This window comes from Pan paniscus, chromosome Y, assembly GCF_029289425.2.
Source record: "Pan paniscus chromosome Y, NHGRI_mPanPan1-v2.0_pri, whole genome shotgun sequence".
In the NCBI taxonomy this organism is placed as follows: Eukaryota; Metazoa; Chordata; class Mammalia; order Primates; family Hominidae; genus Pan; species Pan paniscus.
The window spans coordinates 9,893,620-9,965,708 of record NC_073273.2 but is presented as its reverse complement, the minus strand read 5'-3'; the positions used below and the strand labels follow the sequence as shown (position 1 = coordinate 9,965,708).

Here is a 72,089-nt window from a genome sequence, read left to right as displayed (position 1 = left end):
AGTTGATACATGTAATAGTTTACTTCTGGTATAATTTTACTTTACTTATTCAAGAAACTTGGCAATTCAACTAGGTGCCAGGCACACCACTGCTGAAGAAAAAGAGGTATAAGATATAATTTCTGTCTACATGAAAGCCACAGTTTAAAAATTAGAAACATATGTACAAATTTTAAAAATAAATTGGCTAAATTCAAAATCAGAGGGTTTTGTTTTTATTTTAAACAGCTCTACTCAGGAAGTGTTTGAAAATTCTAAAGAGGAAATCTTTCAACACACCACCTAAGCATGAAGCAGAAACCACTCATAATTGAGTTTGCTACCACCAACCTCAACAGCAAGAATTCCAATCTTGCTGCTGCAAATTAAGTGTCACTCTGATTTTATTACTGCTATGTAACCCAGTTTTAGACTCTCTGGTTCTCACTTAATGTTCCATAAAAGTATTAAAGAGAAAATATTATTATGGTGATGAGCCCATTCACTGCAGCCATCTTAACATTATACCTAGTATAAGCCCTATCACTTAAAATGAAAACTGTTTGTTTAACTTATTTATGCAAAAGTCAGTGTAACATAAACATATTTGCCATCAGACTTCGTATTTATGGGTTAAATAGCATACAAATATGATTAGAGGCTTAAAGTTTAGACTTTTCTGATTCTCTCAAATGTTTTTTCAAAATAGCATGTGCCTTTCTTTTTTTAATTAATTAATTAATTTATTTATTTTATTATACTTTAAGTTTTAGGGTACATGTGCACATTGTGCAGGTTAGTTACATATGTATACATGTGCCATGCTGGTGCGCTGCACCCACTAACTCGTCATCTAGCATTAGCTATATCTCCCAATGCTATCCCTCCCCACCCCCCCACCCCACCACAGTCCCCAGAGTGTGATATTCCCCTTCCTGTGTCCATGTGATCTCATTGTTCAATTCTCACCTATGAGTGAGAATATGCAGTGTTTGGTTTTTTGTTCTTGTGATAGTTTACTGAGAATGATGATTTCCAATTTCATCCATGTCCCTACAAAGGACATGAACTCATCATTTTTTATGGTTGCATAGTATTCCGTGGTGTATATGTGCCACATTTTCTTAATCCAGTCTATCATTGTTGGACATTTGGGTTGGTTCCAAGTCTTTGCTGTTGTGAATAATGCCGCAATAAACATACGTGTGCATGTGTCTTTATAGCAGCATGATTTATAGTCCTTTGGGTATATACCCAGTAGTGGGATGGCTGGGTCAAATGTTATTTCTAGTTCTAGATCCCTGAGGAATCGCCACACTGACTTCCACAATGGTTGAAAGCCCAAGGTAATTTACAGATTCAATACCATCCCCATCAAGCTACCAATGACTTTCTTCACAGAATTGGAAAAAACTACTTTAAAGTTCATATGGAACCAAAAAAGAGCCCGCATCACCAAGTCAATCCTAAGCCAAAAGAACAAAGCTGGAGGCATCACACTACCTGACTTCAAACTATACTACAAGGCTACAGTAAGCAAAACAACATGGTACTGGTACCAAAACAGAGATATAGAACAATGGAACAGAACAGAGCCCTCAGAAATAATGCAGCATAGCTACAACTATCTGATCTTTGACAAACCTGAGAAAAACAAGCAATGGGGAAAGGATTCCCTATTTAATAAATGGTGCTGGGAAAAGTGGCTAGCCATATGTAGAAAGCTGAAATTGGATCCCTTCCTTACACCTTATACAAAAATCAATTCAAGATGGATTAAAGACTTAAACGTTAGACCTAAAACCATAAAAACCCTAGAAGACAATCTAGGCATTACCATTCAGGACATAGGCATGGGCAAGGACTTCATGTCTAAAACACCAAAAGCAATGGCAACAAAAGCCAAAATTGACAAATGGGATCTAATTAAACTAAAGAGCTTCTGCACAGCAAAAGAAACTACCATCAGAGTGAACAGGCAACCTACAAAATGGGAGAAAATTTTCATAACCTACTCATCTGACAAAGGGCTAATATCCAGAATCTACAATGAACTCAAACAAATTTACAAGAAAAAAACAAACAACCCCATCAAAAAGTGGGCAAAGGACATGAACAGACACTTCTCAAAAAAAGACATTTATGCAGCCAAAAAACACATGAAAAAATGTTCATCATCACTGGCCATCAGAGAAATGCAAATCAAAACCACAATGAGATACGATCTCATACCAGTTAGAATGGCAATCATTAAAAAGTCAGGAAACAACAGGTGCTGGAGAGGATGTGGAGAAATAGGAACACTTTTACACTGTTGGTGGGACTGTAGCATGTGCCTTTCTAAACAATTGTTAGTTTTCTTTTCAAATGAACTTTAAAAAGTGTATTTTCCAAAAGCAAAGTACAGCTCCCTTTGGTAAATGATGATTTTGAGATACAATAGGCAACTTCTCTTGGGAACCATTTGATCAGTGCTCACTTTCACACTCTGTCCAGAAATGTCAATGGCTTCAAAATATAGAAGTATATTACACGACTAAACTTATACTTATTCAGTATTGTGAAATATTTAGAACTTATTCTAGCCCTCTGTTGCTGAATAGTAAGCCATTCCAAAACTTAAGGAATTATTTATTGTTTAATATTTTTATTGTTATTTTTATTTAGTAATTTTAAATAACATTATTTCTCAAGGTTTTGTGGGTTGATGGGAGGTACAACAGTTCTGTTTTGGAGTTTGTCTTGCAGCTGCTATTGGTTGCTGCTACTGAAGTTACCTGAAAACTCAACTAGGCTGAAGAGCCTAGATGGGTTACTCACATGGCTGACAGTGCCTATTGGCTGTAGTGTGTGGTGCCTATCTGGCCTCTCCATGTTACCTGGAGTCCTCAGAACATGGTAGTTGGTCCCAAGACACACAGAGAAGTACTACAAAGCTTCTTATGACCTAGGCTTGGAGGTCCTAGAATTTGACTTCTGCTGCATCCTGTTGGTAAAGCAAGTCATTGTGACCATCACAGATTCAAGAAATGGGAGATTCAACTCCACTTGTCATTATATTTTAGATGGACAGTACTAGCTACTCATGTCTCCCCTAGAAACCCAAGCTAGGCATTGACATATTGAAAATAATGTCACTAACATTAAAAAACTCCAGAAAAATCACCTGTGATGACAGGTTAATTCAGTCTCTCAGTTACATCAATATAATTCCCTTCTTTTGACCCTAAATATGGTAAAACAGAATTGAATTCTACAAAAGTCTTTCAACTGTTTTCTATGGAATAATTAACAAACCCAATAAACGTGGAAAGAGTATGAAGTCCAATTTATTTTAGATATATACCTCTTAATTTCAAAGCTTATAGAAATCTAAAAAACTAGTCATCATAATCCATAATGCGTGGATCAGAAGACATTGTACTAAGGGTATCCTGTGGCATGCCAAAAATATATTACTAACTAGGAAATTTAAAACCCTTGTTGGTGATTTTAAGAGAGCTGACTAGCTCATCAGCACAATTCACACAGATTAAGAATGGAGGTTACTCTGCTGAGTGGATTCATAATGATCATAAAAAATTCACGAATAAGAAAATGAGATAGAGAAGGGGAAGCATACTGTCAATCACTACAATTAAAGGGAATTTTCAAATGGTCTGATTTTGTATTTTTCAAAAGAAAGACAGCTTATTGCGATAGAATAAGAATCCCACCATATGTCTTCTTTTGAGAAGTGTCTGCTTAAGTGCCTTGCCAATGTTTTAATGGCATGGTTTTCTTAATGTTCAACATCACTAATAATCAGAGAAATGCAAATCAATGTAAGATAACTTCTCATATTATTCGATATGGCTACTAAGAAAAAGTAAAAAATTATAAATTCTGGTTAGACTTCAGAGAAAATAAAATGCTTATATACTGTGGTGTAAATTAATTTTCCCACTGTGAAAAGCAGTTTTGAGATTTTTCAGAGAATTTAAAACAGAAGTACCATTAAACCACAAATTCCATTATTGAGCATATATCCAAAAGAAAATTAAAAAATTTTTAAAAAGAAACCCGAAATGCACTTGTATATCATCATATCGCTATTCACATTAGGGAAGGCATGAAATTAACGTACGTGTGAATCACCATTATCCTAAGAAAATTAATACAGGAATGGAAAACCAAGTACCACATGTTCTTGCCTGTAAGTGGGATCTAAACATGAATATAAAGATGTCAGCAATTGACACTGAGAACTACTAGATGAAAGAGGGAAGGAGGAGGGCAGGGGGTGAGAAACTATGAGTACTATGCTCGTTACCTTGGTAATGGGATCAATAATATCCCACATAGCTCAGCATTACACAATATATCCATGTAACAAACCTGCAAAAGTACTTCCTGAATCTAAAAAATTTAAGGCAGAGACCAAGAAGACAGAATAGAAGTCTACATCACTTGTCCCCCATACCCAAACACCAAATTTTCACAACTTATTATATTCAAGAAGCACTATCAAAGGGACCAAAAATTAGGCAAGCAATCACAGTACCTGGTATTAACTTCATATCACTGAAAGAGACTTTGGAGAAGACAAAAAAATGACAGTCTAGAAACACTGATGCCACCTCTTTTTCAACCACCAGTAGTGGCCACATGGTGCAGAGATTGTATGTTTGGGAAAGGGAGAGCACAGATTGTGAGGCTTTGAAATAAACTCAGTACTACCCTGTCACAGTAAAAAGCAGACCCAGATTGTACTCAGCTGACATCTGCCAATAGAACATTTTGATTTGCCCTAGCAAGATGAAAATCTCCCATCTCAATGTTGGGAGCTTGAGTCTTTACAAGCCTTGCCACATGAGTTGAAGAGCTATTGGACCCTAAGAGAACTTAAGGGGCAGTCTAGGCCACAAGGACTTCAATTATTAGGCAAGTCATACCGCTGAGCTTGGCTCAGAGCGAGTGCAATGTGGAGGCTGGGGAGAATGTGGACTACTGAGACACCATTCAGAGCAGCTAAGGGAGTGGTCACAATACCACTCCCCCTACCCCCACCCAGCAGCAGCCACACAACACAGAGAAACTTGTGAATTTGGGAGAGGAAGAGCACAATGACTGAAGGACTTAACATTAAAGTCAGTGCTGCCATGTCAGTAAAGACCTGGCAGAATTCGTCACCTGCTGACTAAAGAACCTCTGTACCCAGAATAAAAAACAGTGATACCCAGGTAATACCCAGTGATACACCATGGGTATAGGGCTCTGAGAAGTGCTAACTTCAGGTGTGACCCAGCACATTTCCAACTGTGGTAGCTATGGTGAAAGACTTCTTCCATCTGAGACAAGCAGGGGGGAAAGTAAAGGGAACGCTGTGTTGTACCTCATATACCAGCTCAGCCACAGTGGGTTAGAGCACCAAGCAGATTCGTGGAGTCCCTGAGTCCAGACCTAAGGTCTTGGTCAGCATTTCTGTACTTGCCCTGGGCCAAAGGTCGAGTCCCAGGCATTGCAGAATTTATCACAAGCTAACTAAAGAGTACCTGGGCTTTAAGTGAGAAATTGATGATGATTTGGCAGAACCACCCCATGGGCCGGTGGTGTTGGCAGTCATAGTAGAGACTCCTCTGCCTGCAGACAGAGGAAAGAAGGGTAGAAAATACTTTGTTTTATGCCCTAAATGCCAGGTTAGCTACAGTAAAATAGAAGAGCAGGTAAATTTTGAAGATTCTATACTTTAATCTCTGGCTCCCTAGCATCTAGGGACCCCCTCATGGCTACAGGGAACTTGCCACGCTATAGGCAGAGACACAAATCTGGCTGGCTTTGCCATCTATTAATCATAGAGTCCTAGGGCTTTGAGTAAACTTACATGGTAGCTAAGTAGTGGTTAGAATGGGCCTTGGGTGAGACTCAAGTTCTGTGCCTACCTGAGATGTGAACCAGCACAGTCTTTGTGCTGCTGGCCACACGGTTTCTCATGTTGCCACAACACCAGCTCCACATGCCTAAGCACAGAAAGACTCTGCTGGTTTGAGAGAAAGTAAGGGAAGAGAACAAGGGACTCTACTTGATAAATCAAGAGAATTTTTCCTGATGTGAATCCAAGGCAACCAAGGCAGTACCTGTATGTGTTTACATAAACTACTGTGTTATTCGGTTGGGACCCAAGTCTCTTTGAATACCTGGAAAGCGTTCCCAAGAATAATGGGCACAAACAAGCCCAGACTTTCAAGACTACAGTAGGAAGCTCTTCAATGCCCAGATATAGATGAACATCTACAAGTATCAAGACCATCCAGGAAAACACGGCCTCACCAAACAAGCTAAATAAGGTGCCAGGGACAAATCCTGGAGAAACAGAAATATGTGACCTTTCATAAAGGAAATCCAAAATAGCTGGTTGAGGTAACTCAAAGAAATGCAATAGGACACAGCGAAAAATTCCAAATTCTATCCGATAAATTTAGCAATGAGATTGAAATAAAAAGAATAAAGCAAAAAAAAAGAAATTAAAATGCAGTTGTCATAGTGAAGAATTACTTAAAACAATTGATCAAGAAGAAGATAGATTTAGTGAACTTGAAGTCAGACTATTTGAAAATATAAAGTCAGAGGAGACAAAAAAGAATAAAAAATAAAGCATGCCTCCAAAACCTAAAAATTAGCCTCAAAATAGCAAATCTAAGAGTTATTGGCCTTAAAGAGGAGATTGAAAAGAGATGAGTTAAACATTTATTTAAAGAAATAGTGTTAAATAATATTAAACAATTCCCCAGCATTCAATATCAACATTTGAGTAAAAGAAAGTTACAGAACATCAAGCAGATATAGCCCAAAGAAGACCACCTCAAGGCACTTAACTAAACTCCCAAAGGTTAAGGATAAAGAAATGAATCGAAAAGCAGTGAGAGAAGAGAGACAAATAACATTCAGTGGAACTCCAGTAGATCTGACAGCAGACCTTTCAGGGGAAAATTTACAGGCTGAGAGAATGGCATGCCATTTTTAAAAACCTGAAGAAAAAAAAAGACTTTTACTTTAGAATAATGTATCTGGCAAAAACATCCTTTAAACTTGATGGAGAAATAAGAACTTTTCTGGAGAAACAAAAACTGAGGGATTTCATTAACACCAGACATGTCCTGCAAGAAATGCTAAAGGGAGTTCTTAACCTGAAAAAAAAAAGTGAATGAGCAATAAGAAATCATCTGAAGGTACAAAACTTACTAGTAACAGCACACGGAAAAACACAGAATATTATAACATGGTAATTATGTTGTGCAAAAATCTCAAATAGAAACAGTAAGCAATAAACCAATTACAAAAATAACTACAAGATATTTCCAAGATATAGACAGTAAAATCGGGAATGAAGACAAACCACAAAAAGTTTAAAAGAATGGCAATGAAATTAAAGTGTGAAGTTTTTGCTAGTTGCTCTGCTTGTTTCTTTGTTTATGCAATCAGGGTTAAATTGTTCACAGTCTAAAACGATGTGTTATAAGATGTTATTTTCAAGCCTAATGGTAATTTCAAATTAAAAAGCATATCACAGTTGTACAAAAAGTAAAAAGGAAGAAATTATATTATATTACAGGAGAAATCACCTTCACTAAAAGGAAGACTGGAAGAAAGAAAAGAAGGATGAGAGGACAAAAATCAATCAGAAAACAAATAACAAAATGGAAGGAGTAAGTGCTTATCAATACTAAGTTTGAATGTAAATGAACTAAATACTGCAATCAAAAGACAAATAATGGATTAATGGATACAGACACAAGACAATAATCTGTGACCTAAAAAAAAATACTTTACCTATAAAGATACATTTAGACTGAAAATCAAAGCATAGTAAAAGTTATTCCATGCCAATAGAAACAAAAAAAGCAGAAATAGCTATACTTTTACCAGACAAAAATTGATTTCAACAAAAGACTGTAAGAGGAGATTAAGAAGGTCATTATATAATAATAAAGAGGTCAATTAATCAAGAATATGTAATAATTGGAAATATATATGCACCCAACACTAAAGCACCTATATAAATGAAGCAAATATTATAAAAGATCTAAAGAAAGAGACCACAATACAATAATGGCTGGACACTTCAACACCCAACTTTAGTCATTGGATAGACCTTCCAGACAGAAAATCAACAAAGAAACATCAGACTTAATCTGCACTATAGTACAAATTAACCTAATAGATATTTACAGAAAATTTCATCCAACAGCTACAGAATACACATTCTTCTCCTCAGTACGTGGTTTGATCTCAAGGGTAGACCATAACTTAAGTAACATATCTAAAAACATTCAAAAAATTGAAGTAATATCAAGGATTTTCTCTGACCACAATGGAATAAAACTAGAAATCGATAAAAAAAAGAATTTCAGAAACTATACAAACACTTGAAAACTAAACAATATGCTCCTGAATAATCAGTAGGTCAATAAAAAAGTTAAAAAGAAAGTAGAAAAATTTCTTGAAACAAATGATAATGGAAACATAGCATGGCAAAACCTATAGAATATAGTAAAAGAGGTACTAATAAAAAGGAAAATTTAAAACTATAAGTGCATACATAAAAATTAGAAAACCTTAAAATAACCTAACAATATATCTTAATTAAATAGAATAAAAAGGCCAAACCAAACTCAAAATTAGAAGAAAAGAAATAATAAAGATTAGAGTGGAAATAAAGTTAAAATGAAGAAAACAATGCAAAAAATCAATGAAACAAAATGTTGATTTTTTTGAAAAGTAAAACAATTGACAAATACTTACAGAGGCTAACTGAAGAACTGAAAAGATACCAAATTAATAAAATCAGAGTTGATAAAGAGACATTACAAGTAACGCTTCAGAAAATCAAAGGATCATTAGTGGCTAATGTGAGCAATTGTATGCCAACAAATTAGAAAACCTAGAGGAAATCAATTCTTAGACACAAACAACTTACCAAGATTGAACCAGGAAAAAATAAAAAACCTGAACAGACCAATAATAAATAACAAAATTAAAGCCATAATAAAAAAGTCTGCAGGACCAGGCATAAAATAGAGAAGGAGAGAACATTTTCAAACTCATTCTTTGAGGCTAGTATTAAACTGATATCAAAACCAGACAAAGACACATTAAAAGAGCAAACTACGGGCCAATATATGAGAATAATGATGCAAAAATTTGCAAAAAAACCTGGAAACCTGAATTAAACAATACATAAATAGATAATTCATCATGGGCAAGTGGGATTTATCCCAGACATGCAAGGATGGTGCAACATGCAAATTAATCAATGTGATATATCATATAAACACAATGAAGGGACCAGGTGCAGTGGCTCATGCCTGTAATCCCAGCACTTCGGGAAGCTGAGGTGGGTGAATCACCTGAGGTCAGGAGTTCAAAACCAGACTGGCCAAGATGGCAAAACCCCATATCTACAAAAAATGCAAAAATTAGCCAGGCGCCATGGTAGGCACCCGTAATTTCAGCTACTCAGGAGGCTGAGGCAGGAGAATCACTTGAACCTGGAAAGTGGAGGTTACCGTGAGCCAAGATCATGCCATTGCACTCCAGCTTGGGTGAAAGAAAGAGACTGCGTAAAAAAACAAAAACAAAAACAAAAAACAGAATGAGGGACAAAACCCATATAATCACTTCAACTATGATAAAATTATTTGATAAAATTTAACATTCCTTAATAATTAAAAGCCCTTTGAAAACTGGGTATGGAATGATACCTCAACATAATAAAAGTTATATGTGAGAGACCCACAGCTAGTATCATACTTGGTGGGGAAAAAACTAAAAGCCTTTGCTCTAAAATCTCGAAGATGACAAGAATATCCATTTTTACCACAGTTATTCAACATAATTCTGAAAGTCCTATCTGGAGCAATCAGACCAGAGAAAGTAATAAAAGCCATCCCAATTGGAAAAGAAGTCAAATTACCTTTTTTGCTGATGATATAATTTTATATTTGAAAAAATATAAAGACTCATCTGATAGAGTTTTAATATGTATCCTCTCCCAAATCTCATATTTAAATGTAATTGTCGATGTTGGAGGTGGGCCTGATGAAAGGTGATTTAACCATCTGGGTGGATTACTCACAAATGGCTTAGCACCATCCCATTTGGTACTATCCTCATGATAGTGAGTGAGTTCCCATAAGATCTGGTTATTTAAAAGCGTGTAACAACTCACCTCTCTGTTTTTTGCTCCTGCTTTTTGCCCTGTGATATGCAAGATTCTGCTTAAACTTCTGCCATGACTGTAAAGTTTCAGAGGCCTTCCCAGAAGGGTATGCTAGTGCTATATCTTCTCTATAGCCTGTAGAGACACAAGCCACTTAAACCTCCTTTTTTAAAAATAAATTTTCCAGTCTCAGGTATTTATAGTGATGCAAAAATAAATACATAGAGAAAATTGGCACCAAATTGTGGAAAATTGTTATAAGAATACTTGAAAATGTGGAATTAACTTTGTTATTGGATAAACAGGCAAACGTTGGAGGAGTCTGTAGGACACAGAAGAAGCCAGAATAATTAGGGAAAGTTGAGATCTTCTTAGAGTCTGGTTGTATGGCTGTGACCATAATGCTGCTAGTGATCTGGACAGTGAAGGCTGGGCTGAGGAGTTCTCAGATGAAAATTAGAAACTTATTAGGTCTGAAGCAAAAGTTATGCATGTCATCTTAGCAAAATGGTTGGCTGAATGTCTGTCATGCCCTAGGGATATATAGAAGTTTGAATTTGAAAGTGATGATTTAGGGTTTCTGTTGGAAAAATGTCTAAGCAGCAAAGCATTCAAGATGTGGCCTGGCTGCTTCTGTCAACCTGTGTTCACATGTTGGAGCAAAAAAAACAAAACAAAACAAAAATTTGTAACTTATATTTTGATGGAAGCATAGTGTAAAAGCTTGAGAAGTTTGTAGTCTAGTTAAGTGTCAGAAAAATAAATAGCTTTTATAAGAGAGGAACTCAAGCAGGCTATGGAGCAACCACTTGTTAGAGATATTTGTACAACCTAAAAAAAAAAAGCAATTGTTGATAGCCAAGACAATGGGAAAGAGGAATTGAAGGCATTTTAGAATTCTAAAAGCCAGCCCCCCATCACAGACCCTGGGGCCTAAAAGAAGACAATAGTTTCTGAGATCAGACCCAGCACCTGCTGCCTTGAGTAGCCTTGGAACATGGCTCCCTGAATCCTGGCCACTGCTCATGCTCCAGGTGTAGCTCAAATTGGCCCACTTACAACTATAGTCAATGCTTCAGAAGGTGCAATCCATAAGCCTTGCTAGCTTTCATGTGGTGTTAGGCCTGTGGGTGTACAAAATGCAACAGTTGAGAATTTGGAGCTTCCACTTTTATTTCAAAAAGGATGTATGAAAAAGCCAAGGTGTGCAGGCAGAAGCATGTTGCAGAGGGGAGCCCTCATGGAGAACCTCTACTAAATCAATGCAGAGAAGAAATGTGGGGTTACAGTCCCCATGTGGGCTCCCTAATGGGGCATGACCTAGTAGATCTGTGAGGAGAGGATCACTGTCCACCAGACTCCAGAATGGTAGATCCTGTACAGCTTGCACCTTGCACCTGGAAAAGCTAGAGGCACACAGTAACAGCCCGTGAGAGCAGCCATGGGGGCTAAACCATGCAAAGGCACAAGGTTGAAACTTCCCAAAGCATTAGTGTGTCCTGGAAATGGGACACAGAGTCAAAAATAATTATTTTGGAGTCTTACAATTCAATAACTCCCATTCTGGGTTTCAGACATGCATGGGTCCTGCAGCCCCTTTCTTTTAACTGATTTCTTCCTTTTAGAATAGCAATATTTACCCAATGTCTATACCCAATTTATGTCTTCGAATTACCTAACTTGTTTTTATTTTATAGGCTTATAGGAGGAAGGAACTAGCTTTGTCTTAGATGAGACTTTTGACTTTTGAGTTAAGTCTGAAATGAGTTAAGACTTTGGGGATTATTGGGAAGTCATGATTGTATTCTGAAATATGAGAAGGATATGAGATTTGAAATGGCCAGGGGCAAAATGATGTAGTTTGGGTGTGTGTTCCCACCAAAATCTTATATTGAAATGTAATCCTCAATGTTGGAAGTGGGCCTAGTTGGGAGGTGATGGAATCATGAGGGCAGGATTTCCATGAAGAGTTTGGCATCATTTGCTTTGGTGCCATTCCCACAACAGTAAGTTTTCATGAGAGCTGGTCATCTACAAGTGTGTAGCACTTTCCCTTTGCCTTTGCACTTACCATGTGATGTGCAAGCACCGGACTTTTTCTTCACCTTGATTGTCAGTTGTCAGAGGCATCCCCAGAAACAGGGGCCAGGGCTATGCTTTCTGTACAGCCTCTAGAAACATGAGCCAATTAAACCTATTTTCTTTATAAATTAACCAGTCACCAACTATTTTTATGGCAATGTGAGAATGGCCTAATATATCCACCAAAAAACTGTTAGAAGTGATAACTTCAGTAAATTTGCAGAATACAAAATCAACATATACAAATCAGTAGGATTTCTATATGCCAACCATCAACAAACTGAAAAAGAATTCAGAAGAGTAATCCTATTTGCAATAGCCATAAATAAAACAAAATGTGTGTGAATTTACCAAAGAAATAAAAGTTCTCAACAATTAAAATTGTAGAATACTGATAAAAGAAATGAAAGAGGACACAAAAAATGGAAAGATATTTATTTGTTCACAGGTTGGAAGAATCAGTATTTTTAAAAATGTCCATACAATCCAAAGGAATCTGTACATTTCATGCCATCTCTAGCTAAATAACAATGACATTCCTCACAGAAATAGAAAAAACTTCTGAAATGTATATGGAACCACAAAACACCATGATAGTCAAAGCTATGCTGAGTATATAAAACAAAAATGGAGGAATCCCATTACCTGGTTTTAAATTATACCATCAAGCTATAGTAATTAAAACAGCATGATGCTAGAATAAAAATAGAACATAAAGACACAGGGAATGAAATAGAGAACTTAGAAACAAACTCATGCAGCTAAACTAAACTTATTTTCAACAAAAGTGCTAAGAACATACAACAAAAAATAAGACAGTTTCTGTAATAAGTAGGGCTGGGAAAACTGGCAAGCCATAGGCAGAAGAATGAAACTAGAACCATATTTCTTGCCACATAAAAAAATCAAATTAAAATAATTAAAGACTTAAACTTAACACCTCAAACTATCAAAGTTTCACACACACAAAAACGGGGAAACTCTTTAAAGCATTGGTTTGGGCAAAAATTTCTTAAGTAGTGCCCCATATGCACAGACAACAAAAGCAAACATGGACAAATGGAATTACAGCAAGTCAGAAAGCTTTTTTAAAGTGAAGGAAACAATAAACGAAGTGAAGAGAAAACCCACAGAATAGGAGGAAACATTTGTAAATTACCCATGTGAAAAGCAATTTATAACTACATGATATGGTTAGGCTTTGTGTCCCCACCCAAATCTCATATTGAATTAATCTCCAGGTGTTGAGGGAGTGACCTGGTAGAAGGTGAGAAGGTGATTGGATCATGGAAGTGGTTTGCTCCATGCTCTTCTTCTGATAAAGAGTTCTCATGAGATCTGACGGTTTTATGAGGGGCTCTTCCCCTTTTGCTTCGCATACAGGCTGTCTCACCTGCTGTCATGTAAAGGTGCCTGCTTCCCTGTCTGCCATGATTGTAAGTCTCCTGAGGCCTCCCCAGCCATGTGAGTCAATTAAACCTATTTCCTTAAAAATTAGCCAATCTCACCAGGCACAGTAGCTCACGCCTTTAATCCCAGCACTTTGGGAGGCCGAGGTCGGTGGATCACAGGGTCAGGAGTTCAAGACCAGCCTGGCCAAGATGGTGAAACACAGTCTCTACTAAAAATAAAAATAAAAAAATAGCTGGGCATGGTGGCTGGTGCCTGTAATCCCAGCTCCTCAGGAGGCTGAGGCAGATAATTGCTTGGACCCCAGAGGGGAGGTTGCAGTGAGCCGAGATCGCACCACTTCACTCCAGCCTGGGTGATGGAGCAAGACTTAATCTCAATAAATAAATAGATTAATAAATAACCCAGTCTCTGTTTTTTTTAATAGCAGTGCAGAAACAGACTAATACACTACATTATATTGAGTTAAAAAGAATTCTATAGAAAAATATGTAGTAACCTAATTAAAGAGTGGACAAAAAATTTAAATAGACAGTTATGAAAAGAAGACATACAAATGGCAAACAGGCAAATGAAAAGATTCTCCACATTACTGATTATTATAGAAATGCAAATCAAACCAAAAATGAGATATCATTTCACCCCAGTAAGGTGGCTTTTATCCAGAAGTCAGTCAAAAACAAATGCTGGTAATAGCCAAGATTTGGAAGAAACCTAAATGTCAATCAGCGATGACTGGCTAGAGAAAATGTGGTACGTATACACAATGGAATACTATTCAGCTATGAGAAAGAATGAGAGTCTGTCATTTGCAATAACGTAAACGAACTGAAAGTCTTTATGTTAAGTGAAATAAGTCAGGCACAGGAAAAACAAATGTCACATGTTCTCACTTATTTGTGACTGCTAAAATTTGAAACAATTGATGTCATAGAGATAGAGAGTATAAGGATGGTTACCTGAGGCTGGGAAGGGCAGTGGGGGAAGAGAAGGATAGTGGGGATGCTAAATGGGTACAAAAAAATTGTTAGAAAGAATGAATAAGGCAGTATTTGATAGCACAACTGGGTGATTACAGTAAATAATAATTTAACTATACATTTTATAAAAACTAAAAGAGTATAACTGGATTCTTTATAACACAAGCTATAATTGCTCAAGGGGATAAATAGCCCATTTTTTATTATGTATTACCCACTGCAAGCCTGTATCAAAGTATGTCATGTACCCCTATAAATATATACACCAACTGTGTACCCACAAAAATAAATTAAAAATCAAAATTAAAATGAAAACCAAGGGGAGGAGAGTATAATGAGGTATGCGTGACCCATGGCTTGAACTTGCTTTTCAGGTTAACTTTGGAAGGTCCTTATCCAAGAAGAGGGGTCCATTTGATCACTGGAGGCTTAAAAATTAATTTTTAATTTATAAGGGGAAAAAGAATGTTTAATCCTGAGCCATAGCTCTCAGTTAATCAATCCCTGCAGGGAACCCTGTTCTTTACTCTGGAAATAAACATTATTTTTCTTTTCCACTGAATAACACCACATTTCAAAATGATGGAAACATCTTGAAACTAAAAGCCTTATTAAATTTGATTTGGTTTCAATTATACGTGATTAATCACATGTGTTCCAGAGTTTGTCCTCAGTCTTCTCCTTCTTTAGCCTCACGATCTGTTGAATTTGCTCAGCTCCCTGCTCAACAGCAGGAAATCAGTTAGAATTACTTAAAAACCTCATTGTGACTGGAAGCGGTGGCTCATGCCTGTAATCCCAGTAATTTGGGAGGCCAACATGGACAGATCATTTGCTGTCAGGTGTTTGAGACCAGCCCGGGCAACAGAGACAAACCCCATCTCTACTAAAGATACAAAAATTAACTGGGTGTGGTGATGCATGTCTGTAATTGCAGCTACTTGAGAGGCTGAGGCAGGAGAATCACTTGAACCTCAGAGGCGGAGGTTTCAGTGAGCCGAGATGGTGCACTGCACTCCAGCCTGGGCAACAGAGAAAGACTCTGTCTCAAAATAATAACAATAATTAAATAAATATAGATAAAAATCTCATGTTTCTAACAAAATTTCTTTTGAATATCAATTGTATCAACTTGCATATTAACTATAATCATTTTGTTTACTTTATCTCCAATCCTGAGAAATCTTTGAGGACTAATTTCACTCTTTTCTGCCATTTTGGTAAACATATCAATTCCATCAAACAAAATGCGCAAAATTCCTGAGAAATAAATTTTATCCTTGAGCAGTAGGCTTGCTTTGTTAGAGGAAGTCATGGTTGCCAAGCTTCTAGTTTAATAAACATAACCAGAATACTCTATCTTAATATGAGTACCTAGGTACTCACAAGGCACCTAGAAGGTTAATATTTATGGTCTGAAAATAGCCACATTTTTATGCTGGCCACAAATTACAGTTGCAGAGTATTTATGGCCATACAAGACAGTTTCCACCAAGCCTGAAAAATGTATAAATATCCTAGGTGTGCAGCATTTTTTCCTTAAAGATAATATTAATGAGCTAGCTTAGGTCAACGGGGTAATGACCATTGTTAAAACCAATAGCTCCTGACTTTAGTGAATACATCTGCACCTTCCAAGTTTATTAATAACTGTTTCTCTTTATACTTACTTATAAGTAGAGATACTCATAAAAGACAATGCATTCCTGCTTTTGTTTTCTGAGGATGCCCAACTCTGCAATGGAGTCACTTACAATAATCTTGCTTCTTTCACTGTGCTCTCTGATTCACCTCAATTTTTTCCTACACAAGATCTAAGAATCCTACTTTGTGGTCAGTATCAGGACCCTCTTTTCCAGCAACATCTTTCAGCAACACCTTGAAGGGACACCAAGACAAGACCCCCACTCCAAGGAAAACAATCCATACAGAATCAATCACCTGGCAAGCAGGCCATCTTTTAGAGTCGTGAAGCCATTCTGGCGGGCAAGAATGATTATCCACTATTACTAAAGTGAGAGGCCCTAGTGCATAATGTTAGGGGGAGAGACTTAGCCCAAAAAGTTATAGACCTGGGGGTGTCATACTCACATTAAACGCCAAGCTCACAAGGTTAGAGGCTCTGGGGTGTATTGAGAAGAATGGACTTGGCTAAACAAGATGTTTGCCACTTTCTCTTTTTGGACTGTCCACCTGGTGCTCTCTGTCCCTCACCTGAGTGCTCTGCATCTTGTCCCCTTTCTGCTCACTGCCTCTGTTTTGTAGTAGTCTGTAGGCTGCCCCATGAAAGAGGACCAAAACAGTTTAGCTTTTACTTTCCTCAATAATCCTCTGACTTTTAGCTGATTGCTTATTTAATTTGCCACTGGTCCAAGTGACACTGAAGAAAAGAGGTGTCTTGGAACCTAGTATTTTTTACCTTAATTATCAGAAAAGATCAGCAGTAACCTCTCCATCATTATGACTAGAAGTTGAAATGTGGCATTTAACAGTCTTACATGATAAGATCAGATATGCCTGTTTAGTGACAACCTCTTTTATGACAACCCTCTGCAAACAATTAGCATCAATATGGAGAACATGAGACGTTTGCTTAAGAGTTTTCTCTTATTTCTTAAGCATAAGGTCATCTTTGAAGAGCTGGTATAGGGCAGCTGGACCCTACTTTCTAAACCCAGCATGTCATTTTTTCCCTGAAAGTGTGTCAGTTTTGTCATAGCAGTGTGAAAATGGACTAATACATTTCAATATACAAGTTACAGCCTTCCCATTTCCCCTGTTTGGTCTGACTCATTCTTTTGCAGCTTAATTTGTTTTATAGAAGAGAAAGTGAAGGGGAGGAAATACATTATACACAGGCATCTCTGATGCTTGGTCAGGATTAAAAAATTAAAATCAGCTTGTATATGTTTGATGGAAGAAAAGACAAAATAGGGATGGCACATAATTGATTACCTTTTCAATGCAAGTGCCTCTTAATATCAGGCTTCTCTTAGCTGAGGCTGAACTCTGCACTGCCAGTCCAAGCACCCCATAAGAACGCAGTCAGGCTCCTTCCAGTTCTGGTGAGGTGTGCAACATGTTATTAATTCCTTCTAGTTTTCCAGGGTAATCTCGTGTCCAGACATCATCTTTGCCCTGCCCTTCAAGTCCTGTCTTACATAGATACACGAAAACACCCGAGCTTCACCAGATCAACATGCCCTGGGGTCTCTTATCAGCTGGCAAAGTTGAATCTTTGCCCTCTCTGGGAAGTGGCAAATGATAATAGGGACACTATGTAGCTATATGTACCCTTTTCTGTGTCTGAATCAGCCACATGCAAGGAAAAACTGAAACAGCTTTCAGAGGTTCTAGGAAAATTCATAGACAAATTTAAGAGGCTAACCTTGAAGTATGATCTGACCAGGCAATATTTGCATACATTTATGTTTACCTGCCGCATGATAGAAAAACAGTGTATTATGGGAGTGACTAGAGCACATGCTAATAGGGCGGCAGCCTGCAACCGGAGACATGGCAACTATCAAGTAGGAGGCACAACAGTGCCTGAGCAGGAACCAAAAGAGAATTAGGATCTAGAAAAGGGAAATCAATTAGGAAGAAAGTGGGATATACAGGGAAAAAATTATGATCATTTGACTCCTTGAAGGAATAAAAAAATGCATGATGTAACTTTTTAATTTTTATAAATCTGGAAAATTGCTCAGGGAGAAGATGAATACCTAGCTTTATTACAAGGGTGGATAATTTAGACCCTGAGGAAATACACTAACACTGCCCGACTCCAAGAAGGGACAGGCATTGCGGCATTGCTAGGAGTTTATTTTATAGCCCAGTCTGCTTCTGATATCTGCAGGAAGCCGCTGAAAGCAGCCTTGGGGAGTGCTTAGGGACCCAGACTCCCATGGGTCAGCCGTTAGACTTGGCTTTTGCAGTTTTCCATCACAGAAATAGGGCAGAGGAAACAAAATAAAGCAAACCTCCCAAGAGGCCAGCTTCTAGCTACAGCCTTGTGCTCTCCACCCCTTCAGAGGCAGCCCCCTTAACCCCTGGCCGTCACAGAGGAAGTGAGAAGGTAAAAGTCCCAGTCTGTGCCTCTGGCCCACTATGCCTTGGATATAAATCAATGTGACTTCTGTAAGAAGGTCAGCCACTGCCGAAGGAAATACACTGTGCTTCCAAGGCAGCCATCATCAGCACCCAGCAGATCCAAAAGTGGTAGGGCCTGATACTTCCTGCATCTGCTCTCATTGGACTATTACCTATCGAGAGATGGAAGAGCCTCAGCCGACTCTTGAAGTGGAAGGTAGGATTATTAACTTCTTATTAAGTATGGGAACAGATGACTCCGTCCTGAGTAAATACAATTGGCTCCTGTCTTCTCACGATGGACAAGCCCAAAAACACTGCTTTTCTTATCTTCTAAGTTGTCCTCCAGGGATTCTGTGTTTCTCACCTGCCTTTTTAGTACTGTCTGAATGCCTGACCTCTTACTGGGGAGAGGTTTATTGAATCAGGAGACTATGTCATGGTCACCTTCACAGATCATAAAGCAGAGAAAGTGTTACTTTTGTTCCTGACCCCTCAGGGGAAAAAGAAGTTAAGAATGAGCTGTCACATTTACCACCTGAGCTGTTGTCTCAAGTAAATCCTAAGGTTTGGGCCACACAAGCTCTGGGAAATGCACTAAACACCTCCCACATTCAAATCCAACTTCAGCCTAGTGCTCCTCACCCTCAGAAGAGACAATACATTTTAAGGCGAGAAGCATGAGGGGAAATTCAAACCCTTATCGCCATATTATTGTCATATGAGTTATTAAGGCCATGAGAGTCTCCTTACAATACTTGCATGTTACCAGATGAAAAGCCTAATGGAAAATACAGATTTGTCAGAAACCTGACAGCATTAATAAACGCAGTTGTCTCCATACACCTCATTGTCCCCAATACTTACCCAAGTCCCAGGGGATGCAAAGTGGTTTACATTCTTAAACCTGAAAGATGAATTTTTCTGCATTTCAGTGCATCCAGTTTCACAATATGTTTGCCTTAGAATGGACTGATCTGTATATGCATTCAGCCTCAAAATTAACCTGGACAGGCATCTCTGAAGGGTTCTGGGATAGCCCCCACTTATTAGAAAATGCTCTAGCTAAGGACTTAAGAAATCTACGATTGCAAAGGACACAATTATTCAGCATGTAGGTGACTTGCTCATTGCTAGTCCAACTAAAGAAGACTCAAATAATAATACTGTTAAATTGGTAAATTTCCTGGGAATTTGCAAATATAAGATATCACCATACAGGGCTCAGATTTTGACTGAAAGACTTAAATATTTGGAATCTGTCTTAACCTTTGGAACTGATCCACATCCCTAGAAGATAAAAAGTTATTTTAGTCATGTGAGGATCCCAGTCCAAGAAATGACTGTGGGCTGTTTTAGGAGATGGCTGGGTACTGCTACTTATGGGTACCCAGATTTGGACATGTAGCCAACCCTTATATGACACACTAAAGAGAAAGATTTAGAGCTCCTAGAATGTAATTAGAACTACAAGCAAACCTTCAATACTTTTAAGGAGAAATTGGGCTCTGCTGCAGTTGTGGGAGTCCCCAAGTTGGATCAACCATTTGTACTTTATGTGGCCAAAAAGCAAGGCATAGGCCTTCGGTAATCTTGTCACAAAACTGGGGAATATTCCAAGGCCAGTAACCTAATTTTCTAAGCAGATAGACCAGGTGGCCTCAGGGTGGTCTTAATGTCTTAGAGCTATTGCTGCTACAACTTTTCTAGTAGGTAAAACTAATAAACTAACATTAGGACAGCACCTACAGGTTTTTGACCCCACATCAAGGGAAGGTCTTCCTAGAAGCTAAATGGCACCAGTGGATAATAGGAGAATATTTATGAAGGTATCAGGCCTAATTGCTAGACACTCCAGACATAACTCTTAAAGCCTGCCAAACCATAAACACAGCTACTTATCTGCCAGAGTCCACAGGTGCTCCCAGCCTTTCTGGCATACAGGTTGTATCAGTCTATTCTCATGCTACTAATAAACACATATCTGAGGCTGGGTAATTTATAAAGAAAAGAGGTTTAATTGACTCACAGTTCTACATGATTGTGGAGGCCTCACACTCACGGCAGAAGGCAAATGAGGAGCAAAGTCACATCTCTTACATGGCAGCAGGCAAAAGAGATTGTGTAGGGAAACTCCCTTTTATAAAGCCACCAGCTGTAATCCCATCATTTTGGGAGGCCAAGGTGGTGGATCACCTGAGGTCAGGAGTTTGAGACCAGCCTGGCCAACATGGTGAAATCCCATCTGTACTAAAACTACCAAAATTAGCCAGGCATGGTGGTGGGCACCTGTAATCTCAGCTACTCAGGAGGCTGAGACAGGAGAATAGCTGGAACTTGGAAGTCAGAAGTTGCAGGGAGCTGAGATCATGCTATTGCATTCTAGCCTGGGCAACAGAGAAAGGCTATGTCTCAAAAATAAATAAATAAATAATAAATAAACAAACCATTAGATCTCATGAGGCTTATTCACTGTCACGAGAACAGCATGGGAAAGACTCATCCCCCAATTCAATTACCTTCCCCTGGGTCACTGCCATGATATATGGGAATTATGGGAGCTACAATTCAAGATAAGATTTGACTGGGGACACAGCAAAATCATGTCACAGGTTATAAAACAAATTTATTCTAGGAGGCCAGACTTAAGAGAGATGAGCCCCTTGCCCCTTGACCATCCCAAGGAAGAGTGGTTAACAGACGCAAGTTCTTTTTTGCATCAGGGAAAACAGAAGAGCTAGATATACTTATTAGCACAAGAGAATCAAGGCACAAGCATTGCTGGCCTCTACCTCAGCTCAGAAAGCTGAGTTAATTGAACTTACTAGGCCCCTGCAGTTGGTAAAGCATTTAAACGTTAACACTTACACTGATTCCAACTATGGTTTTTTAGTGCTTCATTCTTATGCTGCAATTTGGAATGGGTAACTACCTGTGGCTCCCAAGGGCTTTTCCATAGAACATCATTCAGATTTTTAGCTTCTTAGAATGCTGTTTTGCTGCCAAAACTGACTATAATTAATTGCAGAGGTCATCAAAACAGAGACTGACCATGTAAAAGGAAATGCCCTGGTAGATGCTGCAGTCAAGGCCCCTGGACTGAAAAGGCCAATTAAGCTATGGGTGTGCTGATCAGCATTCACAGAACATAGGGTCAGAATACTCTGAAGAAGTACAAAATTGGGCCAGGGATTGCAGTTCAGTCCAGGACCCCTCTGGCCCGCTGAACGATGGTAATAAATTACTAATGCCAAGTACCAATCATAGGAATATAATTCAGCACTTTATGATTCTTTTCATCCTAGAAGAGATTCTTTGTTTCTGTTAATATCTCATTTGTTTATAGCGGTAAATCTTTTCAAGACAATAAAACAGGTGACTCACCCCTGTGAGCTCTGCGCCTGACATGACCCAAAAGGCCAGCGAGTTTCTCCTTCTCCAGTTAAACGTGTCCAATATTGATGAATCTATCCAGGTGAGAACTGGCACCTCTAATTTACTCAGATGTCTTTCTGCAGGAGATTCAAATATTTGCTAACTCTTACTGATACCTTCACTGGTTAGATCATTGCCAGAAGAAATAACTTCTCAGTTTGAGTAATCTAAAAGCCTGCAAAGTGACAATGGTCCATTTTCAGCGTATCCCAACACCTATCCTCAGCTTTAGGAATCCAGTATTACTTTCACTCTGCATAAAGACCACAGTCCTCTGGAAAGGTGAAAGGGCTAATCCTACTCTAAAGAAGACTCATGCTAAATCAAATGCCTAATATCTCTAACACCCATAACTTACTGAGGGTTTGAACTGCTCCAAATTAAAACTTACAATTAAGTCTTGTTGTGTTAACATATGGAAGGTCTTTCCTAACCACAGATCTCCCAATAGATGAAAAGACTCATCAAGTACAAAAATATGTCATCAGTCTAGGATAGGTGCAAGGCACTCTGTGAATACTGAAATAAGAGGCTTCCCCTCCCACATGGGAGGAAAATTCAGTTTCATGTCAGCTAGGGATTTAATCTTAGTAAAGACGAGGGAGGAAGTTCTCCAGCTGACCAGCTTTCCCCAACATCGAAAGGACCACAGCAAGGCCACCTGAGCTCCCCAGCAGACGTTCAGCTCCAAGGGATTCACAGGTGGGTACACCTGTGTGGAAGTAAAGCTGTTGCTTATTCTGGGAGCCCAATCCGAGGTTGAGGGAGGAGGGCGAGGGTCTATTTAAATGTTGGCAGAGGGCGGGCTGGGTCGCTGCACATCTGCTCTTCCTTCTCGCATTTCCCCTGCCGCCCTAATCCCGCCTTGGCCATGAGGGAGATTGCGCTCACGCAGACCGGCAGTGCGGGAACAAGATCGGTGCCAAGGTTGGCATCCGGGGCTCTGAGGTCCCAGCTCCGGCCTACTGGGTGGCCAGAGAAGATGTTGGCAGTGGCAGTGGCTTGGGCGGTGCCCCCGAATTGCAGCCCCTGGGCTCCCTGCCGGGGACGCAGTGGAACGGGGAGGCTGACTAGTCGGCAGGGGTGGACCCCAGGGACACGGCAGCCTAGGGATGTGGTTGCGGATGAGGGTTGGGGTGGTAGAGGAGCTAGGAGAGGGGCTGGGACGCCTCCAGCTCCCTGGCCTCCGTGACTCAGCCCTGGTCTGTCTGACCCCACTAATCTCTTGTAGTTCTGGGGGGTGATCTCTGATGAACATCCCATTGACTCCGCTGGCACCTACCACGGGGAGAGCAACCTGCAGCTGTAGCGCATCAACGTGTACTACAACGAGGCCAGCGGTGAGAACCCAGACCTTCTCCGATCGCCATCCTGGGAACGGCGGCCCTCCCCCTCGCTAATACCCTCCTGTCCCACTCAGGTGGCTGGTACGTGCCCTGCGCTGTGCTCGTGGACCTGGAGCCGGTCACCATGGACTCTCTGCGCTCGGGGCCCTTCGGGCTGATCTTCAGGCCGACAACCTCATCTTTGGTGAGCTGCGAGTGAGGACTGCGTTGCGGCTCCTTAGCCGGAGCAGCTCATCTAGTAGTTCCCGAAGGTCATAGCTGTGGGAATTGTGCAGCCAGGGCCTCTGAACATCCTCCTATTCTCCCAGTGGCTCAATCTGCCTCTCCTAAATGGGCTTTGGGAGGAAGCCCCAGGCGTCTCCTCAAGGTGAGGAGCTACTGTTATAAACTCCCTGCAGGGAACTGAGCTGGGGCCGTGGCTACTCTCTTCCCTGAAAATAGGTAGGAGCCACCTACAGCGAGGTCTCTTAGCATGTCTGAGGTTTGAGTCCTGACTTAATTTCTAACAGGGGAGGCTGCTGTCCTGTAACTCTGCGGTACGGGGTTTCATTTGCTCCACCTGAAGGATGAATGGTGCTTTCACCTCACATGTGACACTTGGTCCATTTTGCATTGTGGTGGTGACCACTGATGACCATACACCTGGCACTCAAGTGACTGACTTTACTGTCTTACAGGTCAGTGTGGGGCTGGAAACAAGCCCAAGGGGCACTATACAGAAGGTGCAGAGCTGATGGAGTCAGTGATGGACATTGTCTGAAAGGAATGTGAGAGCTGTGAATGCCTGCAGGGTTTCCAGCTGACCCACTCCCTGGGTAGGGGAACTGCGTCTGGGATGGGTACCCTTCTCGTTAGTAAGATCTGGGAGGAGTATTCAGACAGGATCATAAACACATTCAGCATCCTGTCCTCGCCCAAGGTGTCAGACACCATGGTGGAACCCTACAATGCCACCCTGTCAGTCCACCAACTCATAGAAAATGCAGATAAGACCTTTTGCATAGATAATGAAGCTCTATATGACATCTATTCCAGAACCCTAAAACTGCCCACACCTACCTATGGTGACATGAACCACCTGTTATCTGCTACCATTAGTGGGGTCACCATGTGCCTGGGCTTCCCAGGTCAGCTGAATGCTGACCTACAGAAGCTGTCTGGGAACATGGTCCCATTTCCCAGGCTGCATTTCTTCATGCCTGGCTTTGCCCCCACTGACCAGCCGGGGCAGCCAGCATTACCAGGCCCTGACTGTGGCTGAGCTTACTCAGCAGACGTTTTATGCGAAGAATATGATGGCTGCCCCTGTCATGGCTGCTACCTAATGGTGGCTGCCATTTTCAGGGGTTGCATGCCCATGAGGGAGGTGGAGGGACAAATGTTCAACATTCAAAATAAAACAGCAGCTACTTTGCTGACTGGCTCCCCCACAACGTAAGAACAGCCATCTGTCACATCCCACCCCAGGGGCTAAAAATGTTGGTCACCTTCATGGGCAACAGCATTGTTATCCAGGAAATCTTCAAGCATGTCTCAGAAGAGATTACAGCAATGTTCAAGTGCAAGGTCTTCCTCCACTGGTACACGGGCGAGGGCTTGGATGAGATGGAGTTCACTGAGGCTGAGAGCAACATGAATGACCTGGTGTCTGAAAATTAGCAGTACCAGGATGCCAAGGCTGAGGAGGAGGAGTTTGAGGAGTGTGCTGAGGAGGAGGTGGCCTAGAACTTTCCTTTTCTTGGGGAAAGGATGGAAACTATGTGGATTCTTTTTGGTGTTCTGACAGCCCTGTGTCACTATGCAATTGTTCATTTGTGTCTTCTCGTCTTCTCCTGATGCAGTTTAAAGCATTTTTATAGTATGCGATTTTGCCTACTAAAGTACTCTCATAACATCTGGTTTCACCTCTAACTTCTTTCTTTAGGCTCTCTGGCTACTGCTGCTAGATGCCCTTAGTTGTCCTGCAAGGCTGAAGCTGTCTGGGCTTATCACATGCCCAGTAACAAGCATTCGGCTGGCTCCAGGAGGGGTTGGCATGGGCTGTGGATGTGGCAAGTAGTATTCACATGAACGTATGGATGCCCTGGGACTTGGGCAGCTATGTGATGGGAAACCTGTTCCTGAAGGCAAGCCTTGGCTTATCCCATGTAGCAAACTTCCAGGGGAATAGCTGGCCCTCTGTTTCTGGAACTTTAAAAGTGGTCAGTGACCCTGGTGGACAATGTCCCAAAGTCCTACCTCAGGGTAGGAACGTGGTCAGACAGCTGATTATGAACCAGCATTGAAGGGTGGGAAAGTAGGACCCCAGCCACTCTATCACCATGATGGACTGGGTGTGAACGTGTGTCTTCATTCTCTTAATGAGGTGGGCATGGGGTATCTGGCAGGGACTATTGGGCAGGAATCAAGTCTGGTGTCTGCTCACATGCACTGAACCCTATGTAGAAGGTTATTAGGTCCTGGGGGCCATAGATGGTGGTTGCTGGGCCTGTGTGCTCGGGGCAGTCTCTCCAAAGGCAAAGATGGGGTTTCTGAACAGGACCTGGGGAGACAGGCAGATGCTCACAAGTGCTGCTTCCCCCATCTGGCAATCAGTGAGAAAAACACACAAGTGGAGGTCTTACCTGCCCCAGTCTGGAGGGCTGATGCTCTCTGGAAAGGTGGTTAATACACACTGTCTGCTGTCTCTCTGTCTCCCACTCCAAAACTTCAGGGCAAAAATATTCCAAGATTGTCAGGATGAGACTGGTGAGGGTGGCACCTTTGGGGATAGGTCCTTTAGCCTGGCAGAATCTCCACCCCAGGCTTCTTGGGGAGCCTGGACTTCAAAGCCTGCTTTGGGGAAGCTGTCAAGAGATGTGTGTGTGAGCTGGGTGCTGGGCAGCCTGACAAGACAGTGCTTTTCTACCTAGCTCTTGTAGAATTTGTCGGTGGCCTGTGTAATTACCTCTCGGTAATTCCCACCCCACCCTCATCACACAGATAAAATGAAGCCAGCATAGCCTGGGGGTCGGCAGATGTACAGGTTCTACCGCAGGAACCCTGGGCATACCCACCTGCCTCAGGTATGTCAGGGAAAACAGGCGAGGCCCCTTTCTTTTTCTTCACTGAATGTTGACAATGGCCTTTTGCAGCCAAATGGCAACAGGCAAGCAGGAGAGTGCCTCATCTTGAAAGAAGTGGCTCCTGGAAGCAGCTAGGAGGTGGCAGAGGTCCCCCATACTCCCTTAACCTGTTCTCAGAGCAGGAAAAGGGGCCTCTGTGACAGCCCTCCTCAGTGGCTCTCACTCTCTGAGGGGTGTGCTTGCCCACCCAGGTGTGCCCCCATATGAAATGTTTTTGTGTGGACCTGGTTGGGAAGGTTCAGCTGAAGCAACCACTGGAATCTGCCCACATGTAGTATCTCCAATGACACATGGGGTCAGATGGTCCTTCTGAAGTGGTACACCCAGAGTTGCACAGAGGGCGAGTCACTGCTGCAGTTCCCATCGGGTCTGAATGTGGATTAGGCTTGGTACCCATGTATTTCCCAATTACCTGGTTCCATCTGGGGGCTTCATGGACAGGAGTGGTGCTTTTCCAGGCCTCTTCTCCATATGCCAGCTACAGGCCCAGATTTCCCAAGTATCTGGAGACCCCCCTTCCAGCCTGGCAAGCATGGCATGTTGTGGGGGAAGGACATCAAGTCTACAGGCAGCAGAACCTTTCTGGGTAGGTTCTCTACCCCTGGAGGCCCCTGGTTGTTTACCTATTTGGGTGAGAGTTGGCTTAGGAACTCAACATTCTTGTAGGACTTCAGAACGCTATAGACAGGGGCCCAGGAGGGAGCAGGGGCTGGCAGCTAATCAGTGTAGTAGGGGTTGTAGGGCTCAGTTTGGTCTTGCAGGGAATTCAGAGGGCTTGGATTTGCTGAAGCTCTAGAAAAGTTTGGGCTTGGATATGGAAACAGCATGGATCAGGGGCCCTTCTGCATGCAGAAGTCTGAGTAGTTACACCCTGGTGCATCCATAAGTGTTCCTCACCTGGAGCACAGCTGTGGGTAGAAGCTGGGAGAGCTGTGGAGGGAAGAGGAGGCAGAATGAGTCTCAGGGCAGCCACAGCAGCCACGCAGGGCCTCTGCAAGTGAGACGCAGATCCAGCCTGTTGGCCACTTAGCAGCTGCTTGGACGGCTGCAGATCACCTGACCTCTGCTCACCAGTAGATGGGGGTTGCATTAGCACTTACCTTCAGGGACTTCTGCAGCTTGAAGTGGAAGCACACACCACAGGATGAGAAAGCACCTGACTCAGGCAAGCTTCTCCAAGAGCACCACATCAGATTAACATCCAACCTGTACAGGACACCATGAACTCTCCCCACCCCTCCTTCCAGCTGTAAGAAAAGGGAGTCTTTGTCCTAGGGGAACAAGCACAGGCATACTTATGCAGTGAGCACATGGCCCAAGTTGCGGAAAGGCCCTTGGATGCATGCTGGTTTCACCAACAATCTGTGGGTTGGGTTTGGCCTGGACCCTTGGACCCCAGCAGTCCAGTACCCCCCTGCATGGGACAGGACTGGGAGGTGGGTGTGAGGGCTGAGCTTTGATGGAAGCCATTATTTGGCTTCCTGTCAAGTGGTACAGGTGGTTGTTGGTGGCTCCGTTTTGAAAGACCTGGGTGATCACCCAAGGAGTGAAAATTGCCTTTTTTATGAGAAATTACCAAAATTCGTGCAAGCTCATCTGTTGAAAAGGTAAGAAATGCTGACAGTTGGCTTCACCTGCCCCTTCCCCTCAAGTAACTTGTGTTCAGGGGTGGGTTTTCTTCCTTCCCAGACTTTCCCCTTTGCATGTAGCTGTGTGCATGTACTTTGGCATGTACACACACACTTTCCCTGGAGGGATTACTTTTATTTTTTTATTTGGGGGGATAACAAGTGAGTCAGCCTGACACTTGCTTATTTGGTCTTTTAAGTGTGGAGTCCTCTACGGAGTGGGCATCAGGTACTTACTAGCTGGCCTCTGCCAGCTGTTTGGCTGCCCCGGTTTCTGCCCTTCACAGAAATGCTGGCCACCTGGTGTGACATTCAGTTTCCTTGTTTGCAGCTAGTATGAGACAAGTGGATCAGGGACATTATAAACTGAAAAAGCGCACAACATGCAGAGGGAAAGAATAAATGACCATGTGTGTACTGAGATGACAAACATTGTTTTCGCCTAACATTTGGGCCCTGAGAAAGGGCATTTATGTTTTACTTTTTATTTAAAACAGAGATAGAAGAAATATTACCAGGCTTTCTTTTCCATTATCCCCAAATCCTACTTTACCCCCTCAAGTTTACCTACCTCTGAGAGAAAGAGGAGCTCGCCTGGTTAATGAGAGCCTGAAATAATTGAACCAGGTCACAGGGTAAAGGTCATACTGCTTCTGTCTCCTTGTGAATCACTTGCTCATCTCAGATATTTCATAGCTCCCTGTATAAAGGTAGATGTGTTATCCTCCTAGCCTGCTTTCTTGGTTTGATACATGCCTGAGAGCACGTGAGAGCACTTAAGGTCTAGGCTGATTGGAGGACTGTTCTGCCCACCCCATCTCATCTATCCAGCTCAGCCTGCATGCATGCATTCCCTCATCTGATTTCTGAGTAGGGGATGGGAGGTCTCACATTGACCTCAAGTTTCTGTGACTTTTTCCACCTCTGTTTTCCAAGGCAGCCTCTGCTGTGGGACTTGTAATGAGATTTGTGAAGTCAGTATCTACTTTTCTTGTGTGGGTGTTTTATAAAGTAAAGCCCTGGAGGGGAATTAATGTTAAAGGTACAACAAACCTCTAACCTATAAACATCTAAGCCTGACCCTTTTTTGGTGGTAAAATATATATAACATAGAACTTACTATTTTTTCCATGTTTAAATGCACAGTTCGGTATATTCACAGTGTTGTAAAACCATCTCCTTAATCCGTATCTACAACTTCTTTATCGTCCTAAACTGAAAGACTATACCCATAAATAAGTCTTTGAATAGAAGACTGATGCAGTTGACTCCATAAAAATTCAAACTTTCTATGAGAGAAAAATACTTCAAATGACTCATAGACTGTGGAAATAGATCTGCAATATACGTGACAGACAAAAAGCTAATTTACATAATATATATATATCCTAAATTATTAAAAGACTAGCAGTCAAATTGAAAAATGGACAAGGGATGTAAAGAAACAGTTCAAAGAAACACATAGATTTTTAAATATTTGCTAATTTTTTACTGTGGTAAAATATGTGTAATAGAAAATTTAAGTACATTAGGCACAAATACATTGCTGTGCAACTATCACCGCTATCCATTTTCAAATCTGTTTTATCATCCCAAAGTGAAACACTGTATCCACAGAACAATAGCTCCCGTTTCCCTTCCCCCTATCCCCTGGAAACCACATCCCACTTCTTGTGTCTATGAATTTAACCATTGTAGGTTTGTTATAAAAGTGAAAATCATGTAGTATTTGCATTTTTTGTTTTAATCTTTTCAAGGTTTATGTTGTAAGATGTATTAAAATTTCTTTTCTTTTTAATGCTGAATAATATGTCATTGTGTGTATGGCTCACATTTGCTTATCCATTCATCTGTAGATGGACCTTTGGGCTTTTTCTACCCTTTGGCTATTCTGAATGCTGCTACCAACATGGGTGTTCAAATTCCCACTTTCAGTTTTCTGGGGTATAGACCCAGATGTCAAATTACTGGATCACATAGTGATTACTGTTTTCCACAGTGGCTGTGCCATCTTACTTTCCCACCAGCAGAGTGCAGGAGTCCTGGCTTCTCCACATCCAGCATTTGCTGCTTTCTGGAGCTTTGTTGTTTGTTTTAGTTTGCTGCTGGTGGTTTTTTTGATGGTAGCTATACTTACATGTGTCAGTTGGTATGACATTGTGGTTTGGATTTACTTTTTTCTCATGATTACTGATGCTGGGCTCCTTATACTGTGCTTACTGGTCATTTGTATATCTTCTTTAAAGAAATGTGTATTTTAAAACCTTTGCTCATGTTTAAATTTGATTGTTTTGTTGTTGTTTCTGAGGTCTTTATATAGCCTGGATATTAATTACTTGTGAAATACATAAACGTGTGAATATTTTCTCCCCCTCCGTGAATTGTATTTTCAATCTATTGATTGTATCTCAGATACACAAAAGCTTTTCACTATGATGAAGTTATTTTTGTGTATTGTTGTTTTTGTTGTTGTCTATGCTTTCACTGACATATCCAAGAAATTATTGCCAGATTCTATGTTATGAAACTCTTTTCCTATGTTTTTTTTCTAAGGGTTTTATAGTTTTAGCACGTACAATTAGATGTTTGGTCTATTTTAAATTAAGTTTTTTATGTGGTGTAAAGTAAGGGTCGAACTTCGTTGTTTTTCATGTAAATATTCCTTTGTTAACACCGTTTTTAAAATACTGTCCCTTCCCATTGAATACTTTTGACTATCTTGTTAAAAATCATGACCCTATTTTTTGGTTCTTTATTTCTATTGCATTGGTCTTTCTGTCTGTCTCTATGCCGGTACAACATTGTCTTGGGTACTGAAGCGTTGCAGTAAGTTTGAAACCAGGAGGTGTTACTCCTCTAATTTTGTTAGTTTTTAAGATTGATTTGGCTACTTGGGGTTTTTTGAAATCTCATCTGAATTTTAGAATAGGTTTTTCTATTTTTGCAAATATTGGAATTTTTATAGTGATTTTATTGAATTCATGGATGACTATTGATAACAATGGCATCTTGACAAGGTTTTGTCTTCCAATCCATAATAAACACATGACGTCTTTTCATTTATTTGTATCATCTTTAATATTTTTCTGCAATGTTTATAGATTTTGCTGTACAGGTTTTTCATTTCCTTGGTTAAGTTTGTTTCTAATATGTTATTGTTTTGATGCTATCATAAATTATACTGTTGTCTTGATTTCTTCTTCACATAGTTTATTATTATTGCGGAAATACAACTAATTTTGTGTATTGATTTTCTATCCTGCAGTTTTGCTGAATTTTATTTACTGCATCTGACAGTTTAACTCACAGAAACTAAAAGACTTTTAACATATAAGATTATGTCATCTGCGAACAGATAATTTTACTTTTTCAAAAATTGGAATATCTTTCACTCTTTTACTTGCCTTTTTGTTGTAACTAACTAGAATCTTCAGTACTATATTAAATAGAAGTAGTGAAAACAGGCATCCTTGTTTTTGCTCTTAGAGTAAAATCTTTCAGTCTTTCACCATAAGGTTAGCTGTGTGTGTGTGTGTGTGTGCATTTTTAATATAACATTACATCGATATTTTATTTATTTTTATAGCTTATTAAGTATATTTTTATGATTGTGGGTTACATTTTGACAAATTCTTTTATTTGATTAAAATGATCACATGAGGGTTTTTTCCTTCTTTATGTTAATGTGATATTAAACTGATTTTCATGTGTTGGAACATAATTTTATTTCAGGAGTCAACTATACTCATTCATAGTGTGTAATCCTTTTAATGTACTGATAAATTTCAATTGCTGGTATTTGTTGAGGATTTTTGAATCAGCATTTGTAAGGGATGTTTGTAGTTTTCTTATAGTGTCTTTTTCCGGCTTGGTGTCAGGGTAATTCTAGCCTCATAGAATAAGTTAGAAAATGTTACCTCCTCTTCAACGTTTTGAAAAAGCTTGAGAAAAACTGGTGTTAATTCTGCATTAAATGTTGGGTAGAATTCAACAGTGAAGCCGTCTGGTCCAGGCTTTTCTTTGTTGTTGGGTTTTTGATTACTGATGCAGTCTTCTTGCTGAATCTCCTTTCTGAATAGGTTTATTCAACTTTTCATATTCAGTCTTAGTGGGTTTTTTGTTTCTAGGAATTTGTTCGTTTTATTTATGTTATTCAATTTTTAAGTGTACAGTTTCTTATGGTACCCTCCTACATTCTTTTTTTACTCCAAAAATTTGGTAGTAATGAATCCATTTTATTTTTGAGTTTTGTAATTTGAGTATTCTTTTTTTCTTAGTCAATCTAGTTAAAGGTTTGTCAGTTTTGTTGAACTTTTTCAGAGAACAAACTTGGTTTTGTTGTATTTTGATATTTTTCTATTCTCTTTCACTTATTTCCACTGCTATCTTTATCATTTTTTATTCTGCTAACTTTTAGTTGTTCCCTCTTTTTCCCTCTGTTTTTAGTTCATTAGCTATATAGTTAAGTTGTTGATTTGATATCTTACTTGTTATAATCATTTATAACTATAAATTTTTCTCTTATGCTACTGCTTTTGATGTATGTCTTAACTTTTTGTATTTCATAATTTTAATTTGTCTCTAGATATTTTCTGTTTTCTCTTGTGATTTATTCTTCTATCCATCCTTGAGTGTTTAATACCTGTATTTTTAGACATAAAATATGTAACCCACAGAATTTTCTTGATTTGTTACAATTTTGTTTGTTGTAAATTTTTATTTCAGACTTAAATGTGTGTATCAGCATTTGTTATGTTCTCATAAACTTTGTAATACATGAAGATTCCTGGTCCACATATGCAAGCCTCTACATGAATATTATTTTGAAGCATTATCCTTCTATTTTAATATTCCAAATGTCTATATGAAATTGAGATCTTGGTTTCTGAGATGAAATCATGATAGGTGACTGAGAAATCCTTAAAAATTAGCCAAAACTTAAAATTAAGTTACAGTTTACCTTCAAGATTCAACCTGAGTCACTCTGTATTGCTGGTAATAAAAAATAAGTCTTTAATGGAATAAAAGCAAATTTCAGAGAATGTTTTTTTCCCCCTAGTTGACATTGAAATTGAAAGCCATAAAAAATTTTATGGCCTTAGGCACTGTTTACTTTAGAATTCCAACTTTTCCTAGTTAAAATTTTCCTAAACAGATTCCTGTGAATTTGAAAGAAATAATTTTTTAGTTGAAATGCTTAAGCGTATTTAAGAAGTTAAAGCTGTTGTGCTTATTCTTGCCTTAAATAGTTTATGTAATGTAACTACATTTTAAAAGTTTGACTGTTAAGTTTCTCTAAACTTTGGTTAAGAAGCAGAAAGCATTACATGAGATTTTTGACATATGCTTTCAAGAAATCTCTTTTAAAAATGTTAAAGGTAGAACTGTTTAATTTAACATAAAAATGAATCTTTAATTATGTGTTTGCATAATTTGAAAAAGTATGTCCCACAGCTTTTTTAATGCCCAAGAACGATACATATTTTCCTTTAGTAATATGATGATAATAATTGTAGTTACCATGAGTGTTATGCCACATGACATGCAAAATTCTTTATGTATATTCATCTTCTAATCTTCAGAATTGTCGAATAAGTTTGACAAATTTATTATCTCCATTTTTATAACCATTATTCTTGATTCATTATACAGCCTCATCAGTTTTCTGTGCTTGATTCTTTATGTATGTTTAGTTTGTTCATGTGCTTTCATTTCTAATAAACATTTAGAAATTAGAAATTTGAAAACTGAGATTTAAAAGTGGAATAAATTGTCCATGGGACACTCAGCTACAAGACACAGAGCCAGGATAAAAACTGGCATCTGTCTGACTCTAAAACCTGCAATGTTAACCACTGTAATCCCAGACAAACTTCCTTGATCATTCTACATGAATTAACGTATCTGTCTCTTTCTTCTCTCATTCTTCATTTTTGTTCTTAGTACTCATTACAACTTGACGTGAACATGTAGATTTTTGTTTATAGAGATGGGGGTCTTTCTCTGATAATCATACACGTATATTTTTAATTTGCTATCTTTCTCTCTTGCTGTTTCGTTCACTGTTCTCCTAAAACAATTACAGCCATTTGTATTGGTTTGTATGTATTGGTTGATACTTAAATAAATGAATGAAATTAGTGTATTCTGTACAGCATTAGTGCATATATTATTAAAGCTGTTATAGATTTTGTGTTTTCCTCTCTTTAAATTTTTCTTTCTATATTGCAGCACTCCCCAGTCTTTTCAGCACTAGGGACTAGTTTCGTGGAAGACAGCTTATCCATGGACTGGGCAGGGGGACAGTTTCAGGATGACTCAAGCACATTACGTTTATTTCATACTTTATTATATTGCATTGTAATATATAATGAAATAATTATACAACTCACTGTAATGTAGAATCAGTGGGAGCCCTGAGCTAGTTTTCCTGCAACTAGTCAGTTCCATTTGACAGTGATGGGAGACAGTGACACTCAAAATGTGGTGCTTATGTCCAGTCTACTTCATAATTTTGTTTTGATTGCTGTCACTGGAAAAAAACTCTGCTTCACAAAGACAGGATTTTGGAAATGGAAGCAGGAGTTTCAGTGATACTGTTAACAAAGAGATGTCAACGCTGCTATGGAGAACAGCAATGGCTTCACTATCCTTAAATTTTACATAACATTTGCTATTATAGGTTCTTCTCCCTGTTCTAATTTTTTTCTGATATCTCTCCTCTTAAATGGTACGTATAATCCTGTTATTTTATTTCTAAATTTTTAATGCTTTTCAATACCTGCAGGTCTTTACTGAATACTTCTATAATCATTTAACTCTAATTCTGTTTCAATAGCTAAGCTGCCCATTTGATATTTCCATTGGTTATTATACCTATCACAAACTTGATAAATCTGAAATTTGGTTCTATAGATAATTTTCTTGTAATAGTTTAAATATATATTCAAAAATTATTTGAAGCTCTTCAAAAAGTATGAAGGATCTTCAAAAAGTTCATGAGAAATGCATATTGAGAATAAATTCTGCATAGACTTCAAAAATATTTTGCGACTAAATAAACTTTTACTAACTTTGTTATAACATGTCTGAACAGGATCTAATTTGGGGAATTATAATAAGGAAACTAAGACACCAATTTGAAAAGAGATCGTATTAGAGCAGCATGAATTCTACTAAAATTAAAGCAAGAAAAAACATCAAATTTATGGCCATTTTGGGTGAAAGAATAGTAAAATAACTAATTCTTTATAACAATTTATGGGGACAATGCCCCCTGACATTCACAAGCATACAAATGAATAACTCGTTTTAAGAAGGGATGATTAGGTGTTGAAGATAAAGCCCACAGTGGAAGACAATTCACATTAACTCACCAGAAAAGAAATTAATCTTGTTCATGCCGTGCTTTAGGAATGACAACGGTATAAACAACAGTTTAGGAATGACAACAGTATAAACAACAGTCAACACCATGGCCATCTCTTAAATTTACACAATTTTTGAGAATTTTTCCACTCAATAGATTAGAAAACTCTTGTTCCTAGATCAGCTGCAGACAAGAACAGAGCTTTCAACTGAAATTGTACATAAATGTTATTAAGATCTTGGGGCATTTCTTCAAATAATTGCATGAGGAAGTCAAACACAGCTGTTCCATGAAATTTTCAACATAAAACAGAAATAAAGCAACGGCTACCAAGAAGTGAAAGTGGTCCAGTCTCAGCAAAAGGTTACTGGTCTAGAACAAAGCTGATAGCAACAGTGTCAGGGTGCTCAAGGCATTTTGCCTGTTGGCTTTCTAGAGGGCCAAAAACAAAACAAAACAATACATAATGCAATAAAACATGCTATTATGGAGTATTTTGAGACAGTTACCCAAAGCGTTAGGGGAAATATTTCCAGAAAATTTTACCATAGAATTCTTCACCACCACAACGATGTTCCTTCTCTTTCCTCTCATTAAAAAAATCAAAGGACAATTTTGCTGGACTTTCCATGGAAAATTATTAAGCATCCACCTTTTAACCCTGATTTGCCTCCCTCTAACTTCTTTTTCTCTTCTGATTTTAAAACAGCTTTAAAAGACACCCATTTTTCTACAGTTAGTAATGTAAAAGAGACTTTCCTGACATTGTTAAATTCCCAGGACCTTACTTTTTGTGGGGATAGACTGAAGGCTGGTATTATTGCTTATAAAAGTGTCTTGAACTTGACTTGATGAAGCTAATGTTGAGAAATAAAGTTTATATGTTTTATTTTTGTGTTTTACTTTCATTTTTTCACAAACTTATTGAAGTCCTTTCATAGACCCTAATTCTTTTCTTCTTGAAGGTATGTCAAGCTTAAAATCCTTTCTGGTGAATAGAATGTGACAGAAGTGTCCATGTGTGACTTCTGAGTCTAGGTCATAAAAGATTTTGCCACTAATGCATTGTTTTTCCTAAGCCACTCTCTCTGAAAGAAACCAGCCACTATTTGGTGAGAACAGTCAATCATCCCTACAAAAATATCTATGTGGAGAGAACCTGAGACCTTCAATTAAAAACCCCACCAACTTGCAGGCCGTGAATGTTAGCAAAGTTGAAAGTGGATCTTCTAGTTGCTGTCAAGAGTTTGGATGACAGCCCCAATTGAAATCTGACTGTAACCACATGAGATGGCCTGGGGCACAACCACCAGGATAATTGTTCTTGAATTTCTCATCTACAGAAATTCAGGTAATAAATATTGTGATTTTATGCCATAAAGTTTTGGGGTTACATGTTATGAAACAATACATAGCAACTTCACTCTTTCAACATCCATTTTATTTTTTATACAATCACACATTTTAAATAATTGGGATATATACTGAGAAATGCACCATTGTGTAGTATTATTACTGTGTGAACATCATAGAATGTACTTACACAAACCTAGGTGGTATAGCCTATTGGAGACCTAGACTATATGGTATAGCCTATTGCTCCTAAACTACAAACCTGTACAGCATGTTACTATGCTGAATACTGTAAGCAATTGTAACACAATAGTCAACATTTGTATACATAAACATAAAAGGCACAGCAAATTTATGTTATAAAAGATTTTAAAAATGGTATATTTGAATAAGGCACTTACCTCAGGTGGTCTGCTAATTTTCATGGTCACATGAAGATTCCACTAAAATATATTCTGAACTACCCACTGCCATAGGTGGCAGCCTTGACTATGTGCACCACCCATGAAGGTCGCCTTTCCCTTGCTTTTCCTGACTTGTCAAGTGCATGATTATGTGCTAAGTCATCACAAGAGCTGAACTCTGTTCTCTTTCTGTTGGGTTCTGCAGCTATTTATTATCAGTTTGGTACCTAGATTTTGTAGACCCCATTTCGTTGACATACTTGGTAGAATCAGGCCATCTTCATCCCATTGTGCTATCCTTGTGTTACTGTCATGTATTATAATGTGTAAAGTCATTTTTTTTAAGAACAATCTGAGGGTAGACCATAGGCATAGGACCTTTGTGCCTATTGTTTCAGCCAACCTCACAGAGAGAACAGTTAGTGGTTTTTCCCTCGATCGGCATTAATTTGGATAAACGTTGCTGTCAGTTACTGTGAAACTGGTTACATTTTCCTTTCACTTTTTCTCATCTTAAGAAAACATCTTTAATCCATACAGCATGTTTTCTCTGGTTTTATACCCACTGGAGTCATAGGCATTTTTCTGCTTTAAGTTATGGCCAATCATTGGATTAGGGCTGAGACATTAGGTGCACAGGATTACACACAAACTGTTCTCCAAATACTCTTCATTTTAGGATAAAAGTATTGGTACTTATATATACTTTAATTACAATTCTTACACTTATTTCTCTGAATACCATTAGTTCAATGATTATTTGAACCTTTAATGACCACATTAATGAATGTTGACTAGACAAACATTCTTCCTTTGAGAGGCACTTTAGAAAGACAAAGAATCTTCAGGTCCAATGGGAAGTATTTCTAGTTGGTACATATAATGAGCCAAGAAGACTATACATATAATTCTGAATGAGACATTGCTCCACTAAAATATTCTATTGCTAAAGATGTCTAAAGATGAAAAATTTACAATCAGAAGCAACAAAAACCAGACACATTTTTTAGTAAATGTGTCTCCTCCTTGTCCTTCTGTTGCCTCCTTGCATGTTGCTCTCCCTCCTGCCCCTTATGATTCTAATATCTCATCTTTGGCCCAACTATTGACTTCTCCTTCTAGTTTTTTAATATGAAATTATTTTGTGAGCTGTCACACATTCCCAAATTGTTTGTTTCACCTAAGTATCCACCTTTCCCATGACCCAGATTGGTAAGCAACTGCAGAATTCAAATCTAGTGCATGAGTTCAGAGTTGCACGTGAACTAACAAGTTATAATTAACGATTTTTAAAAACTAAACAAGAAAATTAAATATTCATCAAATAATTTAGAATTATTTAGGGCACATATGGCTTAGGGTTACTTGACATATCAACTTGTACACCTGTTAGATGGAACATCAGATGCTAAATCCTGGATGACAAAATGTGATTGGCCTGACCTGCTAGGAAACTTGTAGAATTCCTCTTTCCAAAATATCAGGGTCAAAATCATTCATAAAAACAATAATAAAATTACTAAACTATAGAAGATTTGTAGATAGAATATAAAATTTTTTGTCACAACTCAGTTAAAACAGGTTTTTCTGAAGATCAATATTTACGTAAAAGTTATAAAACATAAAATAATAATACGGATAATTATATAATAAAAGCTATCACAAATACTGAACAGAAAACTTCAGAAATTATACTAATTTTGCCATTTATATTTTACTATCAACTACAATTATTGTTTTTCTTAAAAGAAATAAATATACCATTATGAGGTGATCAGAAGCAGACAAGGAGGTTAGACATTTCCTCATTTATTCACTCAGCGACCCTGCCACAGAACTAAATCTGTGCTAAGTGCCATGATGGGCCCAGCATGTGGTGCTGAGAAATGATTGAGTGGCCCTTTCCCCAACTCAAGAAGCCTGCAGTCTGAGGATATATGGACAAAAACCCTAAAGCAAGTACAAGTAAATGAAGAGTAAATGCTATAATTAAAATAAAGTAGGATGTTGAAAGGGAGGGCGGGGAGCCATAGCATTCTAGGGACCCAAATGCCTCTCTGTGGCAACAGATGACCAGCCCTGCACAACTCTGGGGATACAGTGTCAGTGAGATGCCACTCCTGGTGCAGAGAAATGCAGGCAGAAGTGACTTTGGCAGACCATGTGAGAAAGAGGCCGGCAGGGCTAGAGGGAGCCTAGGGAAGAGAAAAGGAGAGGGAAGGAGGACTCTGGGACCTGGAAGAATAAGACAGTGATCTGCTTCTCTCTGACAACATTCTCCCCAAACTTAGCATCTTTAACAACAAATTCTTACTATCTCACAATTTATGTGGACCAGAATCTGGACACAGCTTTGCTGGTTGCCTGCACATGGGGCTCCATGAAGCTGGGGCTGTGCTCTCAGCTGAAGCTGAGCTGTGAGAGGATTAGATTCCAAGCACACTCATATGGGTATTGTCCAGATTCAGTGTAGACTGAGAGCCTGAGTGTTTCCTGGGGCCTGGGCCCTCCCTCATTCTCTGTTGTGTAGGCCACTGCATAGGCAGCTCATAACTCTGGATCTTGCTTTCTGAACTTGAGGAATGCAGTAGAAAGACAGGGAAATAAATACACATTGAAAGAGAAAGAGAAAGACATTGGCAGAAAATGGGAGAGAAAACAATGGGCAGAGTAAGTAGAAGAATGAGAGAAATAGATTGAGGGACAAAACACAGAAGAAAGAGACGAGGAGAAAATGAGGTGAAACCCTCAGGAACAGTATTACTGGCTCTATAAACAAAACAAAACAAAACAAAAAACCCAGAGAACTCCATCCTCCACTATCTGTCAGGCAAATATAGAATGTAAAGACTACAGTCTGAAACTCAGAAGAGAGAGTTCTCACTAGAGCTCGACCATGCTGGCATTCTGATCTTCAACTTCTGTCCTCCGGAACTGTGAGAAAGAATATTGAAGAACATTGTATTGTTGATAAGCGGCTCATTCTATCTTTGCTGTAACAGCCAATCTAAGACAGAAATGTTATCATATCACATTTATTGCATTCCATTTGTCAGAAGTGAGCTGCAGACCCCTTAGTGTTATGAGCCTTCCTATAGTCTGCCAACCACATAGGCCAAAATGAGGGACATGGGTCTGATTCTGAATATAATGAGAAGGCTCTAAAAAGAATAATGTCAGAGGATGACAACATCTGAATTTCATTTCACCTCAAATTCTTACTGGTGTAGAATGAAAAATGAGGCTGAGAGAGGAAGTGACTTTCCAATATCACAGTGCTGGACACAGGCCTGCTTGTGTTGTATTCTATGTTACCTCCCATTCCTTCTTATAATTATTTTATCTCTAAATGCGTGCATTGTCTACATGGGATGCCACACCATGAGTTTTACAAGTCTTATACACACCTGATGAGTTCCCTAGGGAGATGCTGGCATATTACCCACTGTACAGGTTGAAAGGCCCCAAAACCTACAATAACTTTTCTAGTGTCACAGAACTAATAAGAAATACTAGGTTCTTACCCAGATCTGTGACCTCAAACCTGAGACCCTGGCTTCATTCAGGTCTTTTCAGGGAAGTGAGGAGGGCTGTTCTTGCATAATTGTGCACAGCTAAAGAGTTGACACTCCGGGATAGTGAGCAGTCAGTAGCCCAGAAGGTCATTTTAGATGGGTTTTATGGAGGAAAGCAAGGAGCCAGAGGATGAAACTTTGAAAAAGTGACCTTACTTCCTTTGTGACAGACCCCAACAGAACTTAGAACTCTGGTAACCAAGCACCTACATCCTAGAGACAACCCTGTGCCCAGGTCACTCGTGGAAAATGTTTAACAGAGCACAATATCCTCCTGGTAGATCCCAATACTCTTAGGCTCTTGATTCAGGAAGGCCTAAAGTGAAAACCTTTTCTGAGATGCTGACATTGGCTTATTCCACACACCAGATGTCTCTGGAAATTTTGTACGGGTTGCCCACAGATAACAAACACTAAGCCTAGGGCAAGCCCGTCCAGGCTGGGTCTCACCAGTGCTTTCATTTACCTTGCATTAGAATGTATGGAAAAAACAGGAATTTAAAATAGCAAAGATTGACCAAAACTACTTTTTTATTAGATTCCCTAAGGTTCTGTATTGGTGTTGTTGTTGTTTGTTTCTTTGTTTGAGACAGGACCTAACTCTCACTCAGGCTGGAGTACAGTGGCACAATCACAGCTCACTGTAGCCTAGATCTCCTGAGCTCAAGCAATTCTCTCACCTCAGCCTCCCAAGTAGCTGAGAGACTACTGGTGCACACCACCACACCTGGCATATATATATATATATATATATATATATATATATATATATATATATATTTTTTTTTTTTTTTTTTTTTTTTTTTTTTAAGCAGAGATGAGGTCTCATTATGTTGCCCAGGTCTGTCTTGAACTCCTGAACTCAAGCAATCCTCCATTTTTGATACATAAATGTGCTAGGTGTAGGATTCTTAGTCGAGAGCTTTATTTTTTTTTCTGTGAGCAGTGACCAAGGAAAGTTTCAAAAGAAGAAATAGAGAAACTTTAAATAAGGCAATTAAATGAACAAATAAAGAGCTAAGAAAAAACAAAGATTGAGTATTGAGGTTGTATTTATGGCAGCTAATGATAGACTGGATCCAGTCAGAGAGTTCAAGCAGAATTCTATTTGCAGAGAGTAGAAGTCAGAGAGTGAGGGTGTCCAAAATGAAGCCAACTGGAATATTTTTTTGTTACAGAATCAAAAACAATGCATGGGGACACACCATGCCAAACTCAAACAGGCTGAGCTGGTGCTCTACACTAAGAAATATAGGTTTATGGGAAGAAAAGCTACCATCATAACAACAAGTGTATTTGTATTTAAAAAAATCATAAATGTGCAGTTATAATCAGGATTAAGGTTAAAGTTATATTTCAGGTTTGGTTGGTGGGTGTCACAAAGCAAAAAATGTGTCTGTTGCCAAGAAGTGGGCATTCTAGTTTGCGAAATAAAATATCCCCATGACTAGAGACAGAAGATAACAAAAAGGGATGGGATGGGCCGGGCATGGTGGCTCACGCCTGTAATCCCAACAGTCTGGGAGGCCGAGGCGGGTGGATCACAAGGTCAGGAGATTGAGACCATCCTGGCTAACACAGTGAAACCCCATCTCTACTAAAAAATATAAAAAAATAGCTGGGCGTGGTGGCGGGTGCCTGTAGTCCCAGCAACTTGGAAGGCTGAGGCAGGAGAATTTTGTGAACCCAGGAGGTGGAGCTTGCAGTGAGCCGAGATCACACCACTGGACTCCAGCCAGGGTGACAAAGCGAGACTGTCTCAAAAAAAAAAAAAAAAAAAAGAAAAAGAAAAAGAAAAATGGATGGCATGGAAAACACAAGTTCCTGGAAATTTATGTCAAAATCAGATATATAAAGAAGGACAATGTGCATCTCGGTCATCAACTCTGCCTGTAATTGAGGTTTTTTTTCTGCCCTTGATAAATATACCAGGCCTACTACGTGACAGGTGAAAAGCCGCCTACATTCTGTTTCCCCTGCAAGATGCCTTGGCTTAGGGCTCTGTTCCCAGGGAGAAAAAGCACATCTTTTAAGTACTTTTGGAGCATGAGTTATCTTCCAAATTCCAACAAAGTAGCTTATATTTCTAGGTGACCCTAAGACCACTAAAGAAGAAATAAATGAAGGCCATGAAACTTTCTTGAACTTGTGGAAATCCATGAGAAAATCTGACATTATGTTCTATTCTCCTGGAAGGTAGAAATATTGTTTGACTTCTGTTTTGCTGAGAAGAAATGTGGTCCTGAGCAAGGCTACCTGGGACAATGACCTCACACATGGAAAACGCTGGAGCCCATCTGTTTCCTATCTGCTGTTTTTCAAAAATTAGGAGAGTTCAGTTTTGCCTTTGATACTGTCTGTTTCTAACAATCCCAATGCCAGGGCTGTCCTGCTTCTTCAAGTGACAATGACAAATACAGGCCTGAAGGAAGATGAGCTGATGGCATTCCCCGCTTATTACCACTCCTTGGGGGCCTTATCTCCCATACATGGATTCAATTCTTAGACTGAGTTGGGTGAGTATCTATTATTCAGCTGCATTCAAAGAGGCTGGTTAGGTCGGTAGTGGTGGCTCACTCATGTAATCCCAGCACTTAGTGGGGTGGAAGCAATTGGATCATGAGGTCAGGAGATTGAGACCATCCTGGCTAACATAGTGAAACTCCATCTCTACTAAAAATGCAAAAAATTAGCCAGATGTGGTGACAGGCGCCTATAGTCCCAGCTACTTGGGAGGCTGAGGCAGGAGAACGGCATAAACCCGGGAGGTGGAGCTTGCAGTGAGCTGAGATTTCACCACTGCACTGCAGCCTGGGTGACAGAGAGAAATTCTGTCTCAAAAAAAAAAAAAAAGAAAAGAAAAGAAAAGAAAAGAAAAGAAAAGGAAAAGGAAGTGACTGCTTAAGACTCAGGTGTGTGTTGAAATGAGGCAGAATTTTCTCAATGGAGTGTTAGAACTTTCTCTTCATAGTTACCATCTTACTATCACTAAATCATAGCTAAAATAAGGAAATTATTTAAGAAGAAATGAAATATAATCTTATGAGGACATAAATTTAGAGATTTATGGAAAAGCCTTCATAATTTTATGGTGTTCTCTTTGAGCTGGGATTATAGTTGACATTTCATTATGGTATATTAGCTATACCAGACTTTTGCATTTATGTAAAGTTTTTAAAATTATACTTTAAGTTCTGGGATACATGGGCAGGGCGTGCAGGTTTGTTACATAGGTATAGACATGCCATGGTGGTTTGCTGCACCCATCAACCAGTCATCTACATTAGGTATTTCTCCTAAAGCTATTCCGCCCCCAGCCCCCCACCCTCAGGCCAGCCCTAGTGTGTGATGTTCCCCTGCTTGTGTCCATGTGTTCTCTTGTATTGTCCAACTCACACTTATGAGTGAGAACATGTGGTTTTTGGTTTTCTTTTTTTTTCTTTACTTCCTTTTCTTTTTTTCGATGGAGTTTCACTCTTGTTGCCCAGGCTGGGGTGCAATGGCACAATCTTGGCTCATTGCAACATCTGCCTCCCAGGTTCAAGCTATCCTCCTGACTCAGCCTCACAGGTAGCTGGGATTACAGGCATGTGCCACTGTGCCTGGCTAATTTTTTGCATTTTTAGTAGAGACAGGGTTTCTCCATGTTGGTCAGGCTGGTCTCAAACTCCCGACCTCAGGTGATCTGCACACTTCAGCCTCTCAAAGTTCTGGGATTACAGGTGTGAGCCTTGGTGCCTGGCTTGGTTTTCTTTTCTTGTATTAGTTTGCTAAGCATGACGGTTTTCAGCTTCATCCTTTTCCCTGGAAAGGACAGAAACTTATCCCGTTTTATGGCTGCATAGTATTCCATGGTATATATTTGCCACATTTTCTTTATCCAGTCTATTATTGATCGGCATTTGGATTGGTTCCAAGTCTTTGCTATTGTGAACAGTGCTGAAATAAACATGTGTTCGTGTGTCTTTATAGAAGAATGACTTATACTCCTTTCGGTATATACCCAGTAATGGGATTGCTGGGTCAAATGGTATTTTTGGTTTTAGATCCTTTAGGAACTACTACACTGACTTCCACAATTTTTGAACTAATTAAAACTCCCACTAACAGTGTAAAAGCCTTCCTATTTTCCACGCCCTGTCCAGCATCTGTTGTTTTCTGACTTTTTAATAATCACCATTCTAATTGGTGTGAAATGGTATTTCATTGTGGTTTTGATTTGTGTTTCTCTAATGACCAGTGATGATGAGTTTTTTTTTTTTCAAATGTTTGTTGGCCGCATAAATGTCTTCTTTTGAGAAGTGTCCTCTTGTTTCCTTTGCCCACATTTTGATGGGATTGTTTTTTTCTTGTAAATTTGTTTAAGTTCTTTGTAGATTCTGGATATTAGCCCTCTGTCAGATGGATAGATTCTAAAAATTTTCTCACATTGTGTAGGTTGCTTATTCACTCTGATGATAGTTTCTTCTGCTGTGCAGAAGCTCTTTAGTTTAATTAGATCCTATTTGTCAATTTTGGCTTTTGTTACCATTGTTTTTCCTGTTTTAGTCATGAAGTCTTTGCCCATGCCTATGTCCTAAATGATGTTGCCTAGGTTTTCTCCTAGAGTTTTTATGGTTTTAGGTATTATGCTTAAGTCTTTAATTCATCTTCAGTTAATTCTTGTGTAAGGTGTAAGGAAGACATACAGTTTCAGTTTCCTGCATATGGCTAGCCTGTTTTCCAAACACAATTTATTAAATAAAGCATCCCTTCCCTGTTGCTTGTGTTTGTCAGATTTGTCACCACATGCTTGCATGTGTATGGTCTTATTCCTGAGTTCCCTATTCTGTTCAATTGCTCTATATGTCTGTGTTCGTTCAAGTACCGTGCTGTTTTGGTTACTGTATCCTTAGAGTGTAGTTTGAAGTTGGGTAGTGTGATGCCTCCAGCTTTGTTCTTTTTGCTTAGAATTGTTTTGACTATTTGGGCTCTTTTTTGTTCCATAAGAATTTTAAAATAGTTTCTTCTAATTATGTGAAGAGTATCAATGGTAGTTTAATGGGAATAGCATTGAATTCTTTTACAAATTCCTTTGGGCAGTGTGGCCAGTTTTATGAATTAATTCTTCCTACCTATGAACATGGAATGTTTCTCCATTTGTTTGTGTCTTCTCTGATTTCTCTGAGCAGTGGTTTGTAGTCCTCCTTGAAGAGGTCCTTCATTTCTCATGTTAGCTATATTCCTAGGTATTTTATTCTCTTTATAGCAATTGTGAAAGAAGTTCATTCATGTTTGGCTCTCTGCTTGCCTGCTGTTGGTGTATTGGAATGCTAGTGACTTTTGCATACTGATTTTGTATCCTGAGACTTTGCTAAAGTGGTTTATCAGCTTAAGAAGGTTTGGGGCTGAGATGATGGGGTTTTCTAGACACAGGATCATGTCATCTGCAGACAAAGATAATTTGACTTGCTCTCTTCCTATTTAAATACCTTTATTTCTTTCTCCTGCCCAATTGCCCTGGCGAGAAATTTCAATACTATGTTGAATAAAACTGGTGAGAGAGGCCATCCTTGTCTTGTGCCTGTTTTCAAGGAGAATAGTTTCAGATTTTGCCCATTCAGTATGATATTGGCTGTGGGTTTGTCATGTATGGATCTTACTATTTTGAGGTATGATCCTTCAGTAGCTAGTTTATTGAGAGTTGTTGACATGAAGGGATGTTGAATTTTACTGAAGGCATTTTCTGCATCTATTGAGATAATCACACTGTTTTTGTGTTTACTTCTGCTTATGTGATGAATTACATTTATAGATTTGGCTTTGTTGAAGCAACCTTGTAACCCGAGGATGAAGCCATCTTGATCATGGTGGATCAATGTATCTGTATCAGTCTCAGGTTCAGTCTTTTTACATAATCACATATTTCTTGAAGTTTTTGTTCATTCTTTTTGCTCTTTTTTTTCTATTCTTCTCTTCCTGTCTTATATCAGAGAGACTGTTTTCAAGCTTTGAGATTGTTTCCTCCACTTGGCCTATTCTCCTAATGATACTTATGGTTGCATTGTGAAGTTCTCATGTTGTGTTTTTCAGCTCTGTCAGGTCAGTTATATTCCCCTTAAACTGAATATTCTGGTTATCAGCTCCTGCACTGCTCCTTCAGCTTAGTGAAGTTTTTTATTACCCACCTTCTAAAGCCTACTTTTGTCAATTCAGCCATCTCAGCATCTGGCCAGTTCCGCACCCTTATTAGGGATGTGTTGTTGTCATTTAGAAGAGAAGAGGCATTGTGCCTTTTTGAGTTTTTAACATTTTTGTGTTGATGCCTTCTCATCTTTGTGGGCTTATCTACCTTTGATCCTTGATGTTGCTGACCCTTGAATGGGGTTTTTGTGGGATCTTTTTTGTTGATGTTGTTGCTTTCTGTTTGTTTTTAACAGCCAGACCACTCTTCCTAGGGCTGCTGTGGTTTTCAGGGGGTCCACTCTGGATCTTAGTCACCTCAGTCTCTCCTGCACCTGGAGGTATCACCAGTGAAGGCTGCAAAACAGCAAAGATGGCAGTATGGTCCTTTCTCTGGGAGCACCATTCCAAAGGGGTACTGACTTGATGCCAGCTGGAATGCTAGTGATGTTCTTTATAGTGATTATACTAATTTACATTCCCCCTAGCAATATATGAGGGTTCCCTTTTCTCTAAATTCTCCCTAGCATTTGTTATTTCCTGTATTTTGAATATAAGCCATTTTAACTCCAGTGAGATGATATTGCATTGCAGTTTCTATTTGCCTTTCTCTATCAAGGATGTTGAGCACCTATTCATATGCCTATTTGCCATTTGTATGTCTTCTTTGGAGGAATATATATTCAAGTCTTTTTTGCCATTTTTGACCAGGTTATTGGATTTTTTCTTGTAGAGTTGTTTGAGCTCCTTATATATTGTGGTTATTAATCCTTTGTCAGATGGATAGTTTTCCATTTTTCCCCCATTTTGTGGGTTGTCTCTTCACTTTCCTTGTGTGTTATACTTTATTTTTCATTTGTTATTTTAACTTTATTTTTCTATAAGTTGTTGGGGTACAGATGGTATTTGGTTACATGAGTAAGTTCCTTAGTGGTGATTTGTGAGATTATGGTGCACATATTACCCAAGAAGTATACACTGCACCATACTCACAGTCTTTTATTGTTCACTTCCCTCCCACTTTTCTCCCAAAGTCCCCAAAGTCCATTGCATCATTGTCGTGCCTTTGTGTCCTCATAGCTTAGCTCCTACATATCAGTGAGAACATACGATGTTGAGTTTTCCATTCCTGGGTTACATCACTTAGAACTATAGTCTCCAATCTCATTCAGGTCATTGCAAATGATGTTAATTCATTCCTTTCTATGCCTATGTAGTATTCCATCCTATATATATATACATATATATATATACACATACATATATATGTATACACACACCACATATATATACACCACATATATATATCACATATGTATATACCACATATATATACCATATATACACACCATATATATACACACACCATATATATACACACACCATATATATACACACACACACCATACATATATACACACACCATATATATATATACGCACACACCATATATATATATACACACACACACACACACACACACCACAGTTTATCCACTTTTTGATTGATGGGCACCTGGGTTGGTTCCACGATTTTGTGGATTATGCTGCAATAGACACGTGTGTGCAAGTATGTTTTTCAAATAATGACTATTTTCCTCTGGGTAGATACCTAGTAGTGGGAATGCTGGATCAAATGGTAGTTCTACTTTTAGTTCTTTAAGGAATCTCCACATTGTTTTTCACAGTGGCTGTACTAGTTTACATTCCCACCAGCAGTGTAGAAGTGTTCCGTGTTTACTGCATCCATGGAAACATCTACTTTTATTTTATTTTTTGTTTGCATGAGGTAAGGTGGTATTGCATTTTGGTTTTGATTTGAATGTCCCTGATCATTAGTGATGGTGGGCATTTTTACTTATGTTTGTTAGCCATTTGTATATCTTCTTTTGAAAACTGTCTATTCATGTCCTTAGCCCATTTTTGATGGGGTTGCTTGTTTTTTTCTTACTGATTTGTTTTAGATTTCTTACTGATTTGTTGTAGATTCTGGATATTAGTCCTCTTTCAGATGTATAGATTGTGAAGATTTTCTCCCACTCTGTGGTTGTCTATTTACTCTGCTGACTGTTCCCTTTGCCATGCAAAAGCTCTTTAGTTTAGTTAGGTCCCAGCTATTTATCTCTGTTTATCTGTTTTTATTGCATTTGCTTTTGGGTTCTTTGTCATGACATCCTTGCTTATGCCAGTGTCTAGAAGGGTTTATCCAGTGTTATCTTCTAGAATTTTTATAGTTTCAGGAATTAGGTTTAAGTCCTTCACCTATCTTGAGTAGCCTTTTGTATAAAGTGAGCAATGAGAATCCAGTTTTATTGTCCTACATGTGGCTCACAAATTATCGCAATATCATGTGTTGAAAAGGGTGTCCTTTCCCCACTTTATGTTTTCATTTACTTTGTCGAAGATCAGTTGGCTGTAAGTATTTGGGTTAGTTTCTAGGTTCTCTCTTCTGTTCCATTGGTCTATGTGCCTAGTTTTAAACCACTACCATTCTGTTTTGATAACTATGTCCTTATTGTACAGTTTGAAATCAAGAGGTGTGATGCTTCCAGGTTCATTCTTTTTGCTTAGTCTTGGTTTGACTATGCGGCTCTCATTTGGTTCCACATGAATTTTAGAATTGTTTTTGTAGATTGCGTTGAATTTGTAGATTGCCTTTAACAGAAAGGTAATTTTCACAATATTGATTCTACCAATCCATAGTCATGGGGGTGAGTTTCCATTTGTCTGTGTCATCTATGATTTCTTTTCTTTGTTGTGTGTGTGTTTTTTGTGTCTTTGTTTTTGTTTGTTCTGAGGGAGTTTCACTCTTGTCGCCAAGATGGGAGTGCAATGGCATGATCTTGGCTCACCACAACCTCTGCCTTCTGTGTTCAAGCGATTCTCCTTCCTCACTCTCCTGAGTAGCTGATTACAGGTGTGCGGCACCAAGCTTGGCTACGTCTATGATTTCTTTCAGCAGTGTTTTGCAATTTTCATTGTAGAGGTCTTTCAATTCCTTTGCTAGATATATTCCTAAGTTTTTGTTTGTTTGTTTTTGTTTTTGTTTTTGTTTGTTTTTTGCAGCTATTGTGAAAGGGGTAGAGTTCTTGATGTGATTCTCTGCTTGGTAGCTGTTGGTGTAGAGAAGAGCTACTGATTTGTGTATATTAATCTTGTATCTGGAAACTTTCCTGAATTCTTTTATCAGTTCTAGGAGCTTTCTAGGGGAGTCCATAGGGTTTTCAAGGTGAAAGATCATATCATCAGCAACTAGTGACAGTTTGACTTCCTCTTTACCAGTTTAGATTTCCTCTCTTTCTTTTTTCTGATTGCTCTGGCTAGGACTTCCCATACTATTTTGAAGAGGAGTGGTGAGAGTGGGCATCCTCATCTTGTTCCAGTTCTCAGAGGGAATGCTTTCACCTTTTCCCCATTCAGTATTATGTTGGCTGTGGGTTAGTCATAGATGGCTTTTATTACATTAATATATGTCCCTTGTATGCCTATTTTGTTGATGCATCTGTTGATATGATCATGTGAGTTTTGTCTTTAATTCTGTTCATGTGGTGTATCATATTTACTGACATGCATATGTTAAACCATTCCTGTTTCCCTGGTATGAAACCCATTTGATTATGGTGGATTATCTTTTTGATACATTGTTGGATTCGGTTAGCCAGTATTTTGTTAAGGATTTTGGCATCTGTGTTCCTCAAGGATATTGGTCTGTAGTTTTCTTTTTTGGTTATGTCCTTTCATGGTTTTAGTATTAGGGTGATGCCGTGGTCATAGAATGAATTCGGGGGTGTTCCTTCTTTCTCTATCTTGTAGAATAGTGTGAAGGATTGGTATCAATTCTTCTTTGAATGTCTGGTAGAATTCTGCTGTGAATCTGTCTGGTCCTTGGATTTTTTTTTTTGGGGTAATTTTTAAATTACCATTTCAATCTTGCTACTTGCTATTGGTCTGTTTAGGCATATAATTCTTCCTGATTTAAGCTAGGACATTTGTATTTTTCCAGGAATTTATCCATCTCTTCTATATTTTCTAGTTTATGTGCCTTAAGGTGTTCATAGTACCCATGAATGATCTTTATTATTTCAATGGTGTCACTTGTAATATCCCCTGTTTCATTTCTTAGTGAGGTTATTTGGATTTTTTCTCTTCTTGTCTTGGTTAATCTTGCTAACGGTCTCTCAATTTTATTTATCCCTTCAAAGAACCAATGTGACAAGAATTAAAAGAAATTAAAGAATGTATAAGCAAAAACTCACTTGTATGTAAGAAGACTCAATTCCCCCTGAGAAATAGAAAGAGGTGGAGTACTTTAAAAATTAACTGCCTGTTTTTCTGTCTGGCTAGTGAGCCTTATTTCTCCCTTTCCCAGCCATTGTGAAGACCTGTTTCTCTAGCTGTGCAGCTGCAAGGTCACTAGACAGATAAACTCAAGTTGTAAAACATGTTTTTTCTTAAAAAGGAACAAATGGTGTAACACAAGTCTCAACTGAATAACTGTCTTTCTTTCTCACTTCTGTAATATGTTCCCCCTCACAGATCTCCCCCAACCTTATGAAATGCTTAAAAGGTAACTTGACTCCTTGTTTGAGGGCTCAGTCATTTTTGAATGTTAATCTGACTGGGCCAGTGCACCTAAATAATAATAATAATAATAATAAATCCTCCTCAACCCCTCAGTGTCTCTGATTCCTAAATTATGCTGAAACATTTCTGGTGGCCCATACAGGGATTGGAGATGACAGATTTACTGTCTCCTTTGCCTGTGGGACTAGAGCCCCAGGGCTGGGGGAGACCCAGCATGCAAGGCGCACCATGGAGTTGCTTCACCCAGACAGAGACCAGCTCTCCCTGCATCCTGGCGGCCTACCCAGTAGTGCAAAGAAACTGCAGAAAAAGCTGCAGGACAATACTCGCACTTCAGGAACTGTGGTAAGGAGAAACTGCCCAAGGCAGGAAAGCCCCTCCCATAGGGAGGAAATGGAGCTTGATCACCTCCCAGTGACTGACCACTAATCCAACCCAGAGTGGCTGGGTGTGGTAGGAGTGGCCTGCCAATTTGGATGAACCTCATATTCCCCTAACAGAGTAAAAGTGGTTCACTGGTGGAGAAAAAGGGCTGAGAGAGAGGCAAGTGCAGCAAGGAAGAGTTTGCTGGCAGGGTGGCAAGAGTGGCTTGCAACCCCAACTGGGAGTGGGTGTGTGTGGACCTAACCGGGACACAAGAGAGGCTCATTTTGTCCCATGAGGAGTCCTGGGGTAGGAGTGGTGTGTGTATGTGTGTGAATGTGGAAGCCTAATTAGTTTCACCTGGGACATGAGAGAGGCTCATTTCATCCAATGAGGAGTCCTTGGGTGGGGGAGGTGTGTAAAAGTGGGTGAAAGAAATGGTCTTGGAAGAGGCCAATGTGGGGAGTGACGTGGGGGAGGCACTGAGCCCTTAGTGTGGGCTGTGTTCTCTGAGGCAATTGTGGGGAAAATCAGAACCAGAACATTCTGTATGACTGATAGGACCAGCTCCATGGCTGCAGCAGGCTGTAAGAGGTGAAGGCATGTTCCTGGCTAAGCAGTGTCCAAAACTCCTTTTAACAGGACCCAGTATGGTGAACCTGAGAGTAAAAGTAAAAGTGAAAGTGCACCACAAGGGAGAAAATGAAAGGAAAAGTGTATAAATGAACTCCATTGGAGTGCACGATAAAGAATTTTCAAAAGGATTTAGAGGTGATTATAGCATAAAACTGGATGCTCAAAATTTAAGAACATACTGTGAGATAGCCTGGCCTGCTTTCAAGGAGGGGTGGCCCTCTGAAGGTACAATAGACAGGGTATGAATTGACTGCATGTTTAAGGTGGTCACTGGAGTTGAAGGACAACCAGGATACCCAGACCAGTTTCTGTATATACTCTTGGCTCAATGTGGCACAAACTCACCCCAAGTGGCTGCAGCCTTGCCTAGAGGGATATTGCAAGGCATTAGTGGCTCGGGCAGCCCAACCAAAGGAAGCAGAGGAAACTAAAGCCCCTAGCATCTCCCTGGAAAGGGAATCCTTGAAGCCTTAGCCAAAACCAGTTCTTCAGGCTCCACCTGATGAAAGGGAATGTCTGCCCCATATGTGCCAGTCTACTCATCTTTGGTCAGAATAAAGCAGGAGGCAGAGTCAGGATCATCCGGAGAGTCAGGCTCAGAGAAAAGTGAGGCTCAGTGTCCCCACACCCAGAGGAACAGAATCCCCTGTTAGAGAAAAACAACAAAAAAAATGGACTGGGTGAGGCAGCTGGGCATCTCCACTCAGGCCGACCCCGGCATTTGCAGATGCCACTTTGAGAAACCAGGACACAAGTTTATGATGACCAGAGGCAGATACAAGGTGGCCCTAGGCTTTATGTTTATCAGCCTTTCTCCACTACTGATCTCTTAAATTGGAAACAGCCCACCCCCTCCTATACAGAAAAGTCTCAGGCTCTTATTGATTCGGTAAATTCTGTTATTAACACGCATAACCTGACCTGGCCAGATTGTGAATAACTTTTGCTAACTTCATTTAATACAGACGAGCATAAAAGAGTTAATCCGGCAGCTCTGATCTGTTTAGAAGGGGAGCCCCAGAGACCACCCCTAACCCTCACCAGTTCACCGTGGAGTGATACCCAAATGAGAACCCTAACTGGGAACCAAATGAGGCAAGGAACATGGAATGGCTGCCGCTATATAGAAAGGCACTCCTAAATGGGATAAAGCAGGAGAAAGGAAGGAAATAAATATAAGTAAAATATCAGAAGTGAGACAAAATTCTGAGAAAAGCCCAAGTGCATTCCATGAAAGGCTTTGGGAGGCATATAGACTGTACACTCCAGTTATTCTGGAGGCTCCTAAAAACCAAATTATGATAAATATGACCTTTATCCGGCAAGCTCAGGGAGTCATAAATCAAAAGTTTCAGAAGCTGGAAAGCTTTGCAGGAAAAAAATATTAGTAAACTCCTGAAAATAGCAAACAAAATATATGTAAACCAGAAAGAAGAGGCAGAAAGAAAGAAAAAATAAATAAAAATAAAAACCAAAAGACAGCTCAATTTATAGCTACTGCACTAACAGAAATTAACCCTGGATTTGCTAGAGGGTATAGCTGAGGCAGAGGCCAAGGAAGAGGGCAGACAAGACTGGGAGAGGAAAGCTAGTCCCGGTTGGACAGGAACCAATGTGCAAGACACAGGCAAATGGGCCACTGGAAAAATGAGTGCCCCGATTAAAAAAAAAAAAATGAAGATGACGGTCAATGGTCTAACACCCGAGTGCAACGTTCGGTTGCTAGTCGTGGTGCTTCAAAAGCAGATCCTGATCTGATCAGCTTAGCGGGGGCCAAAAATTTAGAAGACTAAGACAGACCAGGCTTCATCCTTTTAGGCCCCAGGGAGCCTATATTCTCCATGGAAGTAGAGGGCCGATTAATGAATTTTTTGGTCAATACTGGTGCTGATTTCTCTGTGGTAACTCACCCAATTAACTGCCCCACAAAAAACTGTCCTACTATCATACGGGCTACTGGGGCCAAAGGAAGGAGACCTCTCTACAAATTCAAGAGATGTGTTATTGGGGGACAAGAATTCAGCATGACTTTCTATACATGCCAAAATGTCCAGTGCCCTTATTGGAAAGAGACTTCCTCCAGAAACTGCAGGAACAGGTTTCCTTTACACCTAAAGGGGATATGACCCTGGAGATAGGGAAGCCAAAGGCAATGGTATGGACTCTAACTGTCCCAAAAACTGAGGAATGACGGCTCTATAAACTGTGTACCAGGAGGCTGCCAGAGCCTGACCTACACAATATGTGGGGAATGCTTTTCAAGGTACCAGGTGTATGAGCTGAGGACAACCCCCCTGGACTTGTTGCAAACAGACCCCCAGTGATAATAAAGCTTAAATCTCAAGCTGCCCCGATACTAGTCTGTCAACACCCCCCACCCAGAGAGGCAATTGATGACATAACAAAACATTTAAATCGGCCCTATAAACATGGGATTATAATAAAATGCAAGTCTTCCTGGCATACTCCTCTGTTGTCTGTGCGCAAGCCAAATGGTGAATACAGGCCACTGCAGGACCTCCAGGAGGTAAACAAGGCCACTGTCACTATCCATGCCATAGTACCCAACCCATACACAACGCTGGGACAGATTCCTGCTGACGCCGCCTGGTTCACGTGTCTGGACTTAAGGCATGCTTTCTTTTGCTTGAGACTTGCTCCCCAAAATCAGCCTATATTTGCCTTCTAGTGGAGACAATCGCAGTATACCTGGACAAGGCTGCCACAAGGGTTTAAGAATTCTCCCACTATTTTCGACGAGGCTTTGGCTTCCGACCTTGAGGCTTTTGCGCCACCTAGTGACAATTGTGTGCTATTACAACACATTGATGATTTGCTCTTCGCTGCCCCCACGAGGGAGAAATGCCTCTAAGGAACAGAGAGGCTTCTTCACCTGCTTTGTGAAGCTGGTTACTAAGTGTCCAAGCACAAGGCAAAAGTCTGCTTTTGGAGGTTGAATATCTAGAATTCATGGTATCCCAAGTCCAGCGCAGACTTAAAAGTGCATGCAAGGAGGATGTGCGTGCATTGCCCACCCCAGTTACAAGGCAGCAGCTCAGGAAATTTCTAGGTGTAGCGGGATTCTACCGAACCTGGATTCCAAACTTCTCCCTTATAGCAAGGCCCTTATATGAGACTACCAAAGAAAGAGAAAAAGAGGACCCCTCCTATGGAAAAAAAAAAAACAAGAAAGGGCCTTGAAAGGTATAAAGGAAGCTCTCATCCAAGCTCCGGTGCTAGGGTTGCCAGATGTAAAAAAGCCCTTCCTTTTGTATGTGGATAAACAAAAGGGAATGACAGTCGGACTCTTAGCTCAATTGTTGGGTTCTTGGCATCAGCTGGTAGCATACTTACCCAAAAGACTGGACTTGGTGGCCTTAGGTTGGCCCCACTGCTTCAGGGCGTTGGCAGCTACTGCAATCCTTATAGAAGATGCCAACAAGCTAGCCCTAGGTCAAAAGTTAATAGTTCGGGAGTCACATGCTGTAATCACCTTAATGGAGCAAAGAGGATATCATTGACTGTCCAATTCTAAAATGCTAAAGTATCAAGGGCTTCTGTATGAAAATACCCAGATAACAGTAGAGACTGTAAATACCTTAAATCCAGCTACCCTGCTGCCTGTGGAGAAACGTGATTGAAAGGACAGTGGGTTGCCTCACTGCTGGCAGGAACTTCCCCACTGTTGCATAAATACGGTGGACAAAGTCTTCTAGAGCCAGGAAGATCTCAGATATATCCCCTTGGAGAGCTCAGATGTTAAATACTTCACTGATGGTAGCAGTTTCATAAGAGATGGGGTACAATATGCAGGGTATACAGTACTGATCCAACACTCGGTGGTCCAGGCTCTGGCCTTACCTTCTGGGACTTCCGCTCAGAAGGCTAAATTAATAGCATTAACCAGAGCACCGTTATTGGCCAAGAAAAAAAGTAAACATATATACCGAAAAAAAAGAAACATATATACTGATTCAGGATATACTTTTACAATCCTGCACACCCATGGGGCAGTATACAAAGATAGAGGAGTTTTGACTACTAAAGGCCAAAGAAAAAAATTTACAATTATTAAAAGCCATATGGGCTCCAGAGAAAGTGGCTGTCATTCATTGCAAAGGACACCAAATTGGGAAAAGCTGAGACACAGGGCAATAGAAAGGCAGACCAAGAGGCTAGGCAGGCAGCAATGATCAAGGCTTTACCTGAAAAAAAAACTTTAGCAATTCCTCTCCTTATAGAGCCCCCTTGGCGGGAGTTACCCAATTACTCTTCAGTAAAACGCTTGGTTTTGTCAGAAAAACAAAATATATATATATATTAAAGGTGGATGGTGGCTGTTGTCTGACAGCAGGCTAGCCATCCTGGAAGTTGAGTAGTCCACACACGGCCAAAGCTAAGAGGGCCATCTCTGAATAAGTAAATATGAACACAATTTATAACCCTCGTTATAATTACGTTAATACTGATTTTTCTGTTGCTTTGTTATTACTGCAAATGCTGCAAACGTCTATGCCCAGAGGAAGGTTTCCCATGCCTACGTGTAGTGTAAGCAAGTTTCTAATACATACACTGATGTTGCTATCATTTCTGCCTATGCTAGTAGGGGAAAAATCTTTAGAGGGATGCCCACACTGTGTACACACTACCTCGGTAAAAAATACCATAGTTAAAACTCTACTGTACCATACCTACTATGAATGTACAGAAACCAAGTTAGGGACATGCACATACAACCAGACCACCTATTCAGTCTATGACTGAGGAAATAATCAGCTATATGTATGTTATGACCCTGAGCCCTTACCCTATGAATTCTGGTTTGAGGTACATACTAAATCAGAAAAGAAAAAAAAACTTATAGCTCAAACAAAAGAAACCTCTCCCTCCTATAAGGGGCCTATTTCCTTGTACTTTAATTGCTGCCATGCCGCATATGTCCCTAATCCTAAAAAAAAACAGAAGCTGTCTGCAATGGCTTAACACAAAAGAGGCTTAGCAGAAGCAGACCTAAACATCTGTATGAAAAAACACAAATCGGATGCCCAGACTGTAATATTCAGTGTTCTATGCTAACACAGCTCCAACACTTATATTCAGGAAGGACTGCTCTGCTAAGTAGTATGCCAACCAAACCAAATTCTAAGACAAGGACATGTACTCCTTTAAATTTTACTTTCCTAAAGCCAGAGCTATCTTTTTGGTCTACAGGACAGATGACACTATTATGGGTTAATAGACAAGGAGCAGACCTTGGAGTTCTACTACTAATTGCCAAAAAGAATAGAACGACTCAAATGCATCCAACCCTGCAATTCCGGGTTTATAAGTCATTCTATAAGCATTTTAATCAGTCAGTGACTGAGTTTCCTTCATCAACCAAAAACTTATTTACTCAACTAACTAAAATCATAGCTGGCAGCTTAGGAATTTCCTCATGCTACGCATGTCAAAAAACTGATATGGGGGACCCGTTGCTATGGGAGGCTAAGAAATTGATGCCACAAGTAACTTCACTTCACCTAACCATGCCAGTGAACCAACAGCCTTAGCCAGTGTTTGGTTGTTAAAAAACCTCCATAATTGGAAAGTACTGTATCGCCTAATGGGGAAAGGCTTTCACAGAGGCAGCAGGAAAAACATCCTGCCTTGGACAACAGTATTATGATAAGACTAAAAACAGAACTCTAGGGAGAAATGCCCAGAATGACTCCTACTTACCAGATCCAAATGCTTTCTCTTGATTCTCTACCCTAAGCCACACTTGGCATCAGCTAAAGACTCCAAATGCTTGGAAAGAACCCTCTGGCGTATACTGGATCTGTGGAGCATGGGCATATCGGCAACTGCTGGCTAAATGGACAAGGACATGTGTGTTAGAAACAATCAAGCCATCCCTCTTTTTAATTCCTATAAAGCAAGGGGAACTCTTAGGGTATCCAGTTTATAGTAAAAGTTAAAGAAACTAAAAAAATACATAATCACAAAACTAAACACAAATGTGAAAAAGTGTAAACACAGAAGACTAAAAAGATAATAAATGGCCTCCTGAAAAAATCATTAAATATTATGGGCCAGCTACTTGGGTGCAAGACGGGTCATGGGGGTATCGTACCAAAATCTATATGCTCAACCACATCATAAGGTTACAGGCAGTCCTAGAAATTATAACCAATAAAATGTCAAGGGCACTAAATTTATTGACAATACAAGCAACACAAAAAAATGCTATATATCAAAATAAAGTAGCTTATCTCTTAGCCTCAAAGAAAGTATGTAAACATTTAATTTAACCAACTGTTGCCTAGAAATTGATAATAATGGCCAAGCTGTCATAAAATCCACAGCTAAAATGCACATGTTGGCCCATGTTCCAGTTCGGACTTGGTCCAGATGGTTCCCGGATTCCTTGTTTGGAAAATGGTTCTCAACCTTTGGGGAATTCAAAACCCTCATTGGTGGGTTTTTGTTTATTCTTGGCATCTGCCTCATCCTCCCTTGCCTTTTACCTCTGTATATTAGGAGCATTCAGTCAACTGTAGAGACAGTAGTAACCCAACACACTACCACACAGTTGCTGGCATTAACCAAATATCAGCTGCTGCCAGTAAAACTATCTTCAGTCTGCACTTTTCTCCAGTGCATTCTGAAACACTGGAATTTCTTTACCTTCGAGGGTCTGAGAAAAAAATATGGCTTATATTATACTGCACAAAGGCATGGAAATTACACTAGCTCTAAGACAAAAAGATGTGGCTTTCTGAGATAAAAGTTTATTTTAATAGTATATAATTATCAGATCTCTTTTTCAGATGAAAGAGCCATTAGTATGAGTTTCTGATGGACAAGCTTTCTTTACCTTAGGCGATAACCCAGACCTTTGTAAGCATTGTAAAATATTTTCTGGCCTTTTGGCAGTCTTGTCAAGCAAGGTTACAGAAGATAATTTCCCAAAATCAGAGAGACAAACCCCTAGGTAGCCCTTAAATGCAACTTTTAAACACCCTACCTGCCCCTCTTTTAAGGGCTTTCCAATATTCCTATCATGAGTTTCTCTCCCTGTGCCACCCAATAAACCCCCACCTTCACTGTAGGCCCTGCAGAAAATGCCAAATGGTACTACTAAACTTCAGGTTTCCTTTTTATTGCAGGATTAAAAATAAATAAATATACATCCAGTCAAGTTATCTGATTACTCTGATAGATATATAGAGACATTCTGCAATCTAACAGAGGTGTTTCATTTTATGCAGAAAGATGCCACATTAGTCCTAAACCCAATTCTATATTTGGCAGAAAATTTGGCAGCTTTTCAGGCAACAGAAAGATTTGAAGATGAACAAGGTATTTACTACAGCCAGTCTAAAAGTATACAGGGAAAAATCTAGAAAAATGGAGGGTGAAAGACAAAAGTAAGGTAAACAGCAGAATCTTTATTCCTAACAGGAAGAAAGACATTCCTCTTTGAAAACTTAGTTGGAATACATACACACAATTTAAATGATTAAGTAGTGTGAGAACAAGTGTAAAGTTTCAGAAAATGTTTAGTATATAAAGAAGAGACAATTTTGCCAGCAAATTGCTACATGATTTCAGAGCTACTAATGCACAGATTAAATCAATGTGTGCACTACAACAAGGTCTGCAATTCCTGGCAGCCATTCCAAGGGACTGGTCTCTCATAGGAGTAGATCTTTAAAATTCTTTTCTTACTATACCCTTACATGTGAAGGATAAGCCTTCATTTGCCTTCTCTGTGCCTTCTATCAAACAAAAACAGCTTGTTTCTCATTACCAGTGGAAAGTTTTACACAAAAACATGCTCATCAATCCTATGTTATATCAACATTTTGTAGGACATTATGCCATGAGAATCTGACCTCATGGCATAAACTTCACTGACACTGGTGAAGAAACTTTAGCATCTCTTCACTACATCTCACTGGGATTCAATCCCAATCTGCAGCAGACCTTGCTTGGAACAGGCTTTAGACCACCTTTCCTCAATAACATTATCAAGGAAGACAGTTCCAATTCAGGAGTTGATAGGGAAGGCAGCACTCCCCTTTATGGATGGCAGCTTTTGTGTTGGAACACTATTTAATTATAGTAATTCTGCTCAACACAGTTTTAATGTTACTTTTGTAGAAAATATTACCACTCAATTTGCAATTTGTGTTTTTAAATCTTACTTTTTTTAGCAGCAAAAAAAAATTAAGGTAAACGATGCCCAGTTGACTTGTGATTCCTTTCAACTGTATAATTCCCTTAATTGTAGCACAATAAAAACATGCAGCATATCCACCCTAATAATTCTAGGTTGCAACCCCCAATTATGGATTCTTGTAAATCTGTCTGAGTCTTCGGTGGCCACCTCTGGTTTACATTTTTTTTTTTTTTTTTTTGAGACGGAGTCTCGCTCTGTCGCCCAGGCTGGAGTGCAGTGGCGCGATCTCGGCTGACTGCAAGCTCCGCCTCCCGGGTTCACGCCATTCTCCTGCCTCAGCCTCCGGAGTAGCTGGGACTACAGGCGCCCGCTACCACGCCCGGCTAATTTTTTGTATTTTTAGTAGAGACGGGGTTTCACTGTGTTAGCCAGGATGGTCTCGATCTCCTGACCTCGTGATCCGCCCGCCTCGGCCTCCCAAAGTGCTGGGATTACAGGCGTGAGCCACCGCGCCCGGCCTTGGTTTACATTTTGTAAATCTTTTTCTTACTCAGCTTACTCATAGTGCTTGTAGAACCTTAGGCATGATAATTTTTGTGAAAGTCTCCTTAGGTACATTAATCACTTCTGTTGTGGTGTCCTTAGTAGCAATGCACAGCTCCATTCAAACAGCTAAATATGAAGAAAATAGGATGTGTACAGCCAACCAGGCATGGATGCTTAAAAATAAATGAAACACCGAGATACAAATGGAGGTAGCAATGTTAAAGACTATAGTTCTGTGGCTAGGAAAACAAGTACAAAGTTTGTAGTTGCAGCAGCAATTGCATTCTCATTTTAACTATACTTGTATTTGTTTAACCAATTTGGAATAAAACTAATGTGAATATCAATGAAACCTTGTAAAGTCCCATTTGCAAGGGGCTTTCACATCAAATGTTACTTTTGATATGAATGATTTACAAAGTAAAATCCTTAATTTGAATAAACATTCAAGTATTTCAGCCCTCTTTAAAAACTTCGGTGGTATTCCAGCAGGGTTTAGAGAGCCTTAAGCTTTGGATCTCCTCCAAACAGCACCTCAACGTCTTTTCTGTGATTATCAGAGTGATATTATTATGTCTCCGTTTTATGTCTATTGTCTGTAAAATCAGCTGGACCACCAAATAGCAATTGAGAGCTGCACAGTCTGCAATTACCTTTACTCAACTAATTCAAAAACAAAAAGGAGGAGACGTTGGAGGTCAAAAGAATGAGGGTTGTGACCAATTCAGTAATGACTGGAGGTCTATGAGCAGACAGCAAACTCTTCTCATGAAAGCAGGATGTTGGCAAACTGACACACCACCTCTGGTGCCAGAAGGAATGCTGAGGGCAGTCATGCCCCAAGCACAGCTTTCCTTGTGGTTTTATATATAGGAACAACTGAAGCCTGTAGTATAAAGCAAGCAATTATGTGAGATTGCGATAAATCGAGCAGCTGACCAATAATTACCTTTCCTCCCTATTGATTCTGCCTAATAAATATGAAGTCCTGTAGAAGCTCAGGACCTTTGCTCCCTGGAAGGAATAAACCCCCTGACTCTTCTTTTAAAACAGATCTTTTTTGTCTTTGTCTTCATTTCTGCATTCACTCCCCTTCACTTCATCCTATAGTAACTGACTGCCACATTGTCGCTATTAAAATACAAAAAAAAAAAAAAAATAGATGGGCTTGTTGGAAGGCACATGTAATTCAATTACTCAGGAGGCTGAGACAGAAGAATCCCTTACACCCAGGAGACAGATGTTGCATTGGGCCAAAATCATGCCTTTCCACCCCAGCCTGGGTGACAGAGTGAGGCTCCATCTCAAAAAAAGCAAAAAACAAAAAAGTAAAAAAGGAACAAAACAAAACAAAAAATATGATTCAATTAGGAGAACCAAAAAATAAGATGTGGGCAGAGAAAAGTCTAGGAAACATATCTGAAAAGTGACTTTCATGTGAAATATACAAAGAAATAAGATGACCCAATTAATAGGTAAAGACCTGAATAGATACCTCACCAAACAAGATATGGAGATGAAAAACAGGCAAACGAAATACTGATCGCTAAGCCCCTGTTTCATCTGCTGAAGGCTGAAGTTCCAAGCCATTTTCTGAGGAACAACAGTGGCTGCCAGAGTGGCAGTGGCTCCAAAGACTATTCCAACCTACCCCAGCTCTACCCTTCCTCCAGGGTGCAAGCATTCCCCAGACATTAGGCATGATCTCCAGGAAACAGCCAGAAGCTGGCTGTTTTCTTTCTCAGGTTTTCTTAATTTTATCTATGCCAACAAGTATCCTTTGGTTGGAAGTTTTATTTTTATTGTAACAATCTTGAGGCCTTGGCAAGTATTAGAAAAGACAGTTTTCAACCTACACTTGTCCCATAAAGAGATAAAATAATGGGCTTGGCCAGAGATGGTGGCTTTCACCTGTAATCTGAGCACTTTAGGAGGCTAAGCCAAGTGGATGTCCTTAGGTCAGGTATTTGAGATCATCCTGATCGACATGATGAAACAAGCTCTCTACTAAAAATATAAAAAATTAGCCAGAAGTGGTGGTGGACTCCTGTAATCCCTGATCTTCAGGAGGCTGAGACAGGAGAATTGCATGAACCCGGAAAGCTGACATTACCAGAGCCTAGATCATGCCATTGCACTCCAGCCATGGGAACAGAGTGAGACTCCATCTCAAACAAACAAACAAACAAACAAACAAAAACAAACAAAACTATTCAATTGCCTTATTAGGCAGTTATTTTAGAATGATTGGTAGAATTCATTATTATTTTAATATGCTGAAGATAGAAAACACAGTGACAGCAATAAGTAAAAACCAAATAACAAGTCATTATAAATTCCTGGAATTAATTTCATCTATCATTCTTTCTGGCTTTTGTTATTTAAAATGTGTACTGCTGAAATTATCAGATGTTTTATTTGTGACGTCTAAATGCAAAAAGAGAAAAAAGTTAGTAAACCATTATTAAATGAATCTCAGTCTTCAAATTTCATTCTGATACAGTGGAATGTTTTGTGAAAGATGAAAAACTAACAGACCAAACACATGTGATTTCAAATTTTGGCTTACTTTTGTAGAAGCAGATTTAAGAACCAAAACCTTCATAGTTCTAATCTTTGTCAATGATTCAACACTGCAAGATAGGTACTGAAATTGACATCAGAGCTTTTTGTCAATTCCAACAGAAACTAGCTTGTGCTCTAGAAATTCCTGTTGCTCCCTTGACATCTGTAAAGAAATCATTTGATTGAAAGAGATCTCAACAAAGTGAAGCATCACACTAATACACCACGTTGTCTTAGTAGCTGCAGTTCACTATTTTATTGTAGTAACCATAAAATTAGAAAAAATAGCAGGATAAATGACTATGTGGACCAGCATAATGTTCTGAGTTTTTACCAAGTAGAGCTTATAATATGTTTTTAAAAATTGATTTTCTGTGGCACAATACATGCATGTTTTTTGGCAGCAATCATAGATTAATGAACAAGCAATAACAACAAAATAATGCTCAACAACAATTGTCATCTGGGGAAGGCAAATTAACATAAGAATGAGAGCACTAAACAGCTATACTATGTCTAAATATCTTTTTAAATATAATCAAAACTGCAACAGAAAATCTCATTCATTGCTGATGGAATGCATAATTGTACAACAACCTTAAAATATGGTTGTTTTCTTCTGCCACAGTTTGGCAGTTTTTTCCAAAGGAAAACATGATCTCATCATATAGGCTAACAATTGCACACTTAGGTATTTAGACAACAGATTTGGAAACTCGCATCTAACCAAAAACCACATGCATTTATGTACAACTGCTCTCTTGACAATGGCCAAATACTTTAAGGAAACAGGATACCCTTCAATATTAACCAAGCCAGATAAATTCATAAAATGTGATACTATTCATTAAAAGAAAAAGAGTGATTTATGAAGTCATGCAAAGCCATGGAGGCATCAGGTATACATAAAGCTAAGTGATAAAAGCCACTCTGAGGAGATGACATATTGTGTGATTTCATTTCTATTGCATTACAGAGAAGAAATGTCTACAGAAACAGTAAATAGATGTGTAATTTACAGTGGTTTGTAGCAGGCAGGTAGTGAGTTGAATAGGAGAATGCAGTGATGGAAAGAAGCACAAATGGGCCAGGTGAGAAGGGACTCATTCTGCTTGACGAGATCATGCTGGTCGTGTGGAAGAGCTAGGAATGTGTATAACAGCATGAATAACTAAATAGGCTTCTACTCATGATAAGAGAGGAGTGTCTTCTTTCATCACACGTGTAACTATTTTAGGACAACTTCTGAGGAAGCTTTTGTTGAATGTGGTAAAACATACATAAACAAATTTACCATTTCAAACATCTTTGAATGTATAGTTCAGTAGCATTAACTATGCTCACACTGTGCAACCGTTACCACAATTTCTCATTCTCACTGGCAATGTATAAGGGTTCCAATTTCTCCACATACTCTCAAACTTTTCCTTAACAAAAATAGATATTCCAATGGGGATAAAGTGGTAATCCCATGGTGGTTTAGGTGTTTATTGGCTGTGGATTTGTAAATGATTTCTTGGCTATATCACTGAATGAACATAAAACAAAAGAAAGGATAGATCAATTGAATTTCATCAAAACTAAACACTTTTGTGCATCAAAGGACACTGTCTAGTGAAAAGGAAACCAACAGCATGGGACAAAATATTTGCAAGTCTTATATATGTTATATATTCCAGTCACCCACTTGGATCTCTTCCAACTGCACTTTCCATTTTTTCTTACGCTAAAACTTTTTAAATAAACATCCACATTTGCTGTGAAACTTTTCTCAGTCTCTTTTGCTACTTTATTCCCCTCAGCCAGATACTTTCTTCTGAGGAGGCAAGAGCTGATGTTACTGCAGACCATGATAGATTTGATAGCAGTAACAGATACTTTCACTGGTAACAGGTCGAGGAGCTGGTGGACAGTGTGGCTGGAGTACATGCCTAGTATGTGGTGTGCCTGGCCCCAGGCAGTTCTGGACTGTGGAGGGACCAGAACCCCATTCTAAGAGCACTCTGTGGAATGCTGAGGAAGAAGTTTTGTCTTTTTAGTGAGGTGAAATTCCTTCACATAATATAAAATTAACTGTTTCTTAATGAATTCTTTAGTGATCCTTAGGACATGCACATTTGTATGCAACAACCACCTCTAAGTTCCAAACTGTTTTCATTATCCAAAAAAGAAAAAACCCTACCTATTAAGGAGCTACTACCCAATCTGTCCTCTTTCTGACACCTAGCAACCAGTAATCTGCTTTTTGTCTCTATGGATTTACCTATTCTAAATTTTATATAAATAAAATCATACAGTATGTGACTTTTGTCTTCAACTTCTTAAATCAAAATGGTTTTGAAATTTCTCCACATTGTAGCATTAGTGTTGTAATCCTTTTTACAGCTGAACATTATGCCATTGTATGGATATACTACATTTTGCTTCTTACTTTTTGTTGGTGAATATTTATTTGGTTTCTTTCCACATTTTAGTTATTGTGAATGCTGCTATGAACATATGTATACAGCTTTTGTTTGAATACCTGTTTTACATTTTGTGTGTATAGCTTGAAGTCGATTTTCTGCGTTCTACGGTAATTTTATATTTAGCACTTGCAGAACCACCAAACTACTTCCTGCAGCAGTGGAAGCATTTTACTTTCAAATTTTCCCACTTCCTTTCAACAACTGTTAGCTTTTGTTTGTTTGTTTGTTTTTTGGAATTATAATGGGTGTGAAGTGATATCTTACTGTGGTTTTGACTTGCATTTCCATGAGTTTAAAAGGGGCAGGAGGCATAAGAGTTGGCGGAGCAAGAGGAAGGGTCAGGACAGCCAAGTGGAGAGGGTAGGCAAGTGCCAGGGACCACAGTGGTTGTGGCAGCCTCTGCCCAGTCTCAACTACAGCAGTGAATAGAAAAGTGAGCCCATGTTTGTAGAGTGGATTTTTTCACAATCTAGCTGTTTCAACAAGGACAGCATGTGATTCGGGGGACTTCTTTCCCTCTTCTCATGCATCCCCTATATTCAGTCCTCACTGGGCACCTGCCTGGAGCCAACCTGGTCTCAGCTCCCAGACAAAGGAGACCCTCATGCCCTGGGAACCTGATCCCTGTGGCCCCTAATGGACACAGGCCTGGAGGGAGGAGCACAGCTCATATGTGCTACAACAAAGACTGTAAAGTATGGAAGTGGCCACAACATTTAGCCCAGTCATACCAGGCCACATGAACCAGGCTCACCAGTCACGGGCCTCAGCCTCCCTCTTGAGACAGGAACTGCCACAACCATCAATCTCAACAGCCTTTCCAGGATTTAATAGGCCAAACACCTTGGAATTCTGCTGATTTTAAATTCTGCTGTCATTCCACATCTCACGCAACTGTAGCGCTAGAGACTGGAGTCAGAGTCTGCAGGTTGTTTTCTCCTGCTGGTGCAGGAGAATGTGCCAAGTCAGTCTCCACTTGTGGCTGGTACACAGAGCTCCACTTGTGGCTGCTTGGCCACCAGCATTTAATTATTTCTACTGTTACCTCTAAAGTTTACCAAAATGTATCTGTGGTGTAAGCTGTCACTACCTTCCCTTCCTTTGGGCCTTCCAGAGACTACCTCAAAACACCTGTCACACTCAAAAACAAACTACTGTGGATTTGGTCAACTCTGGGTTGACATTTAGAAAAGCTGTGGCCTCAGAAAGCAGCTTCCTTTCTGCTCCAAATCTACTAGGCTCTACAAGGAGCATTAAGATGGCCCTGCGCTCAGACACAGAAAAGTTCTGGGTGCAAGTCTTAGTCCTCCCTTCTGCAAACCAGATTGATGACCTAATACAGTACCCAGCTGCCCAGTGCCTCCCTAAACCTAAACTTAATCATAACATTAACCTTAACCCTGCTTCTACCCCTAATCCTAATCCAGGATCCCTAACACTAACAGCAACCTTAAGCCTCAAACTTGACCCCAACATCAACCCTATGCCTAACCACTCACTAAAACCGAAGTCCCAAAACAAATCCCAACTCTAAATCCTAACTCTAACAGCTAAACCTGAATTTGACCCTGACCCTGATAATAACCCTAATCCAAGGGTAATCCAAACATTACATAAACATGAACTTAAACCCTAAGACTAAAACCCTAACCCTAAAGCCCTAACCCTAAGACAAAAACACTAATCCTAAACAAAAAACCCTATCTCTAACCATTAAAAGCTAATGTTAACCCTAAAATATTACCCCTAACACTAACCACAACACCTAACACCTACTCCTAAATTCTAGCTCCTAAACCTGCTTTCTGAGCAGGAACATAACACTCATATTAAGTCTAATACTAACCCCTAACTCCAATCCTAGAACTCTTATTACAACCCTAACCCTACACCTACCCAAAACCTAAACCTAGCTGTTACATAAAACCCAAACCCTAATCCTAACATTAATCTTTAGCCCAACCCTAACCCTACACCTACCATAACCCCTAACCCTAAGCCTAAATACTAACATTAACTCTAACCCTAATGTGTTACCCAATTTGCACCCTAATGCAAACCCTAACCCTAATTCTAACCAATAATCATAACCCTAACTGTAATCATAATTCTAAACATAACCTTAACCCCTTAATCTAAATTTAAACACTAACGATAACTATAACCCTAAAGCATAACCTACTCCTACCCTAATGTTGACAGTACCATTAAACAATAATTCTAAACATAATCCTAATTCTAACACCATCTCCTTTCTATAACACCAACAGAACCATATCAACAAGCCCAATGAGAACACGAACAGTAACACTAAACACCAACCCTAACACTAACCCCTAACACTAATTCTATATCCTAAAGCTAACCCTAACCCTAAATTTTAACCCATATCCTCTAGCCCTAACCCTAAAACTTACTCTATCTGATAACCTAAAGGTAATCCTTACCCTAAATACTAACCCTAACTTAACTCTAAAACTAACCTTGAAACCTTAACCCAAAGCCAATCTCTTATTTTTATAAGTAATCCTAATGCTAACAATGAAACACTGAAGAAGTGAACCTAACCATAAGCTCAACACATAACCCTAACAATAACACTAATCCTAACTGTAAAAGCGTAAATCCTGAACTTTAACACTAAAAGTAACCTAACTCTAAACCCATCCCTAAAAATAAGCCTAAACCATGTCTCTAAAACTAAAACCTAACCATAATCCTAATCATTTCATAAACTGTAATCATAACCCATAATCCTAACCATTAACCAAAACCCTAACCCTAAATGCTAAACTAAACCTTAGTCACTAACTGTAACACTAACACAAACGCTAATCCCTAACACTAATCCTAAACCCTAACACTAACAGAAAACCCAATCCCTAATACCTGCCCCAAATCCTAACCCTAACTTCAACACTAACACCAACCCCAAATGTATGCCCAACCCTTACCACTATTCCTAAAGCTTTTACCGTTAACTTAACCCTACACCTTCATGAACACAACCCCAAATATAAACATAAACCTTACCTTACTCTAAACAGAGATTCCTAAGCCCAAATCCTAACCCTAACTGTAAAACTCACCCTAAAAAATACTCTAAACATTCACCAAACCATAAACCCTAACTCTAACACTAACACCCAATCCCAAGCCCTACTCTAACCCTAACACTAACCCTAATCCTAATCTTTAGCCAAATGCTTTAGCCAAACACTTTAACCATCATCCTAACCCTAACTAAACCACAACCAGGTACCCAACGTTAAACTGTAAACTAACACTAAACCCTAACCCTAAAATTTAACACTAAACCAAACACTTTAATCATAACACTAACACTAAACATAACACTCACCCTACTTTTAACCCTCATTCTGAATCCTAAACCTAACCTTAATCCAAACCATAATGCGAACCCTTACACTACCACCTAAACCTAACCCTAATTCTAACTATAAAATCTGAAATCCCAAAAACATGTAAAATAACTTTAAATGCATCCCATAACTCTGAAACTCAGACTAAACACTAACCCCACTACCCTTATCCTAACAGTAAAACGAACATAATTCTAACATAATCTTAACCTTGGCACTAAACCCAAAAATAACTCTTACCCTAAACACTGAACCTAATCATAACCTTAACCATAAATCATAAACCCTAACCATTAACACTAACCCTAGCCCTAAAACAAAACCTGTAACCATAATTAAACCTAAACCCTAAACCTAAACCTAATCTTAGCCCCTAACTCTAGAAAAACCGTAATACCAACACTAACCCTAAATGCTAACCCCAACCCTAACAATAAACAAAACGCTGACACTAAACCCTAACCCTAGTCCTAAACTGTAAACCCAACCCTAAGTGTAAACCTAATCATGACCACTAACCTCAACCTCAAAACAGACCCAGCACTCTCATGCTGAACCTAAATACAAAGTCCTAATCGTATGTCCAACACTAACACTAACATCTAGCCAAAAATGATGAATATTAACCTTAACAATAACCCTGAACCCTAACCCTGAACCCTGAACCCTAACTCTGAATATAACCATAAGCCCCATCCTAATGCTAAACACTAACCCAAGCACTGAAACCTAACACTAACACTCTAATCCTTACCCTCACACTAACCCTTAACACCAACCCTAACCCTGGCCATGATCCTAATTCCTAACCTCTAACTGTAAGCCTGGCTTTTTATGCTAAACCTAAGCATAACCCAACCCCAAACCTAACCTCTAACCCTGATTATGAACCTTAACCCTAAAGTCAACCCTAACCCTAGCCCATAACCCTAATCTTAACTCTAACTGCAACCTAATCCTACCACAGCACTAAATCTTATCTCAAGTCCAGCGTTAACCCTCAGTCTAATACTGAAGTTGTTCTGCAATTGTAAAACATATCCTAATCCTCTGTTTCTATCCTATTCTTAAGGTTACCCCATTATGCTTAAAAAACTTTAAATACCTCCTCTGTGACTCTAACCTCTAACCCCTTATACCCATAAGAATACAAGCAGTCATACCTCTTTCTAAGCCCAAGTGAGTATTGAATTAAACATATGATATCACTAGCATAAAAAACTAAATATTACTGAATCTGATAATTATAGACATCATAATGTTTAACCAAATAATAGTACATGGAATTTTTTACACAGCGAAGACATTATAGACCACAATATTTAAGAAATTTTCTCAGAAAATCAAAGAATTTTTACCATTCTAATGCCATCTCTTTTCAATATATTATGTAAATCAAATGATGGAACCATGTTTGTCTCGACTTTTACAGAAAGTAAAGACAGCATATTTAACAATTAAAAATCCAATAAACTGTGGTTCAAATTTTTTTCACGTGCTAAAACGTCTTTATGCAAAACCCATAACAATCATCTAAATTGTTGAGAAACAAGGCTTTAAGATGAGGAACACTGCACTGTTGCTTAACTATATTAAACCCCTTACTAGAAGTCCCAGTAGGTCAATTATATATATATACTTATATATGTATATTTACACACACACACACACACAACCATTCATATGTAAAAGAGAAAAGTAAAACTACTCACAGATCTCATACACAGAAAACCATGAGGAACCATCTAGAAATTATGAAATCTAGTAAACAAATTAAGCAATATAACAGGAGAAAATTTCAACAAATGAAATCTTTTTTTTTCTTTTTTATGGCGTTATGCTGTTGTTGCCCAGGATGGAATGCAATGGCATGATCTTGGCTCACCACAACCTCCATTTCCTGGGTTTGAGTGGCTATCCTGCCTCAGCCTCCTGAGTAGCTGCAATTCAGACATGCCGCACCATGCACGGCTAATTTTGTATTTCTACTAGAGACTGGATTTCTCCATGTTGGTCAGGCTGGTCTCCAACTCCTGGTTGACCTCAGGTGGTGTGCCCACCTTGGCCTCCTAAAGTGCTGAGATTACAGGTGTGACCCACTGCACCCGGCCACAAAATCTATTTCTATTCAATAGCATCAAACCACATAAAAGTGAAATTAAGACAACAATTTCATTTCTCAAAAAAACAGAAAGGTGAAACCTTTCCCACTGCCCTGGAAGCCACAGATACAGGCAGCT

The 72,089-nt window shown here is 39.4% G+C and overlaps 1 pseudogene; it reads left to right on the top strand.

Moving 5' to 3' along the window:
* The first annotated feature begins 23,047 nt into the window (after positions 1-23,047).
* LOC129395553 (tubulin beta-8 chain-like) lies at positions 23,048-25,247 on the top strand (annotated as a pseudogene).
* Positions 25,248-72,089: the final 46,842 nt, after the last annotated feature.